This window comes from Xenopus laevis, chromosome 4L, assembly GCF_017654675.1.
Source record: "Xenopus laevis strain J_2021 chromosome 4L, Xenopus_laevis_v10.1, whole genome shotgun sequence".
In the NCBI taxonomy this organism is placed as follows: domain Eukaryota; kingdom Metazoa; phylum Chordata; class Amphibia; order Anura; family Pipidae; genus Xenopus; species Xenopus laevis.
The window spans coordinates 79,108,678-79,159,204 of record NC_054377.1 but is presented as its reverse complement, the minus strand read 5'-3'; the positions used below and the strand labels follow the sequence as shown (position 1 = coordinate 79,159,204).

General features: G+C 39.2%; 1 protein-coding gene across 1 annotated transcript; it reads left to right on the top strand.

Annotated features, from left to right (window-relative positions):
• The first annotated feature begins 22,599 nt into the window (after positions 1-22,599).
• ak4.L (adenylate kinase 4 L homeolog) lies at positions 22,600-47,835 on the top strand. The gene is made up of 6 exons (XM_018258229.2): positions 22,600-22,789; positions 23,639-23,825; positions 32,551-32,670; positions 35,943-36,115; positions 39,980-40,098; positions 45,674-47,835. The coding sequence occupies exons 2-6, from the start codon at positions 23,681-23,683 to the stop codon at positions 45,810-45,812; spliced, it is 696 nt and encodes a 231-aa protein (XP_018113718.1). The 5' UTR covers positions 22,600-22,789; positions 23,639-23,680; the 3' UTR covers positions 45,813-47,835.
• The last annotated feature ends 2,692 nt before the right edge of the window (positions 47,836-50,527 follow it).

The following is a 50,527-nucleotide window of genomic DNA, read 5'->3' as shown; positions in this document are numbered from 1 at the left end:
AACGAAAATCCTTCGATTTTAGCGATCGAATGGTCGAATGGTCGAACGATTTTGACGCGAACGCCTATTGGCGAACGTCGCGCGACGTTCGCGAACTTGCGGCGGACGCGAACAGCCGATGTTCGCGCGAACAAGTTCGCCGGCGAACAGTCCGCGACATCCCTACCCATTAGTTGTAAAAGTTATGTAGGTATAAGTAGGTAGGTAAAAATGTATGTATAACAGTCCTATACAATATACAACTAAAATACTCATCATTGGGCATCCTCCACTACATCCTACAATGCAAAATTACACCACAACTAAAAATTCTAATTTATGTTCACTTGAAAGCTACATAGTCATTGAAATGTAGAACAGTGCTGTATGACTTGTTCCCTCATTGGGTAACTATTCATTTGCCTAAATATTAGTATGGCATGGGGTAGTTACATTACAATAACTATCTCTCAAAAATAAGGAGTTATTGCATCCCTACCAAAATGAGTTGAATGTGCATGCCACCAAAAGCAGATAGTACAGCATTCAGAGTGAGGAGCTGTTCTGTGAGCTCCATTCTAGAAGTACAAAGAGCTGCTCTTCTGGATGCAAAAAGTTAGGAAATATATAATATGAAGGCTTTGCCCTATGTTTTGGAAATGAGGCAATAATTCCAAAAGCAGGTAACCTTTTCAACTGTCAGCATTTTAAAACATGATAGCTTCATAAGCAAATTGTCAAGGGGTTTCAAGCGACTAATTTGCATGTATTTGTTTTGTTATAGCACCATCTAGAGGTGCATTTCAGTTACTATAATGAGATGTGCAACTTACTGTAACCCAATCATTCTGTGCTCCTATCCTGCACCCACTGTAAACTTTAGATACACAATCAGCAATCAATAAACTCTCTAACCAGCTGAAAATGGTCATGGCTGTTAATTAATCAATGACAAGGTGCCACAGAGCAATGCTGGTTGTTTACATTGATTATTTTCAGTAATGTTTAGCTGTAATGAGAGGTGAATGAGATGAATTTTGTGCCAGTTCAAGAGGTACGTGCGAGCAAGGCAGGCAAAGTACCTCTCGTTCATGATCTTTCTGTTCCTGATCTGTCTTCCACTGTGGCAACTGACCACCATCCCATCAACTTGCTGCCAGGACACCCCCCCAAACCATTCCTCCAATCAATCATAATGCAGTAACTTTTTTTCCAGCCAACTTTCTCCTTTACCTACACCTAATTATGAATATACCAGATCTGAGTCATTGTATGTGGACATTGAGGAATGATTAGATGAAATTTTAACTTATGGAAGCTCAAGACTGAATTTATCTAAAAGAAACCCTGCCCTTGTGTTTTACCCAAATGTTTGATCAAACAAATCTTCCAAACTTTCTGGGGGTGAAAAGCTTGCCTGTATTGTTATCTAAAATACCCAATCTATGTTCAAATTGTAATGAACAGAATGTGCATAGTATATTGTTTTATTATCATTTAATTATATAGTGCTGACACATTTATGCAACTTATTCACACCAGTCCCAGGTTTCAGACAGTAGAGTAGTATTATTGCCTGTATTACTGTGCAAACAGAGGCCTTAGATGTAGATTACATAGTTAAACCCCTACTTGTAAACTTGCCTTTATCTACTGTACATACTAGTAGTCTGTGCCCTGTGGCACAGTATTGGTCACAAACTGTACTCACTGTAAGAGTTACAAACTATACCAAATTATGAAAAGTATGTATTGTTAAAAAAGTATTTTTTTATTGATCAAGAAAACATTTTTACAAATTAAGAGAATAATTATACAGTTATCATCTTAGTTTTAGCACTGTGATACCTTTTTAGGATATTGCAAATGGATAAAATTTAGAATGGGTAGAATGCCTGAGTATAAGTGCTGCAGTTCTGTGAATATAAAAGTGACTCTCAGTATAGTGTGTGATTTAGGTTCAGAAATTCCTTATTTTAATGAAACAAAAGCCTCCTTCCCACACATACACACTGAGCACTACTCTGTAGCACCTTGTTAATTATTCTTGTCCTCAGTCCCTTACACTAAGCAGTTTTAATTTCTGCCTCTCTCCTTTATATATCGTATGGTTTAGCATCCTCTCAGCTTTGCCCTTCACATAACACACACTTCAGCTTTTTTAAGAGCTACCTCTCCCATACTTAAAGTGATACTGACATCAGAAAATAAACTTTTTTAATATCTATCATAACTTTATCTTTGAATGCAATTTATAATTTTGCCATAAAAGTATCTGCCTGATGCTTTTACATTACCTTTCTTACCCCCATGTTCCTCTCTGAGGGGGCTGCAATATCTGTGCAGCAGGAGTCTGTTGGCATTAGAAACTCTGATAAGTTGAGAAGGACAGTCAGGTTGGCAAAAGTTAGGTTTAGGAACTTCAAATAACAATTACTTACAAAAGCAAAAGATCAACATGACCTACTTACAAAAGCAAAAGATCAACATGACCTATAGGTAACTTTTCATGTAGATTAATATTTTGAAATAAAAATTTAGTGTCAGTATCACTTTAACAACATTCCAGAATTAGTAAAAATACTCACCCAATGGGGCAAATTTACTAAAGGGCGAAGTGACTAACGCTGTTGAAAATTCGCCAGCGTGACGTAATTTCGGGACTTTTCCGATTTGGTGTAAATTCACTAGCGAAGGAGATAGACTCTAGCGCTACTTTGCACTCTAACGCCAGGCGAATTTTCGCTCTGGTGAATGGACGAAACAACGCAAATTCACTAAGATGCGGATTTTAATGAACAGTACCTAGTGCGCCAGATTGGCCTTGGCCACCTCAGACCAGGCAATGTGCAATAGAGTAGATAGGAATTCCTCAAAAAAAAGTTGAAAATTTTCGTAAGTCCCAAAAAACGCTGGCGACTTTTCAGTTTTTCAGGGTGGTAGGCTGAAAAAGATCGTAATTTTTTTTTAAGGGTACCTGGCTTCCTCCCTACATTTCCTTACACATGGCACATAAACTATACACTGGGCACATGTGTAGGGCATTATAACAACTCTATTTTCTTTTATTAAGGTTCCCTGTACTTGTGTAGTGTAATGTATTTGCTGCAACATATAAGTCCATTGAAATTTAACTTCCCGCCATATGCAAATTAGTCAACGCTAGCGCAACTTTGCTTGCCAAATTAACGCTAGCGAAACTTCGCCATCGTTCGGCACCCTGGACACAACTTCACATTTTAGTGAATTAGCGTTGTCCGGGCGAATTTTTGCGATGTGAGCAAAGCCGTCGCTGGCGAATTTCTGCAGGTTAGTGAATTTGCCCCAATGTGAGGCTGCATCAATTTCTGCATTGTCTAGGTCTTTATCTTTACATGCATTATAACCACATATAGAAGACCTATCCATATCATCCCTAGGACAAGATTTCCTTGGGAATTCCTGTTTTTTTAGAATGGAGATTCTAAGTGTTATAGCTAATGAAAACTTCCAGAGTTAAGTTCATGTGATGGAAATTACTGACTGCTAGAATAAGAAAATGCAGGCAGCAACTCAAATTCCTAAGCAACTTCTATATGAGTTAGGAGCTGTGTAAAGCATGTTGTATAATAATGGCGAATGCCTCCCATCCAAGTTTTTAGAAGATTAATTTTTTTTAATGATTTTATATTGTCTTAGAAACATTCCATTGGATGATAGTCTTCTGGTGAGCAGCTGAAGTTAAGATGGCTGCCATCCTTCAGTTATCACAGTACTGTACCTTTAGAGTAGACAGCATCAGCACTGTGATAACTGAGCCAGGGCAGCCTGTCAGTCACAATGGCTCTGTAAATCACTATTTTTTCCATCTGAATGATACGTGCATCTTCTGCAATCAGACAGCCATCCTGTTATAATTGTGTAATGCAGGGAATAAAAGCAAATTCTGAACAACTTTCCAATATACATTAAAAATGTTAAATAATTTTTAAATGTAATTGCCCCTGAGAACAGTATTTTTCTGCCCTTTTTATTTTCTGTACAACTGTGACTACACATACTATTGAAATAATGTTGCAGTAGTCAACTCCTCTCTTGCCAGAACTCCAACTCCTACAATGCCTTACATGTTCTGAAAAAAAAACAGACCTGAAAGAAAGACAACCTCAATTCATTGGGGGTGGGGGTCACAGTACCTTTTACCACTAACCTGGGGTACCAGAATATTTGGTGACTGGGAGAATATACACAGTCTTATAAATAAATCCCTATTGGAGGCAAAACAATCCCATTAAGTTTATTTAATGTTTAAATGATTTTTAGTGTAATTATTATTACCATGTATTTTTTAGAGCGCCAACATATTGCATAGTGTTGAAGTAGACTTTAGGTATAGAGATCCAAATTACAAATTATCCATAATCCCTTATCCCTAGGTCCAAAGCATTCTGGATAATATGACCCATACATGTGTAATATTTGTATTGTACACATCTTATCTGGTATCTTCTTTGTAAATGTGTAACTGGCCCCTGCATTGTTTACACCTCTTTTGTGTGTAGTGCAATACTCTGCCTGCCCTACGCTACCTGTCTGTGCCATACTGTAAGATGCTCCAGGAGATCTGATTCCTTGCTTACCTCTCGGCACATCTCTCTTCCTGCTTCAGTGGACTTCCGGGGTGGCGTATTTGACCCTGGAGTTTACCGCCCAGGATCATGACATCACTACTTGGCGCCGGTTCAAATCTTTTGGTGCCAAATTCTTGTTAAAAGCCGGATTTGCCATTTTTTCAATGCCCAAGTTAGGCTTCAGTTTTCTGTTCCTGCTAAAGCATTTTTTGACTTTGATCACCTGGTTTTTTGACTTCCGTCTGATCCTTGTCTACGATTCCTGCCAGCTGCCTTGAACCCCTCACCTGATTCTTGACTACGTCTTCTCTAACTCCTTGCCGGTACCTCGATTACGGATTTGTTTCTAGCTACGCACATCCTTGTTGGTTTCAGCAGCAGAAAACACGGCCCCAAAAGGGCGTTGGTGAACACTGGAAACCACATGGTCCACCTGTACATTCGAGGGTATCCGTCACTGCACAAGGTTCCTGATAACATGAGCGTTACACACTCTGCCTGCCCTATGCTCCATGTGTGCCATACTATGCCTGCCCTATGCTCCCTGTGTGCCATATTCTGCCTCCCCTATGCTCCCTGTGTGTGTCATACTCAGCCTGCCCTATACTCTCTGTGTGTGCCATTCTCTGCTTGCCCTACTCTGCCTGTGTGTGCCATACTCTGCCTGCCCTATGCTCCCTGTGTGTACCATACTTTGCTTGCCTCACTCTGCCTGCCCTATGCTGCCTGTGTGTGCCATTCTCTGCCTGCCCTATTTTCCTTGTGTGTGTCATAATCTGCCTGCCCTATGCTCCCTGTGTGTGCCATACTCTGCCTGCCTTATGCTCTCTGTGTGTGTCATACTCTGACTGCCCTATGCTCCCTGTGTGTGCCATACTCTGATTGCCCTACTCTGTCTGCCCTATGCTCCCTGTGTGCCATACTACACTTGCCCTACTCTGTCTGTATGTGCCATAGTCTGCTTGCCCTACTCTGCCTGTGTGTGCCATACTCTGCTTGCCCTATTCTGCCTGTGTGTGCCATACTCTGCTTGCCCTACTCTGCCTGTGTGTGCCATACTCTGCCTGCCATATGCTGCCTGTTTGTGCCATACTCTGCCTGCCCTATGCTCTATGCAGGGGAGGAGGAATCATATGGATGGGTATGTTTTAATATGCCTTACTTTTTTCACAATGAGTGATATCCCTGCAGTGAGCATCAACCATTTAGTTTTTGGTGTGCTACCATTAATGTGGACATGATCTTAAAAGTTCTAGTGGCAACATGGGTGTGGTTTAAAGTGGGTGTGGTTTAAAAGGGAGTGGCCAACACTGGCTTACATTATCGTCCCTCCATCACGGAGACCAGAAACAATCCGGCCCTTGGTACATCAGAAGTTGGACAGCACTGATGTAGAGCATGTAGAGTCACAGATTCTTTGACATTACAGCCCAGCAAGGAATGGCAATTGCAAAAACAATATCATGAGTGTGTCTTTGAGCTACATACCCGTAGTGTACAGACCTCTGTGGGTTCCTCCTAGTCAGGATTGTCACTGTAGCAGTGCATTCTGTGTCTAGTCACAGTCCAGCCTCTCAGGCTCCTCCTGCTGGATCTTTCATGTAAACAACTTCGAGCTATATTTACAATTGGAGGGCAGGAAGGGGGGTGAATGCCAGAATTAACTGCTCCACTACCAGGGCAACGTGCAAAGCAAGTGCGTCCTTTCAAAACATTATGGACACATAGGTGTGGCTGCTGGAGAAATGAAAGAAAGAAATCACTAAAATAGTATGGGGAATGGTTACTGTTTTGTCAAATCTGTGCACCTTTAGAACTCAAAAACTGAAAGGGGATGCTGGGAGTTGTAGTCCAGCTGCAGCTACAGGGATGCTGGCACAGCAATCTGGTTTAGTAATACTGACACCTATAAAAAGAGAACACATTGTGCAGTGTTGTGAGAAAACCTATAAGACTATAAGTTAGACATTTCATATAACTTCCCCTGAATGCTTTGAATAACCCCAAGTCCTGGTATAATGGACAGCAATGTAAACAAAGGGAGAATGCTGTGTGCATGCAAACAATATAATGAAGCTGTCTTATGAAAGTGGCAAAAAGTAAAGAGTAGTCATGCCCAAACCTGGAAAGAAATACACTCTTTCATCCCCAAATCACACTTAAGCCCCTATTTGCTTATGCTTGAATGGCTGCCCCTAGGAATGACATACTGTGTGGTGTTTAACAGCAGCACCCAGCCCTTCCCAGCTTTACCCTAGCTTACTGCCCTGTCACACTCAATTGCACACTGCATTTCCAGCTGGACCCACCAGCAGCTGCACGCCATTTCTTACCTCACATCTGCCCCTCCGATCATCTAGTGACGCAGCAACACAAGCAACGTGACTGTCGCCATTTTTCTGTTTTTATTAAATCTCTCTGCCATGTGATAGAAAAAGAAAAAAAAAAAACTTCCGGGTCTCATGACTAGCAGGAGAAAAACAAAAGGCACATGAGCTGCTTGTCAGTTTGTGTTGGAAGCCAGATAGGGGCAGTGGAGGGCCAGACATCCTAATTCATTTATTTCCCTGTAATTCCTATTTTTACAAGGCTTCCTATTCTCAGTGTGCGCTGATTTATTGGTCTCCTCACACGGAGAAACGTTATCAAACAGCAGCAGACATGAGCCAGCTAACTGAAAAGCGATTGCTTTCTTTTCTCACACGTTATAACAGCTGGGATTTTAAAGTTGCAACATGTACATTTACATTATTTATTTACCTCTTATTTGTACAGAGAACATGTCATTGAGTTTACTGCATCTGAAACTGACACATACAGAACTAACTTTAGCCACCACGTGTAATGTTTGGGACTCCAATACATTTGTAGCCTTACAGAGCATTTGTTTTTAGATGGGGTCAGTGACCCCCATTTGAAAGCTGGAAAAAGTCAAAAGTAAAAGGCACATTATTTCTTTAAAAAAAACTATAAAAAAAACAAACAATGAAGACCAATTGAAAAGCTGCATAGAACTGACCATTCTATAACATATTAAAAGTTAAGAACCACCCCTTTAAACAGAAACCAGGCTATCACCAGTTTAGGGACATCTCTTACACGGACAACTTGTATAACAACTGGAGCTGCTGGGCAAAACAGTAATATTCAGTAGAACATAACGGACATGGAAGCTGACCAAGACTTTGGGGTATATTTATCAAGGGTCGAATTTTCGAATTAAAGAAACTATATCCTATTACGATAAATCTGTTCTAGCAGAGATGTTCCCTTGTATTCTATGTTAATCCCATAAATCACAGTAAAATCTAATTGAAATGTTTTTTAAGGAGTAATTGGCAAGTCTTTTTTAAATGAAACTACAAAAACCTTAATGTATGTATTCTGATAAGCAAAACATGATGATAAAGCGCTGCAGCTCCTTAAAGGAAAACTATACCCCAAAATGAACACTTAAGCAACAGATACTGTAGTTCATATCATATTAAGTGGCATATTAAAGAATCTTACCAAACTGGAATATATATTTAAGTAAATATTGCCCTTTTACATCTCTTGCCTTGAGCCACCATTTTGTGATGGTGTCTGTGCTGTCTCGGAGATCACCTGACCAGAAATACTACAACTCTAACTGTAACAGGAAGAAGTGTGGAAGCAAAAGACACAACTCTGTCTGTTAATTGTGAGAAATAAATAAAATCCAAAGGTTCTGCAATTCACTCCCTTTGCCGGTAAAGGATCTGTTCTCCCTCAGATCAACCACAATGTAAAAAAGCTTTCCTTCATACGAAGATATACCAGCGCTGTAAGCTTAAGGTGCCCATACACGGATAGATCCGCTCGTTTGGCGATGTCGCCAAACGAGCGGATCTCCCTCCGATATGCCCACCTTGAGGTGGGCAATATCGGGCTGATCCGATCGTGGGCCCTAGGGCCCAACGATCGGATCCTAGCGTTCGCCAAACGGGCGGTCGGATCGCAGGACCGCATCAACGAACAGATGCGGCCGCGATCCGACGGGATTTTTAACCCCATCCGATCGAGATCTGGCCGACTTTCAGCCAGATCTCGATCGGGAAAGCCCGTCGGGGGCCCCCATACACGGGCCAATAAGCTGCCGACTTGGTCTGTCGAGAGGCTTTTATCGGCCCGTGTATGGCCACCTTTAGGGATAGACACCAAAAAACATAAAAATAAAATATAGTGTAGTATTTTCAAATATGGTTTGCACCTCTTTGTGCAGCTGCTATATGATGTGGTTTGATATCTTCCACCAAGAGATTCAAGTGCCCTTTATCCGTGCCTTATTAATAATATACGTGGCCACCTCCTGTGTGAGGTAATGGGTACTTACAAACGTTTAGTTTTGCCACTAGCATATAGTGTAATTCTTTGTCCCAATCCTGGTTGTCTTTAGAACTCTAAGAAAATATTACTACTGTTGAAGACCAGTTCACTTAGATTTGGTGGTTCTTAGAATAATCTGATAAGTACTGCCCAAATTGGTTTCTCACTCCTTCCAAGCTCTCTTGTGACGTCAATGGTAGGTAGGGTTTTCCTAAGACCAGTCACAGCACTAGTGCGGAACTCGCTCTGTTCCCGCACTATTAGCTCGAGACACCACCGCACCACCCTCCGGTTTCCCCTGGGTTCGAATCTCTCCGCTGACCTCTCACCCGGCCGCGCCACGGTCTCACTCCGCCGTTGCTAAGGCAGTTCCAGGGGTTTTCACTGCCTTAGCAACGGCGGAGTGAGACCGAGGCGCGGCCGGGTGAGAGGTCAGCGGAGAGATTCGAACCCAGGGGAAACCGGAGGGTGGTGCGGTGGTGTCTCAAGCTAATAGTGCGGGAACAGAGCGAGTTCCGCACTAGTGCTGTGACTGGTCTTAGAAAAACCCTACCTACCATTGACGTCACAAGAGAGCTTGGAAGGAGTGAGAAACCAACTTGGGCAGTACTTATCAGATTATTCTAAGAACCACCAAATCTAAGTGAACTGGTCTTCAACAGTAGTAATATTTTCTTAGAGTTCTAAAGACAACCAGGATTGGGACAAAGAATTACACTATATGCTAGTGGCAAAACTAAACGTTTGTAAGTACCCATTACCTCACACAGGAGGTGGCCACGTATATTATTAATAAGGCACGGATAAAGGGCACTTGAATCTCTTGGTGGAAGATATCAAACCACATCATATAGCAGCTGCACAAAGAGGTGCAAACCATATTTGAAAATACTACACTATATTTTATTTTTATGTTTTTTGGTGTCTATCCCTAAGCTTACAGCGCTGGTATATCTTCGTATGAAGGAAAGCTTTTTTACATTCTGTCTGTTAATTGGCTCATGTGATCTAACATGTCTGGTTTGTTGGTATGTTTGTGAGTACAGTGAATCCTACGATCCCAGGTGGCGGCCCTTATTTTTTAAAATGGCAATTTTCTATGATTACCCAATGGCACATACTACTAGAAAAGTATATTATTATGAAAATGGTTTATTTACATGAAGCAGGATTTTACATATGAGCTGTTTTATGCAATATCTTTTTATAGAGACCTACATTGTTTGGGGGTATAGTTTTCCTTTAACAGCGCTTTACAAATAAAGTTATACATACATACATTTTGCTCAGAGAAGCTGAATAGGGCATTATGCCTGGCAAGGATATACCACAATTCTATGCTAAGTATACTTACTGTATATGCATTACATTTTCTACTGATTAATGATGTGGGTTTAAGTTTTAAGTTTAAGTTAATTTTTAGTATGTTCTAGAATGGTTAATTCTAAGCAACTTTTCAATTGGTAATTTTTTCTTTTTTAATATTTGCCCCTTTCTTTTGACTCTGTCTAGCCAGGGGCGTAACTATAGAGGAAGCAGACCCTGTGGCTGCAGGGGGGCCCAGGAGGTATAGGGGCCCCACGAGGCCCTAATTCATATACAGTTTCAATAAATATTGGTAAAACAAGTCAACTGCTAAAAATTTTGGGGGCCTGAAAAATAATTTGCTGTGGGGCCCAGTAATATCTAGTTACGCCACTGTGTCTAGCTTTCAAATGGGGGTCACTGCCCCATCAAAAAACAGCTGTTCTGCAAGGCTAAGTATGTATTGTTATTGCTACTTTTTAAAACTCCTGTTTCCATTTAGGCTCTCTTCTATTCATATTCCAGTCTCTTATTTATGTCAATAGATGGTCGCTAGGGTAATTTGCACCCTAGCATCCAGACTGCTGAAGTTGCAAACTGGAGAGCTGTTAAAAAAAGCTTAATAACACAAAAACCACAAATGATAAAAAAAGTAAAACCAATTGCAAATTGTCTCAGAATTTTACCCTCTAAAGTTAACTCAAAAATTAAGGTCAAACTCAGTAATGATAAAAATAACTCCATAAACTCAAAGGTTAAACTCAATCCCCCATATGTAACTAAAGGCACTAAGTTTGCCCAGGAGCAGTAACCTATAGCAACCAATGTTTGCTTTTGCTGTTTGCTTTTAAACAGGGTATCAGTAAATTCTACCTGCTGATTGGTCGCTATGGGTTACTGCTCCTGGGCAAACTTTGTGCTTTGTATTGCATAACCCCCATTAAAGGAGAAGGAAACCCCCAGGGCGCTAAACCCCTCCCCCCCTCCCCTGTGCTGCCCCCCCTCCCTCCTCCCCCCTGGCCTACCTGTCCCCCTGGGCAAATGCCCCTAACTTTTTACTCACCCCTCTGCGCAGGTCCTGTCCACGGAGTACGCAGTCGCCATCTTCTCCCACGCGCGTCTTCTTCCTGCTCTGATCGGCGTTTTCTGGCGCATGCGCAGTAGGAACAGGTACCGGTACGGCTCTACTGCGCATGCGCCGAATGTCACGAAGTTTTCCGATTTCACTTCGTGACATTCGGCGCATGCGCAGTAGAGCCGTACCGGTACCTGTTCCTACTGCGCATGCGCCAGAAAACGCCGATCAGAGCAGGAAGAAGACGCGCGTGGGAGAAGATGGCGACTGCGTACTCCGTGGACAGGACCTGCGCAGAGGGGTGAGTAAAAAGTTAGGGGCATTTGCCCAGGGGGACAGGTAGGCCAGGGGGGAGGAGGGAGGGGGGGCAGCACAGGGGAGGGGGGGAGGGGTTTAGCGCCCTGGGGGTTTCCTTCTCCTTTAATGGTGTGTGGGCAGTATTATGCATGACCCTGTGCTTGCAGAAACAGCCAGCACAGCATCATTAGGCCCTGCAGAATATGTTGGTGCTACATAATTAAATGATTAATTTTACTTGCTGAGCTACCCTGTCCTGCATCTTTAAGCAGATACATCAGGTGGAGAAACACAAAGGGAAGTAGGAGACAAACAAAGGACTGCTGTCAATTTAAAGTGCAATTGAAAGTGCTATATGCCTAATGATAAGGTTGTCCAATGGGACAGATATGACCTTCCAAGCTATGGCCCCCAGTCTACATAAGGGCTCTGCTGACTTCTTGGTATGGCATAATTTCAATATGATCTAGCCCTTTATTGTGTGTCCAGATAACCGACCCGATACAATTAAAAAGTTGTACTGACTTAACATATGAACAAAATTGTGTTTATGGTGGTTCTTCAATCTTTGCTGCTCTTAGGGTTTAGCAAGTTGTGCCAGACAATGTCAGGGAAGGCAACAAACAGAGTATGACATTATAATCATTGCTAGCAAGAAGGATTGGAAGTGTTAGGGCACAAAATTATACCAGACAAATTTTTTGGAAATCATTTTTTTTAACATTCATTACAAAAGAAAAAAAAAAATTAAGGCTATAGCTCTCCTTGTTTCTTGATAACATTTTAAATTTGAGTTGTTTCAGAAGAAAGGCAAGCTCAAAAGCTACCAGATCTATTTGACTTACCAATCAGCTCACACACTAAAAATCACAAAGTAATAACCAAAAGCAGCATGTACAAAATGAGTAGACACAAAACTGTGTTGGAATGTGGCATATTTAAACAGGGCAGTATCACCTCTTATCAAGTAAATAATTTGCTCCTCAAAATGGAAAAAAGTATAAAAGAATTTTAATTGAAGTACCACTTTCAATCTAGAAGTATGTAAATGTTACAAAGATTGTAGTCAATTAGATCAACAGCATGTGAACAACAAATAAACTTGTGATTACAATGGTACACTAAACATTACAGGCTTTAGGATAAAGCGGCTAAGAGTCTTTGGAGGTCTTGATTTATGAAACTTGGACCCCCTACTTTATTGAAACTGCCTTATCTGCAACCTGACCCTCTGACCACCACAAAACTAGTCACAAGCCGGAAGGGACATCATGACAAACCATACGTTAAGGAGTAAAAATCAATTATATTGAGACCTGCTTATGCCCACCAATGATCTTGAATTCTGTGTTCTGTACGTTTTCAGTAATTGCTGAGTACTCTGGCAGTATCTGTGTGGTTCTGTGTAAATGCAAAGTGATATTTGCACAGGGGGTAATATAATAAATGGTGCTAAGTTTGCACTGGTTCTGTTACCTCATTGCAACCAATCAACAATCTAAAAAGTAGGTATATTCTTCTTGAAGGTATCATAGTCTTGATCAGGGTCAGACTAGGGTTGCCACCTTTTCTGGAAATATATATATATTTATCTTTTTTCCCTATTAATAACATTGGGAACAACCATCATTTTTACCGGGCAGGCCGGTAAAATACCGGCCAGGTGGCAACCCTAGGTCAGACTGGCACATCTGGGGCCCACCAGGTTCCAAACCTTGGGGGCCCATGCGTAAAATTCGGCTCGCAGCACTCATGCACGAAATACGGCATGCAGCACGCATGCATGAACCATAGCACCGCATGGCATACATTTTTATCCACACGATTGGGGCGCGGGTCTGGGTTTTTTCCCCGGTGTCCCGCCGGCCCAGTCCGAACCTGATCATCATACTTGTATGTCTACGAAGTAAGCATCCAACGGCCATTATACTAATGCTTAGCAAAAGTAGGCTCAAATGAAGAATCCCCATTAAAGGCTTTTATCTTCTCTGTGATACTGTTCAAGAGATCTTCTGTTCCCATAAACCACTCCTTCGTCAGTCTTGCAGCACATTTTTCACTTTTTCACTAGGAACTCTGACCAGAGTTTCTCCCTGGAAAAGTAACCAGTTTTTTTATTTCAAGAATATATCATATTCTTCAATAGGAAATTCATCAGAACTCCTGAATATGTGGCTCCAGGAAACAGGTGTTTCATATGAATGCACTGTTGTGGACATGGAATGTCATTCATCTTCTGAAAGTGAAGAAACCGTATATGAGACCGCTATGTCCATTCGCCGGGCCCCCCTTGTGTCTCAAAGAGAGCTGAATCCCACTGCTGCCACCAGAATCAGACAAATGGAACTGAAAGCCGCCAAAATATGCCGAAAGGACCCGAAAGCTGCATAAAGCACCCAAAAGCTGCTGAATGAAGCCGAAGAAGAGGAGAATGAAGAGGACCTATAAAAGTAAGTTCCACCGAACACCAATGGTCATTTTTTTTTTAAACCCCTGACCACCAATGTTTTTTTTTAACTTATAGGGGGCCCTGGCCACCAATATTTGCTTTTTAACTTATGGGGGGGGGCTGGCCACCTATTTCTTTTTATAACTTGTGGGGGGTTTACTGTTTTAGCTCTGATGAATGCATGGCCTTTTTACTGTGTGGTGGGCGAGATCTGGGACGGGGCTTTGGGCCAGGCTGGGGACCAGGGGGGCCCAGAAAATTTTGTTGTACGGGCCCGTAATTTCTAATGGCAGCCCTGGTGGTACCCCATCCACTGAATCCCCCCCCATCCACTGTTGGTTGTTTCCCTCCATCCCTCACATAGTCTAGCCAGCTTCTCCCAGTGTGTATTCCCTGAGCAAGTGTGGTGCATTGTGGGTGCCCTTGCCAGGTTGACCGAGAATCGGCTCTGTCTGGGTCTCTGCACAGCTTTATCTGGGACTCTTGGACTGTGCTGCACGGTGCTGTTGGCTGGATTCTGCAGCCCTGGTTCCGTGTATGGTCATTCGATCCCTTTGCAACTGTCCTGCAACTGCAGACTCCAAGAATATTGTGACCCAACTAACCTCTCGTGTGTGCAGTGCCCAGACTGCTAGAGAACCAGCCATTGGGCTAGGCACTAATGGGAAGTCTAACCAGCAACCCTGGCTTCAGCTATTTATGAACTAGAACTCAAAGCAGGCTTAGACTGTCCATAGGATGCTGGGAGTTGCTGGAAATCCCTTAAAATATATCCAGTACATATATGTGAATATTATAAGTTACAATGAGTGGATAATATAAAAATGTATTGTTGCTTCATTAGGTACTTCATGCATATGCCTGCCAGGATACAGACGCAATTCCACTGGCGACTGAGATTACTCAATGTTCTGTTCAAAAGTAATCATATTATCAGGCTATTAATTGTCTGTTATGATATTTCAGCCACTGTTACACTAGAATCTAAGAGCTATGGCTCGCAGGGTGTATCCTCTGGCAGCACCTCCACACAGGGACTATGGCACACAAACCATTCACTAGAACGGGAAAAGCATGACAGCGCTCAAATTGGCACTTGGCCCAAAAATGCAATTATTTTTCTGGCTTAAAGGGGTGTTAAATTTAGGTTAACTTTTAGTATGTTATAGAATGGCTAATTTTAAGCAACTTTTCAATTAGTCTTCATTTTTTCTTTTTTTATATAGTTTTTGAAATATTTGCCTTCTTTTTCTGATTATTTCGCCTTGATGTGGCGTTACTGCACACATGTGTAAACATATCCTAATTCAACCAATTATAAATGTATAAATAAATGCAATACAATAAAAATACATTAATGGTAATTGTGGCCCTCAGTTTTAGTATAAGCAAGTTAATATATATATAATGCTATAAATACAGGAAGGGTGATAGATGCAGACAGAGCATAAACACTAGGGAATAAATGTTCTTTCAGAGCTTACCTGCAAAGAACAGCTTTAATATACCAGCCATGCCATCTATTTAGCAGAAAATCTCAGCGGCTGAGCAGGTGCCTGGAGAAATGTCTACTAAAGATCTTAAAATACTGCCATGTCTTGAACCAACATAATGATCACCATTATTTTTACACATTTACGGCACTAATTTATAAATGTAATGTTAGGGGAAACAAAAGAGCAAATTATGTATCAGTCAGGAAAAGATTGGAACACAGGATGAGGGGTCTTAATCATGAGAACATTCTATTTCTGAAATTTTCCCAGAGGGTAGTTTTGTCATACTTTCTAAGACTGCTTTAAAATAATGTAGCTACACAAATTGTATGCACTATGACTCCCAGCATCCACAAATGTCATGGAGAGCCACTCACTTCCTGATCATTATAACAAGTTGGTTGAAGTTATTTAAGTGTATTATATATTAAACCTTTCCAGTAAAACATTTCAAATAATTTGATTGATGGTGTTCTGATGTTAAACAGGTACTTTTATGCACCAATTCCAAGCCAATTTTCTTTTTGGCACAGCAGAGTAAGACACCATGTAAAGCTGTGCTTTATTAATTGCTGATCTGGTAATTACATCTTCCAAGCAAATACAAACATATTAGTGCACGAGCACATCTAAATTAGCCACATATTTTATTTATCAGAGCAAACAGACAGGAAACCCTGTAGGGGTAAAAATGGAGTTGCTACCCCTACCCCCCCTGCAAAAAAAAAAATCATGATTACAACATAGTTGGCAGTGGCATATGTGCCTCAGGTACATTACTTGACTGCCTTCTGTGTTGGCTGGAATGGAAGGTGTTATGTTTTGGGTAGCCGAGGATGAGTAGAGTATAACTAGAGTATATGCTTTATTAGCAGAGACTCATGCAGCCATTACACAACAGTAACTTTCACTTTTAAGTTGTATGAAGTATGCACAGTATAAGTCTGGACACAGTGGTCCATGCAGGTAGTTTTCTGATTCTCTCAGTACGCCTTATAGGTTCACTTTCTTCAGGCCTATTGCAGTTGACATTAGGAGTAGGAAAATGTCCTTCATCAAATGGAGCTTCTCCAAAGTCATATCTAACAGCAGCAAGACGACTTGCATTCCATATGCATTCATCAGACAGTTCATATGTGTATGGTCCTTGCTGGCATCTCACTTCAAGTGGTGTAGTAAATTAAGATTGTCCTTATTTCAGTATTCCTGGTTTCTTAATTCTGACTAAAGATACAGGCCGAAAGTGTACTTCTCTGGCACCACATTTTCTGTCAGTATAAGCCTTGATTTGGCTTGTTGACGTTTCACAATGTCAGCAGTAGATGATTTTGTAGGCACAGTATTTTGTGGAAGATGTGGAGATGTCCATGTCTGCAACATGTAACTTAGTGTGCATCTGTCTGCCATGTAATAATTCAGCTGGAGATGATTGGGTTGTTGCATGGCACATTACTCTTTAGTTATGTAGGAACTGTGTAGTGCTTCTTTCAGATTTCTGTTGAATTGCTCAATTTCTCCATTTGCTTGTGGGTAAAACACAGAAGATATGAGACTCATATGAGACAAACTGTGGTCCGTTGTATAATATTAACCTTCTCTGCTGAAGACTGTAGACAAAAATGTTATTACTGTAGCTGATGTTATATGAGAAACAAATGCAATTTCAGGCCATTTACTGTAATAGTCTATCAAGGTTATAGCAAATCTACAATCTAAAGGAGCATCTGTAAAAGGACCAACAATATCAATAGCAAGTTTTTCCCATGCTGAATCAGGGAATGGTACTGGTTTTACATTTGGTCTCAACTTAACTTTGTGTACAAAGTTCTTTGCACAACCCAGTGAAGTGTTGCTTTGTGACCATCAACTAATTGTAGGTTTAATGCAGCAAAGAGATCCCTTCCAAGTATAGCAGTACCCTTATTCACAATGTAAAAGTCACATCCAGATTTCCTTCTGGGAACCCCAATAGGCACCTGAAGTACATGCTGTAGGGCCCCATTGCAAGTGGACTCGGCAGTTGTTCCCTGCTATAGACTAATATGCTCTGCTGATGCATGTTGTTACTGAGAGTCAATATTGACTCTCTTGACAAATTTGAATCACCTCTTGCATAATCAGTACTGGTGGGAAATGAAAACGCTTACATTTAATACTGGGGTGGAGCAAGCAAGATTTTTCAACAGCCAAACTGTTAAAAGTGCCTATAGTAGGGCACATAAATTAAAAAAAAGTGCAAACACAAGTACCTTCCCTCTGGCATTGAGGATCAAAACAAACGGTTGACTGTGTGAAATTCTAAATTGCTCACAGCTGAAGCAGGGAGTAAATATTAAAGACAGCAGTAGAGAGAGGGAGATTGCAGGAGAGTTCATACTTTCTAGTCATAAAAATTTTGTGCATTAAAGAACCTAATTTCAGTAAAGCTTTCACCCATCTTAGATTTGCAAGGAGTTCAGGCAATATGATTTTGTAAAGAGAGTACCTGGTGGTCTAGTGGGACGCCTGCTGTGTCCTCTTCCTTACACGCTGATGCGTGATCTGCACTAAAAGAATGGCCCGTGCCCCGCTTCTAGGTTTTACATGCAACAGCGCATGACGTCATCGCCCATCCTGCCTGTTCCCGGTTTTTCATCTAGTCTGCTGCCTGTCCCGACCATTGCCCGTTTCAACTACTCTCTTGAACTTCTGCCTGAAGTTTTGACCCAACTTGTGACCTCGACTATTCTATTGCTTGCTGAATAGCCTATCCTGTTTGGTTTGACCTGGCCCATGACCTGACTATGCTTTTTGTTCTCCGTTCCCATACTACGTGCGGTTCCCTTGCCTACCCAGAACTCTCTCCTTGGTCCTCTCACGTTAAGACCTGGCGGCACCTGAGTAGCGGAGGGTTCCTCCCGAAGTGAAAGGTGGTTGTTGTTGGCAGACAACTGAGCCGGGACCTTGGGGTTTGTTCTGGGTTTGGGATACCAATCATAACAGATTTATTCGAATCTGCCGGAATGCAATATAGATCATTAGAAGAAAGGGGTTTTAAAAACAGGTTTGCAATTTACTCCAGAAAAGTAACTCACGGAATCATGCAGCATTGCCATCCCCAGGACCCAATAGCCTGGGTTTGGCAGGTTGTTTTTTTTTCCAATGCACAGTATATTTAGCACTACAGCAGACAGAAGACATAGGCTGCAGTTAACCTCAATCACCTAAACCTGAAGTCATGTTATTGTTTGCCCTTCTCTAAGGTAGTGTAGGACTGATAAATGTATCCCTATTCACTTTGCCTTCCTCAAAGGATTGGGCACAAAAGGGACCCTTAGTCTAAGGGAAGACGTAATTACTAATTTCCTGGTTCACAGTATCACCCCTAGCTATCCCAGGATTGGCCACTAGATGACACTGTGTAATAATATAAAATATCTGTGCAATGCGACCTCAGGGCTTTTTGCCAGGAGTCTCTGGCAGTGACTCTCCTAAGTGAATTGGAGTCAATTTTAGGGCCATTCTTAGTCAGAGCTAGTAAGGTATAGGTAGACCCTGTAATAGTTTCTCTAGGAGAGAAAGCCAGATTAGGGCTACCTATATTGAGCAGCTTTGGCTCCACTGGTGAGTGATAGGAGGGATTAGATTCCAAGGGTGTTGTTGCCTAGGCAGGGTATCAGAGACAGGTATTAGGGACTTATTTATATCCCACGTGGGTTTACAGTCAAGGTGTCCTCAGAGGATACAGGAGACATTCTGGGTAGACTATTCCTTGTGTTAATAAATCAGTTGCATGGTTAAGTTGAAAGAACCACAGCGGTCCAGTCACTGTGCTTAGTATACAGTTACAGTTGGACAACAACCTGCCTCCACGCTGTTGCAGGGCACATCCCCTGTGATTTAGAGTCTTATCCAGAGCGCATTATTGGGGTAAAGCTCATAGAAAGAGTAACGGAGCCACTAAGTTTACAGTAGCATGCAGCAACCCAACTCCATTAAGCATTCTTTAGGCAGGTGGGCTTCTATTTTCAGGTTGGCGAACCTCCAAAAATACAGGTCTTTGCGAAACCAAAGGACATTCCAAAGGATATTGAGTCTTGAGGCATTATTTCAAAATGTTCAAACCTGGTGGTAATATCTCAATAAACAAATTGAAAGTGGCTGCTGAGTTTACAGCCTATTGATTGGGACAAATATTGGTGCTCAGATCAGTTGGCAAAGCTAAAAAATAACTTTGATGAGAAATGCTTTGGGTCATGGATGTAGTCTTCTCCTAGTGATACTAATTTTAGCTTGCACCAAACAATTATTCAGCACTTTTTCTTAGCTGTAGTTTTACAGCAGTTGAATACTAACAGTTGGTTGCTGATTGGTTGCTACTTCAAAATTAAATTATGGTAGTTTTGTTAATATCACCTCATTCCCATCTGCTAAGATTTCTTAAATGTGTAAAATTGATTGTGTCAAATTCTCCCAAACATATATCTTAATGATACAAAGTAGTGTTTCAAGGATAGAAAGACAGTTGCTAGGTTACTGTAATGACAAAAACCTAAAACGTTTACAGCAAGGACATCACATGCAACTCCAGATATAGCAAAACACAGTTCTAAACATTCTGAGTGGATACTTATAGTTGCAACATGTACATTTACATTATTTAATTACCTATTTGTGCATAGAACATGTAATTAAGTTTACTGAATCTGAAACTGGCATACAGTACTAACTTTAGCAACCTGTAATGTTTGGGATCTGCTGTGCTGATGCATGTTGGTACTGAGAGTTGTACGAGTAATATGCTCTGCTGATGCATGTTGGTACTGAGAGTGAATTTTGTATATTGACTCTTGATAAATTTGAATCACCTCTTGCATAATCAGTACTGGTGGGAAATGAAAAAGCTTACCGTACCTTTAATACTGGGGTGGAGCAAGCAAGATTTACCAACAGCCAAACTGTTAAAAGTGCCTATAGTAGGGCACATAAATTAAAAACAAGTGCAAACACAAGTACCTTTCCTCTGGCATTGAGGATCAGAACAAACTGTTGACTGTGTGAAATTCTAAATTGCCCACAGCTGAAGCAGGGAGTAAACATTAAAGACAGCAGTAGAGAGAGGAAGACAGCAGTAGAGGTCATACATTGTAGTCATAACAATTTGGTGCATTAAAGACCCTAATTTAAGTAAAGCTTTCATCCATCTTAGATTTACATGGAGTCCAGGCAATATGATTTTGTAAAGAGAGTACCTGGTGGTCTAGTAGGACACTCGCTGTTGCCTCTTCCTTGCACGCTGAGTGTGATCTGCACTAAAAGACTGGCTGCAGCGTAGCATCATATTCAGATATGTATTATGCAGAAACAATTGTATTCTTGTTCTGTTTTTTTGAATGACATTTTTTTCAGAAGAGGTTTTGGCTGGGTGGTTATTTTATCCCTGCAAAATGTAACTGTTCAGCTACTCCCTGATGGCATAAAGAATAAAAAAAAAAACTCATAGTATTTTACCATTACTTCAAAAGTATTTCTTTCTTTTGGATTTGCCACTACTTAAAGAGGGAGGGTTATGAAATACAGATTTGATCAAAGCCCTCACTTTTCTCTATGGAAGGTTCTGCAGCAGCATAGGCTGTTTCTTATAAACAAGCACAAATATGTGGCTCTTACAGCTGTCTGCAATAAAACAAGAGATTATAAACAGTGATAAATATGTATAAATATGTATAAAAGAATGTTAATTATACCAGATGGGGCTCCTGCTTGGGTGACTGCCTGTAATGCCAAGATGTTAATGCAACCTTAACAGGTCTCTGTGTCCTTGGCTATCTGCAAACCAACAGTGATCAATATGCTGGGAATCTTTCAGGCTTGCTTTCAAACAACTGCATTTGGAAATGGTGCGAATAGCTCTTCTCCAGTTAATTATGTCTGCAATGGTACTAATCTGGGTGAAAATCATTGGCTAAAAACATCTTCCCATTCCAGGCAATGATAGCTGGTAGCTGCCATTAAAATGCATAATTGCCTTACAGGATTTCATAGATAGTAAGCTCTAGGGCCATCTTTTCCTCCCATCTTTTCCTGCCAGTTCTTGCATTCAATATGTTTAAAGTATAAATCCTTTTATTGTACAGCAACAGAAAACAAATATTTTAATATCCTAATATTTCTTTTAGGAGAACAAAAACCCCACTCCCATATTGCACCACCTATCGCTGTTATAAGTGTCCTATCTGTGTAACTGCAAAGGGGTTGGCAAGTGCCATCTTGTGCTGCTTCAGATACTCTTCTATGCAAGGCTGCTCAGTTGAAGCCGACCCAATCTGGCTTCAAACTGTGAATGTGCTATGTCCGCATTCACACAAAGGAGGATCCAAAGTAGAGTGAGATCTATTAGGAGTGGTTCACCGTTAACTTTTAGTTTTTAATTATTTGCCTTCCTCTGACTCTTTCCAAACTTTCACATGGGGTCATTGACCCCTTCTAAAAATCAAATGCTCCATAAGGCTACAAATGTTTTGTTATTGCTACTTTTTATTATTCATCTTTTTATTCCAGGCCCTCTACTATTCATATTCTAGTCCCTTATTCAAATCAATGCACGGTTGCTAAGGGAATTGAAACCCTAGCTACAGGATTGCTGAAATTGTAAACAGGAGAGCTGCTGAATATGTACAAGCCTATGTACTGAGGTAACTGGCTAGGTTCCTATTCTTATTTCTCACCAAGTTTATTTTATCATTTCTACATATTTATACTGTCATTTTTCTCCTGTTGCTGATCTAAACCTGATATCTGGAAGTCTAGTTCAGCAACAAGTTGAGCATCCCCTCATCCATCTATTTTTACAGGGTGTTCGCGATTATTTCACACCACCAAACAGCTGTTCATGGAAGCGTCACATCGGGGCGCCTGGAAGCTGTAGTTTTTTCTCTTATTAGAAGCCTTAAAAAATATCTGATATAGAACTTCATTTCCCAGCGTGCTTTGCTGCTGCTGGGCGGCTAGTACTTAGCATAATATAGCATTCTTCCCTGCTGATGTGCGAGGGAGCTGCCTCTGTTGAACGTCCAATCACATCCTCCCCCTTTCCTTCTGTGCAACAGACACTATACACTGCTTTAAAGGAGCAGCCCTTTGGAAAGACTCTACAGACAGTCACGTCTCGGCTGCATGGGAAGGAACATGGAATAATTTCTTTTTATTCTTTTAAACGCCATATTGCAGAAATTCTGTATAGCAATAGAAGGTAAGGCATTTTACTTTTCAAGTGGTGGATTTATGGCTAATGTGGATTTGTGCTGCACTGTACCTTCATATCACTAACAGTAGCAGAAGTAAAGAACTGTCTCAAGCATAAGGATGTTCTGTTACAAAGTGAATAGAATAACTTACATTCAGTAGACATTTTAAATCATTGTAAGTGTTTACATGGTCAAGTCTGTTTGTGTTATAATGCTGCCTTTCTGTAAAATAGTCCTTTTAAGTCTTTCCTCGGGTAAAGGAGAGGAGGGGTGCTTAATCTGTACATAGAATGTACAGAATAGTACTCACATGTTTAGAGGACACACATCTTTAGTGTATAATGTAATTTGAAATATATAATAACGTTGCACAACATAAACACAAGTTAGCTATGTTTTATGGCCGTATTACCATTTTGATGTACTGCATTTTAGGGCAGGAGCAGCCACAGATATGAAGCAAATGCTGTACAACAGAGGAGTATACAGAGGCTCTAGAAACTCATTAATAATTTAGTCTGCCCATCCTGTACCTGAAGTAATGTTTCATTCTTAATCTCTAGAGGGAGTTTATTCTCTTTTAGATGTATCCTGCAAAGCATTACAAGGCTTTGTCATTGTTACTGTAAACACTGACTTTAGGGTTTAATTCAAGTAATAACAACAGCAAGCTGCACAGTTTCTATGATTCTGCAAAAACACTGTTTGCCGGTGTTTGGGAATTGCAAGATAGACCTAAATCAGAGTTCATACTTCCTAGTCTAATGCTGAATGAGTTAATCTCATTAAATTTCTGCCCAGCATCTAAGGGATGGTCTGTAACCAAAATCTACTTCCTATTGGTTACTTTTTAGATCTGTTCAAAAGTTGGATTCCTTAGACTTGAATACACACAGATGGCGTCCAAACTTTTGAGAGTTGTCATTCTTGGGCCACCAGGATCTGGAAAAGGCACAGTGTGCCAGCGAATCGCAAAAAACTTTGGGCTCCAGCACCTCTCCAGCGGGGACTTCCTCAGGCAAAATATCAGAGCGAGTACTGGTAAGATAAGGTTTATTAAGCAGATCGACTGCCTGCTCTTTTACAGCCTTCTGATACTTGTGTGTAGTCAAGCAATACCCCCAACTGAAGATCCTGTAAGCTTACAGATGCTTAGTCACCCCCCCTTGAATCAGGTTTCCCTTTTCACATCTGGCTTGTGTACGTTTCAGCTAGCACGTAAAACATAATTTTTTTGCTTACAGTTACCCCTTGTTATGGTTTGAGACAGGTATTCTTGAAACGATTCAGGTACCAGAATACATACATATATACTTAAAACAACAGTGCATTCTCTGTGGTTGTAAAAAAAGGGAAAAGGTTTTCCCTTTTTCACAAGACCAGAGAGTGCGCTGTTGTTTTCTTAAAGTGAAAATTTAGCATCCTGGCATTGAGTTTTAATGAGAATGGGGCTATGCATGGACTGAATTTCTCTGTATGTATGGACTGAATTACTATGTATGTATGGATGCATGATAAACATCTGAATATGTGACCAAAACATTGATTTTGCAAAATAAAAAGGATTTTTTTCATTTTTACGCATGTCCTGAGAGTGCTGAGTCTTTGCTGTGGATGTGCTGGCTGAACTACCACTTGGCAGGCAGTTGGTGGATTTTTTTTGTGTGAGCCCTCCATTATTATGGATAATACCTCCCACCTGTCCCATTTTTAGAGGGACAGTGCCTTGTTTGACAGCTCAACCCGCAGTCCCTCGTTTGTTCTGGAACGTCCTGTTTTTCTCTGCACCGAACAGCCAGAAAAAGAAACAAAGTTTCTAACTTAATTAGCTTTTGGCAGAGAGCCCAGAGCAGACACAGCAGCAGATAAGATACTTTTGCAACAATTTCGAGATAAACAAATAAGTAATTGTAACAATATAAGATAACAGGTCCCTTGGCAAAAGTTAGCCTATTAGCTTAAATGGCAATTCACCTTCATTAGCAAAACTGTAATAACTGGAAAAAAAGCACAGAAATATGTGAAAACTTTAATAACCTGCCAAATATTGTAAAATGAACATGGTAATTAGGGAGTGTGGCCACAAAAATGGGCGGCGGTCAAAAAAATTTGCAGCGATACGAGCGCCAACTGTTTGTCCCTCTTTTTATTTCCAAAATGTTGGGAGTTATGATGGTATGTATGTATAGGCTGCATTGCTACTTTCAGAATCAGCTGCTGAAAGAGCCTGGGATTGCAGTTTGTAACTACAGATGGATTAGTGCAGGTAGGGCTGATCCCCATGGGATAAAAGGTAAATAATGTTCTCCTCCAAAATAAACAATGAAAGACATAAATCCCTCAAATTTATTTATTCTTTGTTATTCTGTGCCCAAGAGGGTAAATCAAACACTCTAACTACAAATGGACTGGCTGTATTAAACTTTGTGTTATTTTGGACTTGAGTGCAGTTTACAACACTAAGGGGCACATTTACCTAGGGTCGAATATCGAGGGTTAATTAACCCTCGATATTCGACCGTCGAAGTAAAATCCTTCGACTTCGAAGGATTTTAATCCATCGATCTAACAAAATTCCTTTGATCAAAAAACCTTGGAAAGCCTATGGGGACCTTCCCCATAGGCTAACATTGGCCTCGGTAGGTTTTAGGTGGCGACTAGGGGGTCGAAGAATTTTTTAAAGAGACAGTACTTCGACTATCGAATAGTCGAACGATTTTTAGTTCGAATCGTTTGATTCGAAGTCGATGGTCGAAGTAGCCAAAAAAAACATTCGAAATTCTAACTATTTTTCCTCTATTCCTTCACTCGAGCTAAGTAAATGGGCCCCTTAAACCTTGTCTTAATCTTCTGCTTTAGCAAGGAGCTTGCCTTAAAACATGCATATAATTAAATTGCATTTTTGGACTATACTCGATTGTTGTAATTAAAATGAATACATGCTCAGCCATCTATGGTTTGGGCACCATGAAAGAGTCTGTTTACAATGAAATGTTACTTGGAGAATTGTAGTTGACTACCGTACTTGTTGATGTCTCTAAATGGATTTGCTATGGGATGTGATAGATCCTGCTATGTTTGTAGTCCTTGGGGCATGCCTGTCAAAGAATTATAAAACTTATACTATTACAAGTTGCTTGCATAGCATTTGCCTTAGGGCAATATTATACAGAAAAGCATTACTGTATATTTTTTTTCTGAATTTGTGTTATTTTGTGCTGCATGTAGATTCAAACAGTTAGGCCTTCTTAAAGTGATACAGACACTAAAAAGTGTCAAGTTGGTCAAGTAAAAAAAAAAGGCAAATGTTATGTTATGAACAGCATTTCAAAAAAGATGTGAGGACCTCCAATAGTAAAGAAGCAAATAGTTAAAAAATTAAGAAATTTTTATTAGGACATAAAAACCTAACACGTTTCGTGCCTGTTGGAGCACTCATAGGAGACTGGACGTACATGGAGGTTGTCTGTCCTAAATATAGTGTTCTTGAATAAATGAGTGACTGTGCATGTTTCCCCATTAGAACAGTGCTTCCCAAGCTGTAATGCAGTAGAATGGAGGGTATGCTGAAGGTTTATTTGTGAGAAATTTTAGAATATATGCATATTCAATATCATGTTTTGTATAGGAGAGTTGCTATAACTGCCTGTTTTTGACATTTTTATTACATTGTTTAGGGCAAAGGTGGTCCTGACCAAATGTTGGATTGCAAATCTTATCAAATTAATGTGTTGGTTATAGGACTAATTGTAGGTGTCCTACTGCAAACACACAAACTTGTATATTTTTTTTTTTTTTTTTGGTGTAAGGGAAATGCATTCATGCAACTCTGTGTAGTTTGATTGTTCAGAATCAAACCTTGAACCAGAGACCTACAATGCAGCAATTGTAGAGAAATCTGCAGGTTGGACTGTTTAGATCTGATTCAGCGAAGTCTGTTTCCGTCTACAAAATGTGACCAGTAAAAATGCTTAAAAATGTAACCTAGCAGGATTCTATTACATGAAGGAGTTAACTTGTTGAAACAGGTGAGACCGTAAGAGGATTGAATTGATGTAAATCAATGGTTTGTTTGTGATCAGGGATTTTAAAAAATGTAATTTAATGTAATCACTTGTTTTTCCTTAGGTCTGTTCACATAAAAAATAGTGACTTTAAAATAATCTGGCGCCAGTTTAAAGAAGATACAGGACAGGTTGTGAATGTCTTTACCTGAGCTTCTGAATGCCTGGAGCAGTAAATCTTAATTATGGATTACCTGCTACAAACTTCAGCAGCCAGAGTTATCTGGGGTTTTCTGCACTAATTTGTTTGTTATAAAAGTTTCAATTGGTTTGATATTTGTGTATAAAAAAGTAGCATTCATACACTCAACTGAACATGCAGATGTTGATATATGGGTATATAGAAGGAGAGGATTAAGCAACCTGTATTATAAGAAGGAGGCTAGGACCAAATATGTCACTAGATCCCTTTAATCTAGTTACACCACTGTACAGGGAAATCATTTAGGCACTTTTTGCCAAACTGTTCCTTTAGTACTAGAGCACTTTGGGATCCTTAAATAGATTGAGGTTCTTAAAAAATGGATTACATTGATCAAGGGGTTATCAAAAACCATGTACCCTGTCAATCTGCTACATGAGCCTTAACACGATTATAATTTTTCAATATAATAATAAATCAATAAATCTTCAGTGTCCCTCTCTCAACATCTGCTTCTCTTCATTCTCTCTTCATCCTGTTGTTGGGTATCAGATTTTAAATGACAGTTAGGGGGGACTCCTGATTCAAGTACAATCAAAATTAACAGTGTCGGACTGGGACACCAGAGGCCCACCCAAAAACCTTAGACTAGGGGCCCACCAAAAGACCTTAGATCAGGGGCCCACTCTCAGTACTATTATAATTCCTCTCCTCACACAACCTCTATTCTGCTAGTCTCTTTTCTTACATGCAAAAATCTATTATTCCATCTATTTAGTCTCTTTGTTCTCATAGAAATAGGGAATGGCCATGAAATATGCCAAATGTTTTGAATCAGGAGGGCCCACTGACACCTGGGCCCACGGGGAGTTTTCCTGGTATCCCTGTGGGCCAGTCAGTGGGTCAGTGGGCCCTCATGCTGCTAGACATTTGGCCTATTTCATGACCATTCCCTATTTCTATGAGAACCAAGTGGCTTAATAGATGGAATAATAGATTATAGTATTATAGTATAGAATAGAGCTTGAGTAAGGAGAGGAAGAATAATAGTAACGAAAGTGGGCCCCTGGTCTAAGGTTACTTGGTGGGCCCCTGGTCTGACAGTGTTGATGTTTAACCCTGCATACCTTTTTTTTTAGTAAATAGTAAATAAAGTAGCTCTTCCTTCAGACTAAGCATTCTTGGTGCTGTCTTCCGCACAGCTGTCTATACATCTAGTTATGTTTGTGTTGGAAAGTGGTGCAACCCATTGCACTCTCAGCATGTGCTTCCTGGAGTTTTTAGAATATGCTGCAGATATCAGCATTGGCTTTTTTTACTCTCTTAGCATGGAGGAGCACTCACAGCAAAAAAAAGTCATTATGCCATTGTGCAAAAAGTTAGCATCACTCTCCCTAGGTTGAGAAAAAAAACATAGTATAAAATAAAAATCTGGACTTTCATTTTATGTAATACATCTGCTTTATTTTTAGAAACTTGCACAAACAAGCCTAACTTTTTGCATAGCTTATATTTCTGTGCATTTTCACTGTGCCGTATCTTTATAATGGTAGTTCACCAGGCTGAACCTGCCAACATTCATCTTGTGCACTTGGTGAACTGACAAATATTCACTGGAGAAATTTCACCTGCGGAGCAGATGTAAATGTCCACAAAGCAAAGTTAATTCACCAAAATTGACAATGTTGTGATAAACTTTTATTTTACTCCAAATGTTAACTTTCACCCTAGTAAATATGTCCCATAGTGAAAAAATGGTATGCAAAGCATTGCACAATCTTAATCACACACACTCACTTGTTCCAGATGGTGACTGTGATAAAGGTGTTAAAAAATTCTTGCCTGGATTGCCAACTGATATCTGGCATCAACTATGACATTCCAGGGGCCTACAACTACTAGTGTTGCCACCTGTCTTGTTTTGATCCAGATAGCCTGGATTTTCACAACGGCTGTCTGGGTCAAAACTGTCTGGCTGATTTTCCGGGTAGGGCTCTCCTTAAATGACTTGGTGATCAGCCAGTTACTGATCACTGCATTATATCACTTCTGCGTGATGTCAGAAGCTCCCCCACAATATGACCCCATCTCACCCCCTGCCTCAGGAACATTTTAAGGCCTTGGTGGGTCCTGGGCAAAGACATACTTGGCGGGCGCTATAACTCTGCCATGTCCACTTTTTTGGCCACACCCCCTAAATATAACACCCATCTTATTACAAACACAACCCAGATAAACCAGTATGATTACTATACAAAATGAAGAATGAGGATATTAACTTCAAATGTGCCAATTTAATCCATAAGTAAAATGGATAACTGGCATTTTAACTCCAGGCATGACAGTATATAAGCACTCAATCAACGCCATACATGCCAGTAAGATCAGTGGATAGATTGAACACATTACCTTACACTTGCACAAACAGAATACCCATAGTCAAATTTTCTTCTTCCCTGCTCCTATAGCTTCTCTCCGTCTGCCTGCCTGCTGTACTTTTCTGAGAAATCCAAGATGGCCGTGCGTTCCACTGTGGAATACGGCCTTTGTGAAGAAAGGAAGATTTGTCAGTCAGCGGGAGAAGGAGGGCAGTGGGAGTGGCAGCGGCAATAAATTCAGTGGGGCCCCCCAAAATCAGTGGGCCCTGGGCTGAAGCCCAATTGGCCCGGACTGTAGAAAACAGAGGCAGCCCTAACTATGATCTATACCTCTAGCTGCAGTAATGCTGTGCATGCTTTGCCTTGTGTAGCCCTGCTATGAGGTAGGGTTATGCAGTGTATTTAAATTGCCCATATAGTAAATTTGAACTAAAAAGTCCGCTATGAATTATATTAAAAAAAAATACAGCAACCATGCAGTGGTATGATATATTTTATTCTGTTGTTTGTGTTGGACACATACTTTCAGAATTCATACATCAAGGGGCCGATTCATCAAGAGTCGAATATCGAGGGTTAATTAACCCTCGATATTCGACTAGGAACTAAAATCCTTCGACTTCGAATATCGAAGTCAAAGGATTTAGCGCAGATAGTACGATCGTATGATCGAAGGATTATTCCTTCGATCGAACGATTAAATCCTTCTAATCGAACAATTCGAAGGATTTAAATCCAACGATCGAAGGAATATCCTTCGATCAAAAAAACTTAGGAAAGCCTATGGGGACCTTCCCCATAGGCTAACATTGACTTCGGTAGCTTTTAGCTGCCGAACTAGGGGGTCGAATTTTATATTTAAAGAGATAGTACTTCGACTATCGAATGGTCGAATAGTCGAACGATTTTTACTTCGAATCCTTCGATAGTCGTAGTCGAAGGTCGAAGTAGCCCATTCGATGGTCGAAGTAGCCCAAAAAAACTTCGAAATTTGAAGCTTTTTACCTTCACTCGAAGTTAATGAATCGGCCCCCAAGTAAAAATCTAGACTGTATAGAAACTGTTATTGTACCTAGGTTCCCAAAACAAATGCTATTGATTTTGTGTCCAGATAAGATAAATAGCAGTAAAGTGGCAAAGAGACAGCAAATGGTTCCTTTGTATTTCATTCAGATTCATTTAATTAATGTGTGTATATGTAGTACTAGGTACGCTGGTCCATTGCACTTCAAAGATAAAGAGAGCTTATTGCTCACATGGATATATAAATGGATGTATGGATGAATAGATAGATCCAGATTTAGAACAGGATGCCCAAAGAGTTATGTGCTCCAAGTAACGCCTATGCATGGAGCACCATCTGTTACCTGTACAGAAGGACCTTGCATCTTTTCCTGCCTCAGTGATTTATGCTGTATTGCCCACCAACAGTGGTGCATGATAGCACTATAAAGGGAACACACATTTCCAGTAAGAGCAGAGCTGTAGAAGAGTTTATTGCTAGACACTCTTAAACAAATGTGCTTACCATAAATAATATATGGCTGTGCACTTGCTGTTCTGGGCATGACACTTTGTTTTTGTATAAATTGGCTGAGAGTAACTGTAATACTTAATCCATGGCAACGACATTCAGATAACTTTCATCTGCTGCTGACATTTAGGCCCAGATCTGTGAGACGGCAACAAAGGCCTAGCTATGTGAAGGCTCATCTTTAATGGGGTCAGGCTGCCCATACAGCAAAAGAGAACATTATTCTTTTTAAATGTGTTGAAATGATTTGGTTTAAATGTGTACTACTTACAACTTCCAAATGTGTTGGTGGCAATTTGGTATGAAGTAGAGATATGGCATAACTTTCCAGGACATACCCTGTGCCTGTTCTGCTGCCCCATTCCCCGAGATGAGGTTTAAGAACATGAATCAATGGATATTGAAACAAATTATCAGTGATTTATTAGATATTCCTTATCAAGAAAGCGGCGATATATGTCACTGCTATTTCTTTTTCTTCATTTCTTTTTTTTTTTTTACTAATTTGTAATTACATTGTATTTGATCTTAGCACAAATCCACTGTGACAGCAGAACATTGTTAAATGCCACAGCTTAAAGGGGTCCTCTTCCAAAAAACTAATAATGAAAGAAAATACAATGCTAAGCAATTTTTCAGTATATATTACAATTATTTCCAAAAGTGATTTCTATTAAAAGTAGTGTTTGCTTACATTCTTGGCACTGAAATGCAATTACATGTACAAATAACTGTAAAGTTATTAAAAATACTTAATGAATGTATATGGGAAAGTTGCTTAGGATGACATTCTCTTTCATAATGCAAACAAACAGTATTTGGGAGGAGGACCCCTTTGAAGTTATTAAAGACAAATAATTTATTTCTTGCATGTGAAGTTAAAGTTGGCTCCTTCTTTAAATTAATTAAATATCATGTATGGTTGCCCTGCACTGATAAAACGGATGTGTTTGCAGTTGGGTAGGGCCTATTCACTGGCACATTTGATATCTGCTATGCAAACCTGTGCCTTTTCTCTTTTTTTCAGCTTTGGATGGCTGCCCCCATGGCTCACAGCAATTCATTTATAAACACTATAGTAGTTATTTCTGGTAATTTTTACAGGTACAGGGCAACAGTACATTATATTCTAACTACTTTAAAACACTTTAATTTTTTTGGTTTTACTGTTCGGCCCAAGTCAGCAGCATATGTGTGCATGTATTGGCCCTCCCCAACTGCCTCCCCAATAGATATCTAGTCAATAATGATTTCATTTCTTGGAATGGTTTGAAAACGACACCTCACTGACTAAAACATCTACATTTAATACAGGCACAATAACATCTTTGTATCTTTACTGTAAATATAAAATAGCGGTGTAATAGTTATGTGACTGCTGTTTTCTTTTTATTAATGTATATTTTACCCTGGCAGTGTGACTTATGACATGTACTTAATATGTATGCTAGCATAAAACTGTTGCCAACCTGCCATTTTTCCTGTGTTGACAATTTATGTTTACAGCTTAAAGACTACATAACTACTACAAGTGTAGACTGGTCTAGTTTTCAGTTCCTTTTGATATTGAAAAACAGCTCAAGAAAATTGTCTTTAATAATTGACTGCTGGTTTCAGTTGTATAAACCTTTTGCCTTTTTGTCTTTAGAAATTGGAGTCATAGCCAAGAAATACCTTAATCAAGGTCTTCCTGTTCCAGATAGCTTAATCACCCGTGTCATGTTTTCTGAGTTGGAAACAATGAAAACCCAGCCTTGGCTATTAGATGGTAAGTCTTATAATTCTGGGAAACCTTGCTACAGCAACAATATGTTTCATATGACCATAACATGATACATGTCTCCAGCGTAAACATTTTACTTTATGGCATTATGACATCTTTGTGAAACTTCCACACTACATCTTATTTAGGGTTCTATAATATCTTTGTGAAACTGGACCCAAAGTTGTTACTGTATGGTTAATAAAGTACTAATGAAAAGTGAATTTTTATATTTTTATGAAACCATTTATTGATATCATACTTTTAGTACTGATATGCATTGCAAGTGGCAGTGAGCGCAATAAGGCACAGTCTTATTTTGTTTTACACTGGCTGAATAAGAATATCTTCTGCTCATTATTATTATTGCAAGTAAGGTGCTGACATTTTGTAGCTGTGTATAATAACAAAATGGCAAATACAATGTGCACGTACAGATCAATGAGGGATTAAGAAAGCTGCTTGAGTTTCTTGTGATTTTCTTGCCTGTTTTCTCTTTCGATGGAAAATAATGTGCTAAAATTATTCATTATGTTTACCTATTCTAATATAATTTGTTATTTCTATCATTTCTTAAAAGGCTCTCACATCTTCTGTGCATTTACCTAATTCTCAAGATCTTAGAGAGAAGGTCTAATGTTTATGGTTACATATTGCAAGCTTGCGGGATCCACAACAGACACTTTCTTCACCTAAAGGCAGTTTATTTTCACACAGGGGTAACCATTTCAGCATTCAAAACATAAATCATAAAAATAAATCCTGCCCACTGGGCGCTACTTTTGCACATTTGATGAGTTCCCTCACTAAACTGGGTCCCTTGTGGACTAGCAGTAAAAACACATATATTCTGGTCACCCCTGTACTCACGATTCTTCTGGGGGATTGCTTAGAAATATAGTTTATGACTGTGGTTAGAAGTGAGATAATCCAATATATTGTGTACTATGCCCAGGGGTGTAACTGGGTGACCATGGGCCCTGGTGCAAGAACTGGTGGTTTAAGAAAAACATGGTGGGACACAGTCCTAATCTCATCCCAATTTAAAATTGGTGGCATTGTGAAATTTGAGGGTTAGAAGGGCTGGAAGAATGTGCTAAAATTATTCCCAAAACAATGTACAAAGCTGAAAATAGCATTTTTCATGTTTTCCCTGTAAAGTCATGTCAGTGAAATTATAAAAGTTATATACTTTTGCAAGGCACTGTACACAGGTACATTTATTAACTTAATGTTCATTTCAGTAATTTGCAGTTAAATATCAGCTACACCCATAAGAACACTCAAGATTGTGAAACATCCCATTAAGGACTCAATAGTTGACTACCGCAGATGTCACATTAAAGGAAATAAGTGACTCATCTCATCTATCATTATAACAACAAAACCCTGTAGCTGTTACATTTTATCCTCGCATGAACACCTTCCTCTGTGAAAGAATGTAGCCTTTGGAAAAGTTACTCATTTATTTTACTTTCCACTGTGTTTTCATAGGAAGAACAAATGAGCAGCTGGACATTTCACATTTTCTTGATTTAATAATGGAAAGTTGTTGCATTAGTTCTTATGGTCTCTACACATGTGGATACTTATTGTTGGTATCTTTTGCCTTTACCACTATGCCCAGAGGTACCATGCCCACCATGTACCTAGAGATGTAAGATGAATGGTGCTAATGTGAGGCATGTAGGTCTATATGAAAGTGGCTCTGGTGGTACACATTGCAAATTTGTATGGGCTGTTTGTTATGTATATGGTCTGTACAGTGCATTTAAACATGTCCTGCTTCTTTGCCCCATAGCAGATATCACAAACAGGACAATAATTCCACAGACCCTCAGGGGTTATTTATTAAATAACAACAAAAACAAAAAGATAGCCGATGTGGTTATTTATTAAAGTCTGAATGCCAAAAACTATTTTGACTATAAAATCTGAATTCCTATTTAAAAAAAAACTTGGATTTTTCAGGATTTATTATACCCTGAGGATGGAAAAAGTCAGAATACAAAAATCCGGCATCTCAGACCTGCTGAGTTTGTATATAAGTCAATGGGAAAAGTCCCGAAGATATCCTGATCTGTGCTGGGTTTCGTGCAATAATACGAAGATTTTGTGTTTTTTTGGGCTGAAAATCGGAAACATTTGTACGATTCGAATTTTCACAAGATGTTTGTGAGTTTTTCGGAGATAATACAAACAGGGCAAACCACCTAGACCTAAAATATTTATCACATGAGCAACCTGTATTGCAGAGTGACCTTTCAGTTGACCACCAATCTGCATACTCTTCCTACAGTATAATTTATCAATAGGGATGGTAATATTCCTGCCAGCAATATAGCAGATTCTGGTAATAGAAATATGGACTTGATAGAATGGAAGCTATGACTGGAAGTTTACTTTCACTGTGGAGATAAAAATAGATTGTGGCTAGGTTTCAAACAAGGTTGTCTTTAATGTTGAAAGCTGTGCTGCTTTAAAAGGCAGCAACATATGGACATGCTGCAGGTGGTTACCAGGAAGGGCAGGGCATTGGGTGATAGCAGATAGTGGAACATGAATGCCTTTGAACTGGAAAAGTATTGTTCTAAATGAGCTATTTATATTTAAATTGACAATCCAAATTTTGGAATCTCACTGCACCTACATCTTCTACACTGTGACTGTTCCTTTACCTATATAACATTATCAATCATATATAAGAATAAAACCCTCATCTTTAACCCACCATAGTCTCTTTTTACCACTCCTGATATCATACTATGGCAATGTATATGGTGAAGCTATGCTTGCACACCAAATTATAGCATTTTCTGAGAGATGCAGAAAATCAAAATGTGGTTGTAGGTGAAATTACCATATTTTACCTTAGACCCCTCACACTGATCTGGTCATTTTAAAATGAACAGTGAAAATGAACATATAATATTAATTATAGGTTGTGTGCTGGTAAAATATCTCTAATTGTTTGATGCTCCTGGGTGCAGTGGAATCCCAAGTTTAAGATAATAAATAAAACAGAATGTGTGATAATAAACAGTCTTTATTTGTTTGATGCTTTGGGGGTTTCTAAGAATATTGAGTTTATTAAACATATTCTTATATACAATAACATGCTAAAACTTGCTAACAAACTAAATATCTCAGCATAAAAACCAAAATAACATGGCATCCTTTGGGACAAATACATTATATGCATCAAAAAATGCAAGGATTTTGTTAAGTTTCTGAATTGTATATCTTTGTATTGTAAGAGAATGTATTTATTTTTATAGGTTTTCCACGCACTTTGGCCCAGGCAGAAGCTTTTGATAAAATATGTGATCTTGACCTTGTGATCAGTTTAAATATTCCATTTGAGACACTTAAAGATCGACTGAATACTCGCTGGATTCATCAACCCAGTGGAAGAGTCTACAATTTAGAATTCAACCCTCCCCATGTTCATGTAAGAACATATAAACTAGGTTTTGTTTGGTGAAATACTCTTATGCATGCTCTATTTATAGGTGCAGGGAAACACAGTACCTTCCATTTTCTTTTGGAGTGTAAAGAAAAAAAAAAACAGCACCATTTTTTGAAAGGACTGGATTGGACCACAGTGTCTAAGCATGAAGACCTTCATGGTCCTAGAATTTTAAATTGGACTACTCTAAACCAATGATAGTAGTGCATTTGCGGCATGAAACTAACCATAAGCCACATGGTTAATTATACAGGAAAAATTCGTTTTTTTGCTTAATATAGACCTGACCTATTAGTCTGCAGCACAGTCTTGTCTGTTCCTAGAGTACCAGAAGGCTGTTTTCTTGTACAGAGTTCATGGACAAGGCTCAGTACTGACAAACGGACAACATTGCTGAGATAAGATAGCAATGGCTGAGCTGAGTGCTGACCACTGTCATGAAGTGGACGCTTCACCTATTGATGTCCTGGAGAATTAACAGGTTAATTAAATGAGAACTATTATAAAAATAAAATCAATTATTTGTGAGTTCCTTATCCTAACCATGGTTTTCAGCTGCAACTAATTTGTCTCTGACTGAGTGATTCCAGCATGAGTCAGCAAGGTGCAAAACACTACTCACAAACTGCATGGAGCTTCTTGCAGCAGGAACAAAATGTACATTTTAGTGGTATAAGACCTGCAAAGTGCAGGGCAGGGTGCAAAAGTATATAAAACAAGGCACTTTGCTCCAGTTGTTGCACTTTGCACTTTTCTTATGGGGATTCATTAACATTTAAATGTGGGAATAAAAAAAAAAACGTATCCTTAAAGGGCAAGTCCACCCTAAAATAAAAATTTGCCTAATAAAAGAAAACATAATTTTAAGCAGCTTTCCATTATACATTTATTACAAAGTGTTTGTGTTTAAAGTAATTTGTAAAAACAATTGCTACTGAAAGCAGCATACACCTAAATCCTGGTTGTTACTTTTTAAACTATGTTGCAAAAGTCTTTGTTCCTCAACAAAGACAGGTCTATTAATCAGCTGGCTTGTCTTACATAGTATCAACAGTCTGAGCCAGGGCAGAGAATAGACAAACTGTTTTCAATAGCAATACATATACAAATAACTCAGAAACCACAAAAACAAAAATTAGGCAAATTTTTATTTTGGGGTTGACTTGCCCTTTAGGGTAGGGACACACTGGGCGATTTGGGGAGATTTAGTCGCCTGGCGACTAATCGCCGCGACTTTCCACGACCAATCTTCCCCGAATGCCTCCCCTCACTCTGCGCCTGGATAAAATGAAAAATCGACTGCGCTAATCACACGCGGCGATCTGTTTTCCGAAGTCGCCCGAAGTTTCCTCGTGAGGCAACTTCGGGCGATTTCGGAAAACGAATCGCCGTGTGTGATTAGCGCCGGCGACTTTTCATTTTATCCAGGCGCAGAGTGAGGGGAGGCATTCGGGGAGAAAAGTCGCTGCGATTAGTCGCCAGGCGACTAAATCTCCCCAAATCGCCCAGTGTGTCCCTACCCTTAACATAAAAAAGTTCCACTTATATCCATAAATTCTTCCTAGTCCCATCATGACAGTACATACTTTTTGACCTACCCTACAAATAGGTAGAACCAGTAAATTAGCCACTACAAATGAAACCTGCTGTCACAGCAAAACAAGAAACAGCATTGATATTCTTTGGGATGGAAAAAATTGTACTAGCAAAAGGGGCGTGACAATAAAGGAAGCAGGCTGTATCGTAAGGTGGCCATACACGTAGAGATCCGCTCATTTGGCGATTTCGACTAACAGGTGGACCTCTCCCCGATATGCCCACATTGAGGTCGGCGATATCGGCCTGATCTGATTGTGGGCCCTAGGGCCCAACGATCGGATCATAATGCAGGCAATACGGGCAGTCAGATTCCGCAACCGCATCAACAAACAGATGTGGCCGATTTTTAACCCTGCCCAATCGACATCTGCCCGACATCGGCCACTTATCAACCGGGGAAGCCCGTCTGAGGGCCCCACACACAGGCCAATAAACTGCCGACTCGGTCTGTCGGCAGCTTTTATTGGCCCGTGTATGGCCAGCTTAAGAATGGGTGGGCAATATAGATATCACCATGCCATCCTTAGAGAAAAATAAAGTAAATTAGTAGATAACAGAAACCATATTAGCAGGAGCCACCTGACTTTACAACAAAGCACTTTTGTAGCTAAAAGTTAACCAATAATTAATCTTATGATAAACATCAAAGGCAATCCCAGAACACATCTACAATTTCCAAAAATATCATTAAAGAGCATTTCTGAAAGTAAACTCAAGATGGCATATGCTATGTATGCCAAACAGCAAAATACCCATACTGATTTCAGAAGCTAAAACTGAGCCCAGTCATGAACAATAGATGAGACTTAGAATAGTATTATTGTATCTTAGTACATCGGAAGTAGCAGGAACACATAGTATTCTATATTGCAGAACCCCAACATTAGCCTAGTATATCTTACTTGCCAATAAGTAAACCCATTTTGCAAGCCCACACAGTTGGTTGAAATCCTTATGGAATGATAGGTGCTGGACCCTTTAACAGAATTTTTGCAAGCACGAGGATCCAGCATTCAGGTTGCCACAAGCCTAAAAACATTTGTAAAACATAAAACCAGAAAAACTACTTTTGTTATGTGAGTGATAATTTGAGAATGATAGACAAGCACAATCTTGTTAAAGCGCATAACTGACCATGCAGTGTGTAAAAATAAAAAGTGCCACATTTCTAAAGTTTGTATGGCAGTAGTGAGGGTCGGTAAATGTAAAAATAGCTTCTGATCATCTTGTTAAAGGAAAACTATACCCCCAAAATGAACACTTAAGCAACAGATAGTTCATATCATATTAAGTGGCATATTAAAGAATCTCACCAAACTGGAATATATATTTAAGTAAATCTTGCCCTTTTACATCTCTTGCCTTGAGCCACCATTTCGTGATGGTCTGTGTGCTGCCTCAGAGATCACCTGACCAGAAATACTACAACTCTAACTGTAACAGGAAGAAGTGAGTAAGCAAAAGACACAACTCTGTCTGTTAATTGGCTCATGTGACCTAACATGTATGGTTTGTTTGTGAGTACAGTGATTCCTACGATCCCAGGGGGCGGCCCTTATTTTTTAAAATGGCAATTTTCTATTTATGATTACCCAATGGCACATACTACTAGAAAAGTGTATTATTATGAAAATGGTTTATTTACATGAAGCAGGGTTTTACATATGAGCTCTTTTATGCAATATATTTTTATAGAGATCTACATTGTTTGGGGGGTATAGTTTTCCTTTAAATAGTGACGAATGAAATGTTTCGCCAGGCATCGGTTCAAGCCGAAATCTCGCTTTTCACCATTGGCAATGAGATGCTGTCTCACCACACAACCTTTTACACTTAGCAGCTAAGCCAATCTTATGCTTTTTGCAGTGCTCACACTATATTTTTATAGTATTTTTTTTGCAGGTCAGTGTTATACAGCTAACATGCTTTTCATCACCAGGGACTAACAACTTGAAATATGCTGTTGTTAAAATTGAAGAATGCAGTGACTCTAGACTAATAAAAATAGGAAAATAAATATCAGGCTATGAATAGAAAGACTGTGGCCTGGCTGCAAGGAATATGTTAATGGCTGTCGAAGAGGGTCTTGTTGGCAGACAGGGTGGCCACATTTGTAGACATGCCACATATTCGTTTTTAGTCATTATTTTTAAATTCAGCTGGTAGATTATTAACTGCAGAAATATGTATATATGAATATTTGTTTTGTTAATTAACTGTATATTGGCATTTCTGCTTTGGATTCAGGGAATTGATGATGTATCTGGGGAACCGCTGATCCAACAAGAGCATGATAAGCCGGATGCTGTAATTTCAAGATTACGCCAGTACAAAGATGTTGCTAAGCCTGTCATTGAATTATACAAGTGAGTTATCATGTAACATTTACAGCAGTTACAGAACTCATGAGAATCAGCAAAATTAATTGCTGGTATAGGTAAAGAAACAGATTAGGGGGGTGCAAATGCAAGAGCATCCCTTTTGGTATTGTTGCTTTCTATATTAAAAATATGGTGCTCCCTGCTGAAAGCAGCTTCAGGAGACGCAGCTTAGCCCTGGCCTTAGCCAGCCCTGTATTAGCTCTGTATTAGTGAAGGGAGCTGCAGGCCTCTGTGCTCAGAAATGGAGTACAGAGGGCTGAAGCTATGTATGCATACCCAAACACACTTTGTGAAGTGCAAAATAACGGCAGATTTTGCCCTTTATTGCACTTTGTGCACTGCATTTGAGTTTGTAAATAAGCCATATTATTTACTGATTAAAGTAAAAATTTAGAATTTTAAGTTGAAGTGACTGATTCGCTCATTTTGACCTTCTCCAGTGCAAGAAGACCTCAAATAAGGTGCATAAAATGTAGTTAAGATGAAAAACTTATATGCTTGGTAATGTGCAGAACTCTGGGTCTGTTGAGATTGTTGCATGTATGTATGTATGTATGTATGTATGTATGTATGTATGTATAACTTAATTTTAAAGCGCTACTAGGATATGTAGCACTGTATAACACAGCAAACTGGCTTAAAACAGCAGGATAAGGCAGGCTTATATAGGCCTTGGTTAAGCACTTACCCACAGATTGAATAGAGAGGCTGAAACAGAGGAGAGTCTGTACTTACAACTTACCATAGTTATTTTCAAGGTGCAAGCTCACGGTTCTGACAGTGCTGCATGACCATTTTTATTTTTGTGTGAATCTTTCCAAACAAAGTATTTTGCAGATGGCACTGGATTTTTCCCAGTACCCCAATGGGCCAGTCCAACCCTGGGCAGGCAGTAGTCTCTTCAAATCATAAATACACAATACACATAATGATGCTGTTGCCACTTAAGAGGACATTTATGAACAGCCACATGTCTTTATCGCTAGTAGAATTTGTGTCCTGCAATATGGGGGAAAATGTTGACTTGCAGTCATTTTCTGCAATTTGCCTTGATCCCTATTAGTTAATGAGACACAGTCTTAGTTATCCAATCTAATTCTAAAGCAGTAGAAGTGTCCATTGTGGGAGAAGTGTCTATAGTTGGTTTGGCATATAAATAATGCTAACTACATACACTGAGGAATAGTTTATTTAAATCATATATTGTGCAGTGTGACCATTCACATGGAAAACCAAATGCCCACTTGTTCGTAGGGAAGTGGAAGTGCAGGGCCATGCAGTTTAGCTTTTGGCTGATGACCTGATTTTTCCATTTGGTTGATCACCTGTGCATTTGGTATCCTTTATCTTTCTGGGCATTGGTCCAAACAGCAGGCTCTTGGACACAATTGCTAGAACCGAGCAATGCTTTTGTGGGGCTCCCAGAAACCAGATAGAATATTTATATTTAATGGCTCCAGTTTTAGAAAGGCTTATCACAAATCACTATATGGCACAATATTAACAGACAGTAAGTTACTGATTGCATAGGAGAAACACCCAACTAAACTAGAAGAATGATGGCAAAAAAAATAGATAGTCAAAGGTTTAAAAATAGGAACTGCCTTTATTCCAAGGAAACCTACAAATGAGTAACTTTTTACTAATGAAGAACAAACAGATTTGAATCCCTTTGAACTGACTGGAGGTTCACAAAATGTTAAATAGGAAGAATGAAAACTGAGCTGGTTTTATCCTTAGTACCCCTTCTATTCCCAATCTTATCTCCCTCTGATGCTTGTTTCATGTTTCTAATTCTAACATTTGTTATACTGTATGTGCTTGACACCCGCAGCTGCCTAGAAGTGTATCTCTAGTGGGGTATAAAGTCTTTTCTAAATATAATTGCAACATAAATCTAGTTCCTATCCTTTCTTTCTTTCCTGTATATATTTTAGATATTTTGTAAATTACTTAAAGGTGTAGTTTACTTTAAAATGAACTAGTGTAATGAAGAAAATATTTTTTTAAGCTCACAAAAGATCTTACACTGCTGCCTGCATATAGCTTTATCCTCTCCTGAGCATTCAACCAGTAACGTAACTATCTGGTGTGTGGCCCAGGTGCAGGCCCAGGCGTGCAGCCGGGCCCCCACCAAAAATGATTTTTGTGGTGATCAGACAGGGGGCCCAGAGGGGGTGCACCCCCCACACCCCTGGTAGTTTCACCACCACATTCAACAGGGCTGAGCTTAGGAGATCTGAATATGTCTGATTTGTAATAATATCTAAGCTACAGATATATCAGGAGCCTAATGCTTCTGTTAACTGCAAGGTATAATTTGCACTTAAAGGGATACTGTCATGGGAAAACATGTTTTTTTTCAAAACACATCAGTTAATAGTGTTGCTCCAGCAGAAATTCTGCACTGAAATGCAATTCTCAAAAGAGCAAACAGATTTTTTTACATTTAATTTTGAAATCTGACATGGGGCTAGACATATTGTCCGTTTCCCAGCTGCCTCAGTCATGTGACTTGTGCCTGCACTTTAGGATGGAACTACTTTCTGGCAAGCTGTTATTTCTCCTACTTACTGGTAATGTAACTGAATCAGTCTCAGTGGGACTTGGCTTTTACTATTGAGTGATGTTCTTAGATCTACCAAGGAGCTGTTATCTTGTGTTAGGGAATTTTATTTAAAAATATTCAGATTTACAATAAATCAAACAAGAAAAAAGTTATCATATAACTTTTCAACAAGAAAAACAAATTCCTTCTCACATTTTTTTACGTGTCTCTGAAATTTCAAATTCTTTTGACTTAATAAAAGTGACATCTCTACTGATTGCCTCTGTTACCGCTTCTACTGACATCTCAATCTGACATGTAGTCATTCTGCACCTCATGTGCCACAGGTGATATCGTAATACTGCAATAATGATGTACAAAGTTTTTGTTTCTTCCACCAGTTCTATTACCTTTGACCACTCTGTAAGAAAATTCTGCAAAATCAAAATCTAAATCTATTATTAGATTTAGGTTCATAGGTCTTGCCATTTTTTCTCTTAATGAGCTCGAAACTGGACAGTCTACGAGAAAATGCTCTTGAGATTCATCCACTTTACATACCCATGGACACTCTCTGTCTACCACATTGAGGTATTTTAAATTGCCTCTCACATACATCTTGCCCTGTAACGACAGCCATGTAGAGTCCCAAAATTTCCTTGCCATTCTTTTATGTGTAAGGAACTTAATGCTTTCTGCCAAAGTCTCTTCCGGGCAATCTTTTACTCCTATTGGAGATGCAAAATGTAAGTCTATAACTTTCCAATAGAGCAATTTTCTATACAATGATCTTAATTCATCACAACTGATGTTCCATTTTTTTACTGTTTTAACCGCTTGCCGCAGATAAGTGGGATCAAGGCTTCCTCTTATCCTTACCTCTTTCACTCTACCACAGAGTATCCAATCTTTGATAAAAGGTGATGCCCAATCTCTTACACTGACTTCCCACAGAGACTCTTTCCCCTGCACCACCCCTCCAAAGTTAAACTTCAGAAAGATGATGCAGAAGAAAACCACGGCATGTCCAACCCTCGCTTTTTCTTCTGCAGGAAAGTGATCCCTCTTTTTACTGGGTTGAGGCTATGGATCCGGGCATAGCGAGATTCTGGCAACATGAAGACATAAGAGACGAAAAGAAAAAGTGGAATCAAGAAAGTCTTAATAATGTCAATCTTTTCTTTATAGGTCAGCTTCCAAGCCTTCCAACGCTGAACTTTTGCCAGACCAGTATTCAGTTTTTCTTCCCAATTTACCTTATCAAGATCTCCCTTTCCAAATTTGATCCCTAAGATTTTAACTAGATCTGAGGTTACTGGGAATTTCTCAAGTCTAAAGCTTCTGATTTTTCATGATTGATCTGAGGCCTCAGAATAGCTTTCGATACACTCCAAAACCTTTCCCTCCTCCTCAGGTTTTGATATTACTAGAGTTATATCACCCGCGTAGGCGAGGGACTTAAAGGATCGGCCCAGTGGAAACGGAACACCCCCAAACCCACACTCCTGCAGTCTCCCCAAGAAAGGATCCAAAGAGAAAACATACAGGAGCGGGCTCAAAGGGCACCCCTGTCTTACACCAGCCTTCACCAAAAATTCCAAAAATGCCTTTCCAACCATTAATCAATGGAAAGCTTTTTGCCACTTTATACAGTACTTTAATCCAGTTTATGAATTGTTCCGGAATACCGTATCTGTGCAAAACCGCCCATAGATATTCATGATTGACTTTATTGAAGGCTTTAGCTTGGTCTAAAGACAGAAAGTATCTACCCCACTTCCAAGCTTTACATGTCTCCAGTGCTTCCCTTAGTGAAAGAATAGCCCCAAAAACACTTCTACCTTCTATTGAGCAGAATTGAGATGCAGATAAGAGAGGACCTGCCACCGCACCCAACCTCTGTGAAAGTATTTTTGCCAGAATCTTCCTATCACAATTCAGAAGGGTAATCGGCCTCCAATTCCCAATGTGCCTCAAATCCTTCCCCTTTGATATCAGAATCAGAGAAGAAGACTGCATAGATGGAGACTGATATTTTTCCGACAGGCATGCATTAAAGACTTGGGCCAACACTGGAACCAGATCTTCCTTAAAAGTGACATAAAATTTCGATGTGAACCCATCTGGTCCAGGGGATTATCTTGCGTTAGGGAGCTGCTATTTGGTTACCTTCCCATTGTTTTTTTATTAGGCTGCTGGGGGGGGGGTGATATCACTCCAACTTGCAGTACAGCATTAAAGAGTGACTGAAGTTTATCAGAGCATAAGTCACATGACTGGGGGCAGCTTGGAAACTGACAATATGTCTAGCCCCATGTCAGATTTCAAAATTGAATATAAAAAAATCTGTTTGCTCTTTTGAAAAATGGATTTCAGTGCAGAATGCTGCTGGAGCAGCACTATTAACGGATGCATTTTGAAAAAAAACATGTTTTCCCATGACTATCCCTTTAAATTATTTCTCTCATATCCAGGTACAGGTATGGGACCTGTTTTCCAGAATGCTCAGGACCTGGGCTTTTCCAGATAACAGATCTTTCCGTAATTTGGATCTTCATACCTTAAGTCTACTAGAAAATCATGTAAACCTTAAATAAAACCAATAAGCTGGTTTTGCTTTGAATAAGGATTAATTATATATTAGTTTAGATCAAGTACAAGGTATGTTTTATTACTACAGGGAAAAAGTAAATCATTTTTAAAAAATTGGATTTGGATAAAATGGAGTCTATGGGAGACAGGCATTCCGTAACTCGGAAGCTTTCTGGATAATGGTTTTCCGGATAAATGATCCCATACCTGTATTTTATATTAAATGTGTTACTTGTGGGGTAAATTGAGCATTTAAAGAACCTGCTTAGATTTGATATATTACCATTTGTACAAGAGAACAATTTTATCATTTAATTCTTTGGGAAAAGCAATGTACACAGAGAAGAGTTATAGCACTGTTTTATAATGATTATGTAGCATTTTTAATGAATTAACCAGGATTTTCATTTGCCTTTTTAGGAATAAAGGGATACTCCATACCTTTTCAGGCACTGAAACAAACAGGATCTGGCCATATATTTACACACTGCTAAGTACAAAAATTACACCAGTGCACCCAGAAGATACCAGCCAGGCATTTTGTGCTGAGGAGCATTAGAGCACTTGGTTATTTCTTTGGCTTTTTGTGCAGTATGCTCTTTCCATATTAAAATGTAAATGCTGTTAAGTATAGCTGCTTTATGCATTCATGTCTTGAAAAGTCTAAGGGTTTTTAAATCAGTATATTGTTGTAGAAATCTCTTTTTGTAAACTGAGGAACTCTTTGTCTGATATGGTTGAAGTTTTTTTTATATATATATTTGACTTTATTTTTAAAGAAAATATATGGTTACAGTTGTGATCTTTATTATATGTGAATTTATGATAAATGTATTTTTGTGAAAATGTAAAAAGAAAAAGTTGAAAAAAAACCTGAAAGTCCAATGAATGTTTTAGATAATGCAGTATTTTTAATGTGGTTTGTTAAGTATAAATTTGCTCTTGTTACTACACGTATACACTGTCTATTTCTGTGCTATAGAGATGCATAATGGAAAAACGCCAAATCAAATGATATTATCGAACAGTCATTCAGTTCTGGAATTAGAAAAGATTAGACTAATGCAAGCAGGATGGCTATTTGTACCAAAGACATTTCTGGTGGTGGAACCCACTTCTGAGATTTGGTCTTCTGTACCTAATTACAAAGACTATACAAGGGTTGGACAACTTGTAAACCTTTAGATGTTGTTGAATCAATGTTCCTTCTATGTACACAAATATCTTTGTATGTGCACACTTCAGTATTGGATCGGACCTAATCACAACTGTTCTTGCAAAGGATAATTTTGCTTTCATTCCCTTCAATAGCTTGCAGAGAACATTGTGTTGTACTACAGCTCCTTGAATCCCAACCATTTTCAGAGGATGCTGGGAGCTGTAGGTCAACAACATTTAAAAGACTTAAGGCTGTCCCATCCAGGCAGCAATTAAGTAGGAATTTAGGGGGGTGCAACTAGTGGCATAGGGCGAGTTACAATTATAGCTGGAACCTATGAGGGAAAAATGCAGTGTGTAGGGTAATTTATCACTCACAGGCCAGGATACAAAAAAGAACGGACACAAGCCACCATGTATTCACTTTCTGTATGAATACAGAGTTGTCTGCTTTTGGATGTGCTGTAAACATGAGGGGTAGGTGTGGCTTGTATGTGTCCCTTGCCCTACCCATTTTTTAACATCAATTTTATGATACGAAGTTCAGGGGTGCGATTTTCACCTGTTAATTCTCTCTCTAGCACTTGAATCCAGGGTTGATGTAAATTACTCCTTACATGTATATGGCTGTATACCACTAATGCATCTTGCCTTTGCAATTGACTAATGCAAAACAACACAGTCTTCTCACTGCATTTCCTGCTTTTTTCTTGCCATAAACAAAGAAATTTAGTAGTCCAAGTTTTTCTTAGCCTAGTGGCTTAACTAGAATGTATTGGTCTCACAGCAAAATCATTTTAGTTCCTTGTGTGTTGAAAACCTTGGGGTAGATGATAAGTTCTTGTATTGTTATAATGCATCAGCCAGGATCAGTAGTCTTGGGCCACCAGTGGCTGCTGGGTCTGCTGTTGTTAGGGCCCTTGCTACATATATGCATGAGTTGTAGTTTAGGAATGAGTGAAACGCTAATGGTTGCCAACTTTAATACTTGACAGTGCCAATAGATTAGTTCATTACTAACATTTTTGCAGAATCAATGTGTATGTGTATATATATATATATATATATATATATATATAATATATTCCACAGTACCCGCACTCAGACCAATAGAACCAGTGGTGCACGGTCAATAATGTCAGCCCTTGTTTTCATTGGCTAGAAGAGCTTAATAGTATATGATTAATCATGGATAAGATGTTGCAACCTTAATCTGAATGTAATTCACTTTTCTTACTTCTATTTTATCCTTAAACGGTTTTTAACTAATGTACTCAATAACAGTGCCACCTACAATGGCTAGAAGAGATATTATGGCAGTGTGGGAAACTATTTACTGTATTTTGGTCATGAAATAACTCAATGTTAACATTTAATACAGAATGCTAATAAACTTGTAATTAAAAAATGTGTTAAATACATAATTAGCAAGTACTGATTCTATTGGTTTGGGACTTTCTAGAGACATTTACTACTTTTATTCTCATTAGGTACATATTAGTAGGACTTACACCAAAGTATTTTTAGGACACCTCTTCCCATAACTAAACATTAGATTTATTAGAATTAGGTAGATGTTAATAGGACTTTTACTACTTTTATTCTCATTAGGTACATATTAGTAGGACTTACACCAAAGTATTTTTAGGACAACTCTTCCCATAACCAAACATTCGAGTGAGACCTATGGGCAGTGTGTTTAAAAGAAGCAATGAAGGTGAAGTAATTCAAACAGCCTCCCTAAGGGCAGAGACACACGCGAAGATTCAGGGAGATTTTCCGAAGTCGCCCGAAGTTTCCACATGATGCAACTTCGGGAAAACGAAGTGCTCAGAGTGACATCCGCCGGCGATTTAGATTCTAGCCAGCGGGAAGGCTTTTGGGGAGATTAGTCGCCTGAAGAAGAGGCGATTTGTCGCCGGGCAACTTAATCTCCCCGAATATTTGCGTGTGTCTCTGCCCTAAATGCAAGAGGATATCCTGAACTATAGTGCCTTTCCTTTCAAGATAAGCAACTAGTAAATGCAATGGCACCAAACAGACTTAGCCAAAAAAAAATTGTCTAGAATGTAAACATAGACAGTGAGGCAGAAGTGAATCATTAGTGCCTATTGTCTACAAGTTAAATTACAAATACTGTAGATGTTTTGTCAGGTTCCATTTCCTACCTATTGATAGGAAGTCAGTGTAGCTCAGGACATCTTTTCTGACCAAAGTATAGTTACCTACTCTTTCTCATTTCATTTGTCTCTGCTACTGCCCACCCTAAATTGTTAGACACTTGTTAATATGTTTTTAGGTATCTTTTAATTCAATATTAAATTGACCGACAATTCATAGACAGTTTGCACAAAAGTGAGATTGTTGTCCTTTTTCTGCTTAGGTTCTTAATATCACAATTTAAGCATTTTGATGCCCCCAAATATATACATAACTCTACAAGCAGAAAACAGTTTTGTCTATAATTCTACTTATCAATGATCTCATCAGATGATTGTTGTTTCTGTAGATATGGCTAAAAACTATTTCTGTATAGAAATATGCTATGCAAGACTAAGAAAACCAAAAACCTGGTAAAATCTTTTGAAACAGTAACATTTGTAAATATTATATAAATATAAAATTTATACTGAAATATATTAATTTTAATGATGAACTTTAGCTAGCAAGCTGTAAATGCGGAAGAGCCCGAAGGAGCAGTTTGGCAGCCTTGTGTAATAGTAAAGAGCATACAATTTTCTTTTCTGATAGTAAACTGTGTTGTTATCATTAAAGGAACAGTTCAGTGTGAAAATAAAAACTGTGTAAATAGGCTGTGCAAAATAAAAAATGTTTCTAATATAGTTAGTTAGCCAAAAATATAATGTATAAACGCTGGAGTGACGGGATGTGTAACATAATAGCCAGAACACTACTTCCTGCTTTTCAGCTCTATATCTCTGAGCTAATCAGTGACCTGAAGGGGGGCCACATGGTACATTTCTGTTCAGTGAGTTTGTAATTGATCCTCAGCATTCAGCTCAGATTCAAAAGCAACAGATATGACCCACGTGGCCCCCCCTCAAGTCTCTGATTGGTTACTGCCTGGTAATCAGGGTAACCACCAGTCAGTGTAAACCAAGAGAGCTGCAAAGCAGGAAGTAGTGTTCTGGCTATTATGTTACACATCCAGTGAAGTGAGAATTTTCCATTACGTTACCCCTTTCGCCAGAGTTTCCTCCGAAAGGTTATACCTGGCGAACTAATAAGATGAAGCTACATCCACCTCAATCTTATGTCAGTGACATCATATCTTAATGCTGCAAAGTTAAAATAAATTGAAAAATGAAAAAAAAAACGCTGGTGTTTTTTCATATTTTAAAGTGGGATTGTGTTTAAAAGTTGTAACTGTTAAATATTTTTGTTTTCATATTTTTTTTTAACCATTTCAGGGGCATGCCACATTGTTTTAGGATGGGCTTATGTGTAAGACACTAGAGGATGTCTTTTTTTTCTTTATTATGCTTCCTTGGACATTTGTAATAAAAAGTGGCCACTTCAAGCATTTGCACCAATATCTCTAGTAAAGACGTCCATGTACCCGTCCTATTCGAATTGACCTAAGCGTAAGAGTGCTAACCAAGTTAAAGGACCAGTAACATCAATTTTTTTTTTAAAAAAAAATAATAATTTGTTCGTATAGAACGAAAAAAACCCACAAAGACAAATGAAACTTTTAAATCACTAAGGGGCTGATTCACTAAGCTCGAGTGAAGGGTTCGAATGAAAAATACTTCGAATTTCGAAGTATTTTTTGGGTACTTCGACCATCGAATTGGTTAAATTCGTTCGAATTCGAACGAATCGAACGAAAAATCGTTCGACTATTCGACTATTCGATAGTCGAAGTACTTCCCCTTTAAAAAAAACTTCGACCCCCTACTTCGGCAGCTAAAAGCTACCGAAGTCAATGTTAGCCTATGGGGAAGGTCCCCATAGGCTTGCCTGTGATTTTTTGATCGAAGGATTTTCCTTCGATCGTTGGATTAAAATCCTTCGAATCGTTCGATTCGAAGGATTTAATCGTTCGATCGAACGGAAAATCCTTCGATCGATCGATCGCAGGATTAGCGCTAA

Coding starts and splice junctions, on each gene's coding strand:
- ak4.L (XM_018258229.2), top strand. CDS start 23,681: ATGGCGTCCAAACTTTTGAGAGTTGTCATTCTTGGGCCACCAGGATCT. Junction 23,826..32,550: donor AAATATCAGAGCGAGTACTG/GTAAGATAAGGT, acceptor TTTTGTCTTTAG/AAATTGGAGTCATAGCCAAG. Junction 40,099..45,673: donor CCTGTCATTGAATTATACAA/GTGAGTTATCAT, acceptor TTGCCTTTTTAG/GAATAAAGGGATACTCCATA.